Genomic DNA, 72,089 nt, shown 5'->3' on the forward strand with positions numbered 1-72,089 from the left:
AAATTCTCTAATAAATTAGATAACATGAGAGAACTTCAATCAGAATTCATGAAGCAATTAGGAAGCATGAAAGAAAAACTTCAAACACAATTGCAGGGAGTAAAAGACACTTTAAGTGAAGTACAGGATCAGGTAGAATGCTTAGGAAGTAGAATCACTCATGCAGAGGAAAGACTATTTAAGCTAGAATAATATTGCACTCTTTTAATTTAAAGATGATGAAGAAGAAAAGGCTATAATGAATCAAGCAACTCTCTGTGAAAGAGTAGACTTCACCAAAAGGTCAAATGTAAGTGATATGAATTCCTGAAGAAAAATAAAGGGTGAAGGGATCAGGGGCCATATTCAAGGAAATTATAGATGAGAATTTTCCTCACCTGGCCAATCCTCAGAAGATAAGTACTGAGGAAATAATACATGCACATATATTCAGGTTCCTGGATGCAAAATGACCAACACCAAGGCATATCACTATCAAAACTCAATTATGAAGAACAAATATTGCTGGCTGCTAGGGAAAGGAGCTACATACAAATGCAGAATTATCAGGCTTTCATTAGATTTCTCCTTACAAACACCAGAGACAGAGAGAGTAAATTGACACACTCAGAGTACTAAAAGATAAGAAATGCCAACCACAGATACTCTATCCTATAAAATTATGTGAAAAATAAAGGTTTTCTAAAATGTCCAAAAGCTAAAGGAATTTGATACCACTAATGCTATCTTGCAATAATTACTGAAAGGAGTCCCACAAGAAAGGAACAAGCAAAGGATTACATATAATAATTCAGACAAATAGCAGTAGACTAGAACTAACAGAACTAACAGAACACAACAGAACATGACAAAAACAGGAAATAACAATAAAATAGGAAAGAGGAGGTGATTAATGGCTGAGTGGTACTATCAAATGTTAGTTAACCAAGACCAACTTAAAAAAGACTCTTTAAGATATAATATTTTAGTTATTACATTCATGGTAACCACAATACTAAACATGAAATCTACAGAAAGTACAAGCAAAATCACTGAGGAAATTGTCATAGAAACTACCCACACAAAATTACAAATAGAAGTAAATGGGAAAAGAATCAATAATTTAAAACATCCTGAAAAGAAAAATCAGGATGGATATAAGTAAACTATACATATCAATAATCACCCTAAATGTGAATGGCCTAAATTCACCTGTCCAGAGACTCAGACTAGTTAAACAGATTAAAATTTTTAAAAATCCATCTATTATACATCTCCAGGAAACACATGTGCAAAGAAAAGACAAGTGGAAGCTTAATATAAGAGGCTGGAGTAAGATTTTCAAAGATAATGATGCAGAAAAAATGGCAGGAATAGCTATTCTGTTTTTAGATAAAATGCATTTTCAGGTAAACAAAGTAAGCAGAGACAGAGAGGGACACTACATTAAGGTCAAATGATCAATCCAACAAAAATATATATACTCCAAACACAGGGACACTCAAATATATAAAATCAGTACTTACTAAACTCAAGGGAGACATAGATAGCAACACAAAAATAGTATCACAATACACCATTCATATCAAAAGAGAGATCATTTGGACAAAAAACTAGCAAGGAAACAGTGGTCTTAAATGAAACCATAAATAGATGAACATAGCAAATATATGTTGGGAAATTATGCAGATTTGGTTGAGTTAGGCAGGACCCACAGACCACCATGTTTCCATGTAAGTATTATTTATATATCAATATTCTGCCTTGTTTTAAAAATGACTCCTCTGCCACCACATTATCCTCTCAGGGTATTGCTCATTCCTGCCAGCAAAAAACTATAGCAACCATAACTAACGAAGTTCCCAAAATGCCTTTTTTTTTCCTCCACCCTCATCCCTAGTCAATTCTGTCCTGACTTACCACTTCCGTTTTTACCCTATAAAACTTGCTGCTGTTCCTGGTTTCACCCCTTTTTACTCTTCTTCATCCTTACATGGAGAAGATCTGGAGAAGAGCTGGCATGCATAGCGGGACATGGCTATTTTGCTAGCTCCACGTGGCCTAAACCCACTGTGTTCACACTTGACTCGGGGGCGTCCGCATGCATAAAGATTTGCATTACTATTCTGCACTAGTTCCTGGTCTCTCTCTCTCTCTCTTGCAACAACATAACCCCAACAAATATATAAAGAACTTCCCATCCCAAAAGAAATGAATATATATTCTTCTAAAGTACACAAGGAACATTCACAAGAATTAACCATAAGGTAGCCTAAACAAATATATGAATATTAAAATCATAAGAAGCATCTTTTCAGACCATGATAGTATGAAATTAAAAATTAACCACTGAAAGAAAAGGAGAAACTCCTCAAAGTTGTGGGGACTAAACTACATGCTCCTGAATAATACATAGGTCATTAAAGAAATAAAAAAGAAATTAAGAATAACCTTGATATCAATAAAAATGAAGAAAATAGCTATCAGATCCCATGGGATAAACAAAAATAGTGCTGATATGGAAGTTAATGGTAATATAGGCCCATATTAATAAAGAAGAGAAAGCATTAGTAAACCATTAACAAACCAACTGAACCAACAAGAAATGGAGCAGCAAAAAGATCCAAGAGTTAGCAGGAGAAAAATATAATTAAAATAGAGCAGAAATCAATTAAATAGAAAAAAAAACAATAACAACAAAAACATCAGGGATATTAATGAAACCAATAGATAGTTCTTTGAAAAGATAAATAAAGTAGATAAACTACTAACTACACTCACTAAGATAAAAATAGAGAAAGCCATGGTAAAATCACTCACAAATCAAAGAGGAGATATTACAACTGATGGAGTAGAGATACAAAGGATCATGCAAAGTTATTATGGATACCTATATGCAAATAAATTTGACAAATTAGAAGAAATGGACACATTCTTAGATACACAGCAACACTGACGCAAGAAGCAGTAAATAAATTCAACAAGCCAATCACTAGAGTAGAAATTGAAACAGTAATCAAAAGACTTAATAAGAACAAAAGTTCAGGTCCAGATGGTTATACTAAAGAATTCTATAAAACATTCAAAGAGGAACTAATAGCACTGTCCTCAAACTATATAAAAAATAGAAGAGGGAATACTCCCAAACACCTTATATGAGGTTAAATCAACCTCATCACCAAAGTAAGAATTTCTCTACCAAAAAAGAAAACCATAGATCTATATAACTCTCATGAACACAAATGCAAAGATCCTCAACACAATCTTGGCTAACTGAATCCAACAACATATTAAGAGAATAACCCATCAAGACCAAGTTGGATTCATCCCTAGAAAACACTGATTTTTCAGCACCCACAAGTCAATCATAAGTCACCATATCAACAACAACAGCAAAAAGTTAAAAATCACATGATCTTATCAATCTATGCTTAAAAACCATCTGACAAGGTCCAACAGCCATTTGTGATAAGAACACTCAAGAAAGTGGGAGTTGAAGGGAAATTCCTCCATATAATAAATGATATATATGACAAACTCATAGTTAACATCATACTAAATAGGAAAAAACTGAAAGCTTTCCCTCTAATCAAGAACTAGGCAAGGGTGCCCACTCTTACCACTTCTAATCAATATAGTCTAGAAGTCCTCACTATCACAATTAGACAAGTATGAAATATCAATGGAATTCAACCTCAAAAGCATGACTTTAAATTATAATTATTTGCAGATGATATCATGTTATATCTAGAGGACTCCCAAAACTCTACTAAATAACTACTAGAAACTACCAATAAATTCAGTAAAGTAGTAAATTACATAATCAATATTCATAGATCTGTGGCATTTCTTTACAAAGATGATGGGCCAGAGAAAAGAGAACTTAAGGAAGATATCCCACTTACAGTTGAACCCCCAAGATAAAATACTTCGGAATAAATATAATAAAGGAGGTGAAGGACCTTTTCAATAAAAACTATAAGACATTGATAAAAGAAATAGAGGATGACACAAACAGTATGGAGAATCCTTAAACAAATACATAAATATAGAAATACCTTTTGATCCAGCAATCCCACTCCTAGGAATTTATATCGAAGAGATAATAACAGTAATTCAATGCAATATATGTATGCCCATGCATACATATATTGCATTATTATAATAGTTACATTATTCACAATAGCCAAAAATATGGAAGCAACTAAGATGCTCTTCAACAGAGCACTAGATAAAAAATTTATGGGATATATGCTCAATGGAGTACTACTCAGCAATAAAAGGGTGATATTGTGTCCTTTGGGATAAAATAGATGGGATTAGAGAAGATTATGTTTAGTGTAGTAAGTAAGGAGGTAAAGAACAACTATAAAATGGTTTCACTCATATGTGTAGTACAGATAATTGAACTCACAAACATGAAAAAAAGTCAACCCATATCTAAGATAGAGTGAACTATGGTGGCTATCATATAGGAGGTGGGGGTAGGGACATAGACCTTTCATGGTAGGAGTGGTATGAAACTATACTTCTATCAAATTATAATATTACAAGTTAGTACTAATTCCATATGTCAGAGGAAAATTAGATTTAATATTTTAGTTTATTTAGCAGCCCAAATTTTACTTCTGAATATATATTAATATATATACATATATATGTATGTATTAAACTAAGTATTTAATGTTTCAAATAGTAAGCTAACTGAATCCTAACACTGGGATTATATTAAGTAGTTATAAAAATAATTTTTTCTAAAATATCTAAATTACCCACAACCTTAGGCCAGATAGTTCAAAATAATTTAGTCCTGTCAGTTTCCAAAATATTATTACTTAAATTCCATAAAGCATGGTAAGGTGAAGTATACTATGGTAATTTCTAACATTTGGGCTTTCAAAGAAAAATAAGGTCCCAACTAACTTGGTTATAATAATAATTAACCATTGACATTTTAAACTCTATACTACAAGGAACCTTTACAATTCTTTTTAAATTCTGTATTCTGCCTAGTCCTAAAACTTTTGGGACTTGGCTTGTATTTCTTGGTCTCTTCTGATTCTTTACCCTGCTATACTGCCTCTGCTGGTCTCAACTAAATCAATACTACTGGTGCCCATTATGCCAAGTTATCCTGTTACTGTCTTTTTGCTGCAGATTGTCTCCTGAAACACCAAGCCTGAGATGCCAACCTCCCAAATCCGTTAGCCTATTGAGATCTTTCCTAATACATGGGACTACCTAGTTCCATTTCACATAGTGTGTTTTCTAGCAAAGTGAAAGATCCTTGATATAGGCTCAGGCCTAGGGTACTGGGTACATATGTACATATATCTATAAATTAGGGCCAGATATATACCCCTAAAATAGTTTTGGTCTAATTATCTGTAAGCTCAGACCAATAGGAACTTAAAGGTTACACAGGTTCTGGTGCTAAGTATATATAGGCCCTAGAGCAGGTGGACAGAGGTAATAGTTAATTTTTGGCACAGAATTTTTTTTTCTAGAATGGGAGCTACTCTCTGCCCTAATCCAACTTTCTAGCCTTTTTTCTCTACTCTGACACCATTCTCTCAAACAATATTCTTATGCTATTTCAAGCTAGCTACCAAACTCAAGCAAAACTACCATAGCTGAGTGCCCCAGGAACATGCCTAAAATGGTTTTGTATCTTTCTTCTACACTAAAATCCCTAATCTCATCTGCTCTAATCCTACTTTTTGGTTCATGTTAATTCACTAATTTGTCTCAATTTAGGTCATGCCACTTTCCATACACCAAGTGTTGGTATGCTTCTAAATTCTGCTTCTAAGACCTCTTCTGTTTTATTGGTTTAATCCCCCCCTGCTTAACACTGTATTCTATTTACATAACCACTGTTAACTAAGCACTGCCCTGCCTCCAGGGCATTGGGTTAATCCCCACTGTTTTGCACATTTTTTCCTTCTCCCCACCCCCTATCCTACATACAACCTCTTTGGACCTGACTCTTCCGCCTCAGGATATATACAGACAAGATTGTAATTAGAGATATCCTAGATTGCACTGCATTCCACATGAATAAAGACTGAACTGCCTACCACTCAGCCATGAGTCCCTGGTCGTCTCTCTCTCCCACCCATGAAGCTAGCACAGCAACCAAGTTACAGATGCTACCATGATTCCATCGTGAATTCTCAGGGCATACAACCTCACCAATGTGTCCTGGACCCTCACATCTCCAGAGCTTTGGCCCAATAGGGACGACCTGCCAATACCCAAATCTAGTGGAGAAGCAATTATAGAAGCCAGAACTCCTACCTTCTGCTCCCCTAAAACAACATTGATCCATACTCCCAGTGAGGGAAAATGGGAGGTGAAGATAAGAGGCCTCTGAAATCCAGCTCAATCAGGAGAGAGCGAGAGCAAGAACAAGAGCGAGAGAAAGAGAAGGAAAAGGCGAAGGACATATGGAGGTAGTTATGTTGTCATAAGTGGCTTGGAGAAGAAGAGAGGATTGAATCAGGAAAAAGGGGGGCAGTTATGTATAACTGTGGTCAGATAGTTGTAGAGATGATTGTTGACCCAGGTCTACAACCTTAGGGGAACTGTGATGGATTGCAGTGGGGAAACTGAAGATTCAGAACTATGGTGGTGGGAATGGGGTGGATTCAAACCCGTTGACACGTAATTCTGTAATATAAAAATAAATAAAGAGAGATTTTAAAAAGAATTTTGGTCTATACTCTCAGAGGGTTAAATGATAGGGAAAGATAACTACAGGACTCTTAAACATAGTTCCACCAGGATCCAAAGCATTTGCCACCAGGAATCCTGTTTTTATCCATCACTGAAAGGGAAGGCAATCTGGAAAACATTAGAGGAAGTAAGGCATATTTTCTCTTGTCCTAAGAGAGTAGAGGAAAAACAACAACAAAAGGACACTTGGAAGTAGCAGTGAGTGTAGATGTGAAAAAAAATGAAGAAAAAATAAATATGTACATAGATATAGATAGATAGTTATAGAATATGGGAGGACTAGTGCCGTTTCCAGTGGAAGGGGTGGCAATATAGAAGTCTGATGGTGGGAATGGGGTAGAATTATACCCTTAATATCTTTTTTTTAAGTAAATATTGTCACAAATAAAAATATTTTAAAAATAAATTTGATATAGTTTATCACCAGCATTCATAAAAGCTCAAAGTGCCATTTATATTTATATAAATGTTTATAAATATATGAAGTTGCATGACATGCCTTTGTAAATTTTTAAAGTAGATTTTTTAAAAATCTACATTATAGTAAGTTTTTATGTCAACTTTCACTTGCTATACTGGGAGGCTTTTATTTTTAAATATAATCAGACAAATACTATTGCCAAAAGTGGAGAAATAAATATATGTCTATATCTTCTAATATACATGTATTAATCCTAGTTAACCCATAGGTAGAAAGATTCACTTTGGCAGTTTAAAGCTATTACATAGAGAAAATGAACTATTAAGAGAACAAGAAAGCCTTTGCTTTCCTGTTTCAAGACTTAAGTTGAATTAATACTAATTAAGTAGTTATAAATTTCACTAGAATGTGTTGCATAGTATGTGAGTGGCCTTCAGGTGAGGCCACTATTGAGACAGAATATTGGTTCATGAAATCTCTGCCTAACAAATGTGTTTTCTTTTTTTTAAAAATGATTTTAAATATGTATTTATTTTCCCTTTTGTTGCCCTTGTTTTTTATTGTTGTGGTTATTATTGTTGTTGTTATTGATGTTGTCATTGTTGGCTAGGACAGAGAGAAATCAAGAGAGAAAGGGAAGACAGAGAGGGGGAGAGAAAGACACCTGCAGACCTGCTTCACCGCCTGTGAAGTGACCCCCCTACAGGAGGGGAGTTGGAGACTCGAACAGGGATACTTACGCAGGTCCTTGTGCTTCACTCCATGCACTTAACCTGCTACGCTACCATCTGACTCCCACAAATCTGTTTTCATATTGAAGCTTCACACTCCAACTTCAACCCCCATCAGCATTTTAAATGGATGATAATGGCCATCATTAATTAGGAATGAAGACCATTCTTCTTAGTAAGCAAGTACCACTCACATGCTTTTTCAGAGACAGAGGTTAATTTTTCTGTTAAAAAAAAATCTAGTGCTGCTTTTAGTGAGTCCATTTTGCCTTAATTTTATTTATTTTTTATTAACTTCATTTATTTATTATATAGAGACACCCAGAGATTAAGAGGGAAGGGGATGGTAGAGAGGAAGAGAGAGACAGAGAGACTCCTGCAACAGTTTCTCCACTCACAAAGTTTTCCCTTTGCATATGGGTCCAGGAGCTCACACCCAGGTCCCTGCGTGTTGTAACATGTGCACTCAACTACGTGTGCTACTACTCAGCCTCCTCTTCCCTTAATTTCAGAATTTCCTGTGCCCTGAAAATCAACCTGATAAATAATTACTGTTATGTGTTTATTTTATGCCAGAAATATAATAATGATGATAATAGTGATTGTTGATGATAATGAGAATGAAGGTGGCAAAAAGACCATGATAATGATATCTACTACAGAAACCCACTTATCTGGTCTACTCAGTGTCCTTCATCATGAATCTTTCAATAATTATACTGACTTTCCTTTGGAAGCTGGTGTCTCTCTCTCCAGATGGCCTTGATGAAACTATTTATGCAACTGCTAAACATTTATATAGACACATGTCTCAGAGATTGACTCAGCAGTGGCCAGATGACTTAAGCCACACAAAACTAAGTTTTAGGAACTTAGAATTTTGTGAATTTGCTTTCAAAGAGAACAAGAAAAACTTCATGATTACAGAGGGAGAAAAATGCTTTCTCTTTCCTAGTATTACTAAACTGAGGTCAGAAAGATGTAAAGTTGTTCCTGGTTATGTCCCTGTCCTCATTTAGTAACTTATCTGCAGTAGAAATCATGAAGCCAGTAGAAAGAAATAAGGAAAGCAAGATGAAATTCTCAGTTTCTAGAATATCCAAGACCAATTCTTTACCTCAACATCCCACCCAAGCATCAGGACACAAAAACCAGGAAATTTTTTTTTCTCTTAAGCTATTTTTAAAGATTAATCTATCATTTATGAAATTTCATTTAGTTCTCTATATGATATCTTGATATGAAGTATATATGTAGATATATATGTATATATGTAGTATATATGAAATATATGTAGATATGTATATATGTGTAGTATATGTGAAGTATCTATATATATATGTAGTATACATGAAGTAGATATGTAGATATATGGGACTTTATATGCATACTAGTATGATTTAGGTTGTAAATAGCAGAACATCATTTAACTGTTATTCTCAAAATCCATAACGAAATTGATAAAAATTATTAAAGGGAATGATATTTTTCCTACTGTCTATTCAGTATATGTACTTAATGTAGTATATATACACATATGGAAAAAATACAACTTCTAGACTGCTTTAGTGACTTCTCAGGGGTGATATTAATTAGGTCATTTGCCCATATCAAAACCAACTATGGTTGCTAACGGGGGTGGAGCACTTACTTGGTCATATGACCATTCTTATTATTTACACTGGATAACACAAAAATAGAAAGAAGCTATTTCCTGAAGAGATGCTGGGCACACAAAATAATAAATAAATCACAATAATAACATCATTTAATTTATTTTTCATCCTTATGAAATAACATATACTGTTACTTTATAGATTAAAATAAATGGGGCTGGGGAGATAGAATAAGACAAAACTTTGATGCCTGAGACACCAAAGGTCCCAGGTTTAATCCTTAGTACCACCAGAATCCAGAGCTAAGTGATGCTCTTAAGAAGAAGAAAAAAAAAAGTCCATGAAGTTTCAGCTTACTCAAATGTTGGTATGCTTCTGGATTCTGCTTGTGAGACCTTCTGTTTTTATCATCACATTGGGTTAGGTTGTGTTGCTTGTGATGTGTTCTGTTTGCATGTCCACTGTTGGCTGGGCACCCCCCTGCCTCTGGGACATTTGGTTTAGTCCTCGCTGGTTTGCGCTTTTTCCTTCTCCCTGCCCCCTATCATATGTATTTCCTTTGCTCCTGACTCTTCTGCTGGAGGAGAAAGATGCAGGACAGAATTGTGTTGTGATTAGAAGAGATTAGTTTTTTGAACTACATTTTCGTTCATGAATAAAGATTGAACTGCGTTCTCGGCTCAGCCATGAGTCTCTGGTCATCTCTGTCTCCCACCCGCAAAGCGTGACTGGCACTCAAGTAACTTAGGAAGTAGAGAGAAGGTGAATTTCAAACTCAAGTCTACCAGGTTTCAAAGCTCCCTCTCTTCCACCATGCTGCTGTCAGAAATGGTTATAGCAGGAGCTTCTGGGCTTAATTGGCACCTGATTTACACCAGTAGTTGCAACAGAAGAGTTGGTACATATTAGAATGGGAGTGTGGACACATTTTTGAAACATTTTTTTTTTCATCAAGTTCATGAGATTTGGAACCAAGCATCTCCTATCAGGAAAATGAACAAGATCACCGTATGAAAGGAGTTTAAAAAGATAGTTTGCACCATGGAGGACTGAGAGACAGGATAAAGAAGTCATCAAATACACCGTTAAATATAAAATTTTGAAGCACAAAAAATAAGAATAGAATGTGTTTGAGTAGTCCATAATTAGTTTGATTCAGGAGGCAAGTTCTAAGCAAAGTGCTTCCTAATGATACTGAAATATTGTTTCCTTTCCTAATGAGGCCCTAAGCTTTAATATTCTCATTGAGAATTGGGAGTGATTTGTATACTATTTAACCATGAATTTAACCATCAGAATATTAAGCTTTTATTTGCTGGAAGCATGAGAAGAGCCAGTATAAACAGTTGGGTAACCAGGTCAAAGAAAATCAAGTGACAAAGGTGGGCAAAATCTACTTACCAAGTTTTAGGGTGGTGTTTCCACATTTTTACAATTAATAAGACCATCTCATCAGTTTGCCTACTCATGGGGAGCCTTGATACCATCTCTTTCCTCATGATAGCCGAGTTACTTTTCACTAGTCTCTATTTCCCCCTTCCAGGCCTTACAGGTAGATTACAAAGAAATAAGCTAGATTCCAAACATACAGCTATGCAAATTTGGCTAAAGCAGGTTCTGAAATTTTTCTCAACATTAAGGCATTCCTCTGGTGCCTTTCAACAATCTTTTACTTAAACATTTTTTGTTCAGATTATCTCTTTCCATGTTTTACTAGGAGCTGAAGTTGAACAAAGATTCATACCAGATGTTCATTCTTATCTCTGCATGTGTATTTGAAAGACATTTCTCTTTCAAAATAATTAGTCCCTACTAGTTGAATTTGTGGAAAGAGGAAAATGAGGTCTGCAAGATTAAAATGAAGTAAAGAAGTATAGTTTCCAGGAAAGTTAGGACTTGAGAGTTAGAAGAGAGTAAGGATGTAAGTGTGTCAGAGTTGGGCCTAAAGAAAGTATGACATGCTTAATGGGTTAGAAAAATCAGTATGATATAGAATATTAGAATGAAGAAGCAGAAAACCAGGATGCAGAAAACCCTCTAGAGACAAGATCTAAAAACTCTGTGGAAGTATAAAGGTAGGTACGGTACTCATATCAAATATTTTATGAGATAACCTGCAGGAAACATATCTTACCAGTCCCAAGACACTTGAATTATTTGTATTCATATAGGTTTTCCTGAATGAAAAGTGGGTGAAGTTGAGCTGGGTTATATTACATTGGGCTGTATTAAAGAGAACTGGGATTGACAGATTGAATTCTCTCCTCCCAAAACACCAAATAAATACAAGAGACCCACCTGAAGTCATAATCTATAGCTGAAAATTCTGCAGCCTAAGCCACTCATGTGGTTGGGGCATAAAGGGACTATGGGCTGAAGAACAGCAAAGTCAAATTAGCTTCAGGTGGCACAGCATGGAGCTGCACCATCTCGACAATTTCACTTTAAGCACAGCAAGTAATGAAGGTTGTTCCAAGTGCTAGAAGAAAAGAGAAAGGAGCTTAAAACCTCTCAATTTTTTACTCATGGGGTATTTATCTTTCTGAATTTAATACAATGACATAACATAAAATGGAGCATTTGTGACCACAAGACAGCCCAAAGCAACCACCCCACCCGACCCCATCCTACTCTCTGCAGATCATACAAACAAGAAAAACCTAGAGTTCACAATAGCACTACCTGCTGGCCATCAATAACCAGCACAGAGTAGCAGCAGCTGTGTCTCTCTAAACTCCCAGATCAGACACAAGTCAATCCAGGCAAGTGTGTTTAGTGGATTGAATGGTACTGAGAAAGGGACTTCATAACACAACATAGACAATGGTTAAACCAAAAAGAAACACTGGAAAAATAAACCAGTACAAAAGTCCATATAACCCTCCCAAAGGGTTTTGAGGACAAGATACAAACACTAATTGAGGTACTAGTCACAGGACTGAGGAAAGAGTTTGAAAATAATATCATCAGACATGGGGAAACAGCAAATGAGACTCTGAAATAAAACACTATCTATCTGGAGGTAATTGGAATGCTGAAAGCTGAAATAGCTGAGCTAAGAGCACAACTAGCTGAACAAGCTAATATAGTATTAGAACAGGGTAACAAAATAACTGAGCTACAGAAAACAACAGGGAGATAAAATAGAATAAGTAAGGCAGAAAACAGAATTAGCAAGATTGAGGACAAATTAGAGAAAACTAAGAAAGAAGTGAGACCTCAAAAAGAAATTAAGAGATACTTAAAACAACAGAGACCTATGGGATGACTTCAAAAAAAGTTATACACATTATAGGTCTACTAGAGGAAGAAAGAGAGGGAGGGGTAGAAAGCATTCTAGAGGACATAATCTCTGAGAACTTCCCTACTCTAGACAACATAAATGACATAAAGATTCAAGAAGCCCAGAGAGTACCAAACAGAATTAACCCTGACTTAAAGACACCAAGATATATAATATTAAGAATGAAAAGGAATAAGAATAAAGAAAGGATCTTGAATGCTGCAAAAGAAAAACAAAGTGTCACTCACAGAGGAAAACCCATAAGATTAGCAGCAGATTTCGCCACACAAACACTAAAGGCCAGAACAGAATGACAAGGTATCTATCAAGCACTCTATGAGAAAGGCTTTCAACCAAGACTACTGTATCCTACTAAACTGTCATTCAGTTGATGGAGGCATAAAACCTCAGACAAGCAACAGTTGAAGGAATCAACTATCACCAAGCCTGCCTGTCAAGAAATCCCAAAAGGTCTCTTAAAAACAATACAAAGAAGAATAGAAAGGGAAGGTCAAAGCAGAATATAACTGAGTTTGGAGTATTTCACCAAAATAAAAATCTCTGAGTAGAGGGTGAGGGTAGATGTTCAGCTTTACTGTGAGGGGAGGGAGGAGGGACACAGACCTTTGGTGGTGGGAATGGTAATAATACACACTCCTATTAACTCATAGTCTTACAAATCACTATTCAATTTATATGAGAAGGGAAAATGGATTGAATGTCTCAAACTTCTGATGCATAGACCATAGCTCTGAGTATATATTCCTTCAATCTAAGTACTTAAGACTTCAAATTGATAATCAGATTGAATTTTAACAGTGGGCTGAAATTGTTAATACATCTCTAATAATGACTTGTTCTTTGAAATATTAAATCACCTATAAGCTTTGAACAGGGAGAACCGAAGCAACTGGTGGCATCACTTTATAAGATACAGCTATATGTAAATAACATTAAAGGATATAAATTATGGTGAGCTCTTGTATGATACATAAAATCCTAAAAATGTGATTTTTAAATCAAGTTAACCCAACTTTCAAATAATATGGTTATAGAAATAACTTTCTATTGCCTTCTTAAATCCTAAGGCAGCAGGAACCTTCTCCATTCCATAAAAAATATTTCTCTGAGTCCTGGAACCTCTGGGGTGGGGCTCACTTTCCTGCATGCTTTTCTCTCCAGTCATACCAATTGATACTGCATTTACTGATCCAAACTTATTCAATACAATCAGTACCACCTTGACAAGTTTCACTTTCGATTGTGTCCAGAGACCCCAGGCATGGAATGTCAACCCTTCAGCTTCATTACTCTAATAAGATAACCTTTCCTAGATCATAGGACTTCTTAATTTCATTTCATGTGGTGTACTTCCTAACAAAGCCCCACAACTTAGATATAAAACAGGGCCCATGATATAGGACTTATGTACACATATATCTATAAATCAGGGGGGAGAATGTGTATCTTAAAGCAATAGTGCACAATAGTTTGCAGTGAATCAATAAATGAAGCAAGTATAAAGACCTAAAAAAGATACCAAAAAGTACCTAATGAAACAGTTTCTACTTAGACCTAGACACCCTCACCTACTTCCTATTTTACTTCCCTCAGTCACTTCAAAGCTAACCTTGTCAGACAAAATAAGGACTACAAAAGCTGAATAAAGGTAAAAGACTGGAACTGAATGGAATAGATTGACTGACTTGAATGAAAAGATTCAAATGGATTGAATTCAACTGAATAGGTCTCCATGGCTGAAGAGACAAGCAGTTCCCAGCAACCACAATCAGAGAAAAAAGAAAACTCATATAACTTTCCACACTCTAAGAACAGGTTGGAAGGGTAAAAGAAACATTTGATTTCTTAATCACAAAATTTGGCCCCAAGCATCTTGTGTTTAGTGTCTAAAAAGACTTCTGGTCTGCCAATTTTCTGTTTTACACAACGGCCCAAATGGATTACAGCTGTTGGTATTGAAAGCTCCTGATTCTAAACCAACTGCAAATCTTACCCGTATGATTTGAATGATATATGAAATTTTGGGATGAATTTCATACTATCTTTTCAAAAGTTGATTCTTGTGCAGTGCATTAGCGTTTCACATGAGCCAAATCCAGTCTGTGATTCAAAAGGTAAATCACAATAGAATACTTTTAGGTTTCCATTTTCATTGCCATAGTATCTCAGAGTATTTCTAATCAAGGAAATAATATTCTTAAGAATAAGTTGCAATTTACTTGTTAGTATTCATAAGAATTAAAAAGCAATGGGAAAGGTTTTTTATTTTCCATTTATTCTCATTATTTTGCTTCTCTGTCTTTATATGCAGAGGCCTTCTGAGATCCCTTTACAAATCTTAGGAATCTGAAATAACTACACATTGATCACCTAGCATTTGAATAACACTATCTTTAAAAAAGATGAAATCACCTCTTTTGCCTCATGACATATAAGATCTTATGGACCACATACAAGACTAGGGCCTCAGGTGATGGGATGGCCTGGTAGTGACTAAAGAGTCATCACTAAAGTATGCCAGTCTTTTGCCCTTATTCAGCTTTTGTAGTCCTTACTTTGTCTGACAAGGTTAGCTTTGGAATGATTGAGGGAAGTGAAATAGGAAGTAGGTGATGAGGATATATAGGTCTAAGCAGAAACTTTTTCATTAGGTACTTTAAGGTGCCTTTTTAGGTCTTTCTACTTGTTTCATTTTCTGATTCACTGCAAACTATCGTGCACTTTTGTTTTAAGGCATATATTTTCCCCTAACTTATGGATACATGTATCTATCTCATGGGCTTTGATCTATATGTAGGTTTTGAGGTCTTGTTAAGAAGTGTGCCATCCAAAATGAAATTAAGGAGTCCTTTGAGCTAGGAAAGGTCTCACCAGAGTAATGAAGCTGGAGGGTGGACATTCCATACCTGACGTCTCTGGACACAGTCTAAAGTGTAACATGCTGAGGTGGTACTAGTTCCATTACTTAGCTTTGGATCAGCAGATGCAGTATCAATTTATATGAATTGAGTGAAGCATTTAGGAAAATGAGCCCCTCCCTAGAGATTCTAGGCCTCAGAGAAATATAGGCTTTATAGAGAAAGGGGAAGGCTCCTGCTGTCTTGGGGTTTAAGAGGGCAATACACAGTTATTGCTATAACCAAATTATTTGGCAATTGGGTTAACTTTAAAAATCCCTTAGTTAGCACCTGCTGTATCATACAAGACCTCACCATAATTTATGGCCTTTTATGCTATTTATATATAGTTGTATCTTATAAAGTAATGCCACCAGTTGTTTCTGTTCTTCCTGGTCTAAGCTTTTAGAAGATTTAATATTCCAAAGAGCATGTCATTATTTGAAATGTATTAACAATTTGAGCCCACTGTCCAAATTCAAGCTGATTATCAATTTAAAGTTTTAAGTGCTTAGATTCAAGGAATATATGCACAGAGCTATGGTCTATGCATCAAAATTTTGAGATATTCAATCCATTTTCCCCCTTTCATATTAATTAAATAGTGATTTGTGGAGTCTCTGTATTTCTAAGGAGTGCTATTACTGTTGGCCCATGGACCACAATGTTTGAAGCAAAAGCTCTAGATTATAGCAATAGTTCTCAACTGTGGCTGAGCAATAGTTTTCAACCACGGTGGTACCGAGTCTCATTCCCTGAGACTCTGAATTGGTTAGGATTGGGTCTGGTTTTCTGATCTAGAAATTCACCCATTTAAGGTCACTTTAGTTGCTTCTATAGTAAATGTGGGGACAATGCTTTTCTTGCTTTTCTTTGAGTTTTAATCCTACCTTCAAGTTCCATGCTGATAGTTCCACTGGTTATAAGTCTTCAGAATCTTAGGAACCCTGGGTATTTCTCCAACTATAAAGCATTTCAATATTAAAAGTTCTACTCAATTTTATTTTTTGGTGATTTGATTTAAAAGCAATCATTAGATAACCCAGTTTCTGCTTTGTTAGATTTTAACTTTAAGATAATAACCTGCTATGAAAAGGACCTTTAAAAACACTTTCTTAGAGTAATAAGTAGATTGGAAATTTATTTTCAGTTTATATTTTCTTTCTTTTATAAGCCACTTACTGTTTTCAGCAGTCTTCTCCCAGCCTTCTTGTGTTCATTTACTTGGGTTGCTTGGATTGCGTCCTAATGATGTGTTTGTTCTCTCATTACCCTTAAAGGATCTAGCCAATTCTAATAGCACATTCTTAGGGAGTTGATGTATTTTTCTCATTCTGCATATTTCTTCTCTTACAGAGAGGGCAAACAAGGACAGATATCAGTTACAAGATGTGTGGAACACATAGATAATCTAGCACTCTATTGGGAAGCTCATTTGTGTGAAGAAGATCCAGTAACTTTCCACTTACATCACCCAGTCTCTTAAATCTTATTTTTCCTCAACCTCCCTGATTCCTCTTTCCTCATTTTTTCACTCCTCTGAACATCACAGAACAGAAGGTTTACATCAATTAAAAGGTTGGCTTGGATTCTCTAACAGGGTGAGTTTTTATTTTCTTTGTTTATTTTCTTTGTTTATTTCTTTGTTTATTGTTGTTCTATAGCATTCCAGATACTCTGCCAGGCTAGGCACTGTGCCTACAATTAGAGTGAGCTCCCATCAATGGAATCTTGGTTTTGTTTTTGCGAAGTTGAGAAAGAACAGAAAGGGAAACTCAAAGCAGAATTTGACTGAGTTTGGAGTATTTAACCAAAGTAAAAAATCTCTGAGTAAGGGTGAGGGTAGATGTTTATCTTCACTGTGGGGGGAGGGAGGAGTGATACAGACCTTTGGTGGTGGGAATGGTAATAATACACACTCCTATTAACTTATAGTCTTACAAATCACTATTTAATCAATATGAGAAGGGAAAAATGGATTGAGTGTCTCAAACTTTTTGATGCATAGACCAAAGTTCTGGGTATATATTTCTTTAATCTAAGTGTTTAAGACTTTAAATTGGTAACCTGGTCAAATTTTAAGATTGGGTTCAAATTGTTAATACATCTTTAATAGTGACTTGTTCTTTGAAATATTAAATCACCTATAATCTTAACCAGGGAGAACAGAAGCAAGTGGTTGCTTCAGTATATAAGATACACCTTGTGAAACAGCATTAAAGGACATAAATTATGGTGAGGTCTTGTATGGTACAGCAAATCATAAAAATGTGATTTTCAAGTCAACTAAATTTCCAAATATCTTGGTTATAGTAATAACTAGCTATTGTGTTCTTAAAACCTAAGACAGCAGGGACCTTCACCATTCTCTATAAAACCCATATTTTTCCCAGTCCTGGAACCTGTGGGGTGGGGCTCACTTTCCTGAATACTTCTCTCAGTTCATACCAATTGATACTGCCTCTGCTGATCTCAATCTAATCAATGCAACCAGTATCACATCGACATGTTTCACATTGGATTGTGTCCAGAGACTCCAGGCATAGGATGTCAACCCTCCGACTTCATTACTCTGGTGAGACCTTTCCTAGATCATAGGACTCCTTAATTCTATTTTGGGTGGTGCACTTCTTAACAAAACCTCAGAACCTAGATACAGACCAGGGCCCATGAGATAGGACATATGCACACATGTATACATCAGATAGGGTAAAATATATATATTAAGCAAAAGTACACAGTAGTTTTCAGTGACTCAGTAAGTGTAGCAAGCAAGTAGAAAGATATTTTCTATGTATACCTAGGTACCCTCCTCACCTACTTCCTATTTCACTTCCCTCAATCATTCTAAAGCTAATCTTGTCAATTAAAGTAAGGACTACAAATGCTGGATAAAGGCAAGAGACTGGCATATTTTAATGAAGGCTCTTTTGGTTACCACCAGGTCATGCCATCACCTGGGGCCCTAGTCAGGTAATCCTTGGATTCCCACACAGACATGATGGGCCTAGACCTCTAACAGAGGTCACTGGTCATCCCCATTAGGAACAACATAAGGCATTTCTTTGGGGGCCCCTATAGTACTTTGGCCCTTATAAGGATAAACAATGGTAGGGACAGCCCCATTCTCTGAAGGAGGGTTGGGCGAACACACTCTACCACTCAAGGAAGATTGTTCCAGCAATGAGTACATCCTAGAATGTTCCTAGCCATAACCACAGAATGCAAGCTCAGACCTACAGAGATGCAGAGTTTACACAGGCTCCTGTGATAAATATGGGCCCCAGATCAAATCAATGGGGTTTATAGTTAACAATATTTATACATTTTCCCCATATTTGGGAGATTTTCTCTTCACTGATCAAGATTTCTAGTCCTATTGACAAGTCTAACACCATATCCCCAGATAATACCTTGGGTCCACCTGCATGTTAGCTGTTGGATTCAAAAATTAGTAAAGTCATGGATTTCTTGGAATATACTAGCTTTTTCCAAATTTGAGACCCCAAATCTCATCTGCTCTATTCCTGCCTTAGGTTCCTGATTATTTAACCATTGTTCTGCTTTATGTCTTAATGTTTTCTCAGCTACCAGGTTCCAGACGCTACCATGATGCCAGCCTGACTTCCCTGGGTAGACCACCTCACCAATATGTCCTGGAACCCTACCTCTCCAGAGCCCTGCCCCACTAGGGAAAGAGAGAGACAGGCTGGGAGTATGAATTGACCTGCCAATGCCCAGGTACAGTGAAGAATGGATTACAGAAGCCAGACCTTCCACCTTCTGTACCCCATAATGATCCTGGGTCCATACTTCTAGAGGGATAATGAATAGGAAATAGTTCAAGGGAGTGACTGGGATACAGAGCTCTGGTGGTTGGAACTGTGTGGAATTATACCCCTTTCATTCTATGCTCTTGTCAATATTTCCATTTTATAAATAGATTTATAAAATGAAGTAAAGACAATAACTTCTAATTTTATGCCCATGAGATTGTCATACATTAGAAAGAACAAAAAAAAGTTTTGACAAGGATATATCTGTTTGTATGTGTGTGGGGGGCCATCCTATACTGCTAGTGAGAATTCAGATTGGTCAACCCCTGTGGAAAACAGTCTGGAAATTTATGAGAACATTAGAAATGGATTTATCCTAAGACCCAGCAATTTCTCTTCTGGGAATTAATTCAAAAGAAAGAAAAACACTGATCAGGAGAGATCTGTGAGCACCTGTCCCACAGATAGCATCACAGTTAGCAGTAACTCAAGCTTGGAAGCAACTCTGATGCCCAATGACAGAGGAGTGGCTAAGAAAATCGTAGTATATATACACAGTGGACTATTACTTGGCTGTTAAAAATGACGGTCATCTCTTTTTTTCTCATTTTGTATGGAACTTGAAAGAACGTGTGAAATAAGATAAGCCAAAAAGAAAATGACAAATAGCAGATGATCTCACTTATAGGTAGAAATTAAGAAACAAGCACCAAGGGTAAAACATAAATTGAAACTTGAAGTGGTTTGGTATATTGCATCAAAGAACAGGATTCTGGGGAAGGAAGGGAAAGGAGGGCTGGAGAGGGTATGAGGGTCCTGGTGCATGATGCAGTACATACTTTGACAGTGAGAAAATTCTGTGAACACTTGTCACAGGAATATGATAAATTGTACCAATATATTATGTCATTAATCCTCCAATGAAATGAATTAAAATGCCCTTTTTGCTAGTAAGGCAATTTATTTTCTTTATTGGAAGAGAAGGGAAAGAGATAGAGAGGATTAGAGCACTGCCTCACAGCTTTATATAGGTATTAAGATCAAAGTTAGGGTTCTAAATAATGTATTTGCTTTACTACTGAGTCAGTTTTTGAGCCCAGACTATTATTATTTTTAATAGATGAGAAGAATAGGGGAAAAGGAGATAAAATATCAGCAAATATCCCATATTGCAGACTATTGTCTTTATAAAAAAGAACACCATTTCAAGTTATATTTGATGTTAATTGTATTTTTATTGAGTTTTATTTTTAGAAAGTGAAAGTTAATTTGTTAATCATCTGACAGTCCATCATAACTCAGAATCTTCCCCAAACAATTACAACTTGGTGATAATTAATCATGATTTTTTAAGACATTCAGTTAAAGTGCCATTCTATTATGGTACATTAAGTCTACATGGAGAGATAGTTACAAAGATTCAGTGACCTCCCTTACAGATTAATATCTCAAGTTTCTGGTTTTAATAAGAAAGAAACAGTGGATCTACCTTTCATTTTTAATATTTTATTCATTTTTTCATTCATTGGGTATAGAAAGATTAATGGGGTGAAGGATGAGAGAGAGAGAGAGAGAGACTTGTAGCACCAGGAACTTGAACCCAAGTCTTTGCACATTGCGGTGTGCATGGTCAACCAAGTATGCCACCACTCTCACACCCCTGTTTGTTTCTAAAGGTTTACAATTTAGTTTCATGAAGCAGAAACCAGAACACTGCTCAACTGTGGTACACTGTAGTATGAGAATTGCACCTGAGACCTCCGGGTGGTGTAAGAATTGCACCTGAGACCTCTGATCACCATTCTTAATTTAATTTGGGAAGATCTCAAAAGAAGTAACATTCGTATAATTGGCCAGCCAAAGAAAGAAAGAGAGGAAAGGGAAGTAAACATTTTAGAGGAAATTATAGAAGAAAACTTCCCAGACCTGAACAACATAAAGGACATTAAGATTCAAGAGACCCATAGAGTGCCAAAAAAATCAACCCAGACCTGAAGACACAAAGACACATCATAGTTACAATGAAAAGAAGTAAGGATAAAGAAAGTATCCTAAAGTCTGCAAAAGAAAAACAAAAAGTCACATATAGGGGAAAACCCATAAGGTTATCAGGAGACTTCTCCACTCAAACTCTAAAAGCCAGAAGAGAATGGCAAGAAATCTATCGATCCCTGAATGAAAAAGGATTTCAACCAAGGATAATAGATCCTGATAGACTTTAATTCAAACTAGATGGAGGGATCAAAACCTTCTCAGACAACAGTTAAAGAAGGCAACCATCACCAAGCCTACCCTGAAAGAGGTTCAAAAAGATTTCTTATAAACAAGAACATAACTATAATATTTTCAATATATCTGAGCAAATAAAAAATTGGTGAATAATGGCACTACAATACATTAAATCCATAATATCAGTAAATTTCAATGGCTTAAACTCACCCATTAAAAGGCACAGAGTGGGAGGATGGATCAAAAAACACCACCCAACCATATGCTGCTTGCAAAAATCTCACCTGACCCAACAAGACAAACACAGGCATAAAGGGAAAGGATTGAAAAAAATCCTACAGGCTAATGGAACAGCCATTCTCATCTTTGACACAGTAGAATTTAAATGAAATAAAGTAATAAAAGATAGGCAAGGACATTATATAATGAATAGAGGATCAATCAACTAAGAAGATTTAACAATTATCAAAATCTATGCACCCAGTGGGGAACCATCTAAATACGTCAAACACCTACTGAAAGAACTACAAAAAATACATCAGTAGTAATATAATAATTTTGGAAGACTTCAACACCCCACTCTCCTGGACATTTTCAGAGTTCTTCACCCCAAAAAACTGGAACACACATTCTTTTCAAATACACACAGCACATCCTCAAGGATAGACCACATGTTAGGCCACAAAGATAGTATCAACAATTTCAAGAGCATTGAAATAATCCCAAGTATCTTCCCATAAAACAAAGCTGACATTCAACAACAAACAGAAAATTACTAAAAGTCATGGAATTTGGAAACTCAACAACTTGCTGCTTAAAACAGTTGGGTCAGTGAGGCACTCAAGCAAGAAATTCAAATGTTCCTGGAAACAAATGAAAATGAAGACATAAGCTATCAAAAATTTTGTGACACAGCTAAAACAGTACTGAGAGGGAAACTCATAGCCATTCAATCACATATTAGAGAACAAGAAAAAGCTCAAATAAACTACCTTACTGCATGCCTTAAGGACTTAGAAGAAGAGAAAAAAAGGAACCCTAAATCAACCAGAAGGACAGAAATCATTAAAATTAGAACAGAAATAAACAACATTGAAACTAAGAGAACCATACAAAAAATCAATGAAGCCAATTTTTGGTTCATTTTTGAAAAATTAAACAAGATTGACAAACCCCTATCCAGACTTAGTATAAAAAAAATGGGCGAGGGAACTCAAATAAGTAGAGGAATGATAGAGGAGATATCACAACTGACACCACAGAAATCCAGAAAATCATGCAAAAATTCTATGAAGATCTATATGCCACAAAGCTAGAGAATCTGGAAGAAATGGAAGAATCCTTAGAAACATATGCCCTTCCAAAACTGAACCAAGAATAACTACAAAACCTAAATGCAACAATCACAGACAAAGAAATCAAAATATTTATTAAGAATTTTTCCAACAACAAAAGTCCTGGACCAGATGACTTCACAAACGAATTCTACAAAACCTTCAGGAAACAGTTAATACCTATAGTTCTAAAGCTTTTCCATAAGACTGAAGAAACAGGAATACTCCCTTACACCTTCTATGAAGCTAACATCACCCTGATACCAAAAGCAGATAGGGACAGAACAAAAAGGGAAAATTGCAGACCAATATCTCTGATGAACATAGATGCCAAAATATTGAACAACATCCTATCCAACTGGATACAGCAGTATATCAAAAAGATGGTTCATAACAACCAAGTGGATTTATCCCAGGAATGCAAGGCTGGTTCAACATATGTAAGTCAATCAAAGTCATTCACCACATCAATAAAAGCAAAACCAAACACCACATAATTATCTCAATAGATGCAGAGAAAACCTTTGATAAAATCCAACACACATTCATGCTCAAAACAATACAAAAAATGGGAATAGATGGGAAATTCCTCAAGATAGTGGAATCTATGTATAGCCAACCTACAACCAACTTCGTACTCAATGGACAGAAGCTGAAAGCATTCCCCCTCATCAGGGCCTAGACAGGGCTGTCCATTATAACCACTACTCTTCAACATAGTATTGGAAGTTCTTGCCATAGCAATCAGGCAAGAGAAAGAAATCAAAGGAATACAGATTGGAAGGGAAAAAGTCAAGCTCTCACTATTTGCAGATGATATGATAGTAGACATAGAAAAACCTAAAGAATCCAGCAGAAAATTACTGGAAGTTATTAGGCAATATAGCAAGGTGTCAGGCTACAATATCAATGTACAAAAATCAGTGGCATTTCATTATGCAAACACTTAGTCTGAAGAAGAAGACATCCAAAAGTCACTCCCATTCACTGTTGCAGCAAAATCAATAAAATACCTAGGAATAAAGTTGACCAAAGGAGTGAAAGATGTGTATACTGAAAACTATGAGTCACTCTTCAAGGAAATAGAAACTGACACCAAAAAATGGAAAGACATCCCATGCTCATGGATTGGAAAAATAAATATCATCAAAATGAATATTCTCCCCAGAGCTATATACAAATTTAACATGATACCCATCAATGTCCTACCAAGCTACTTTAAGAGAATAGAACAAAAACTACAGTCATTTATCTGGAACCAGAAAACTCCTAGAATTGCCAAAAACATCTTGAGGAAAAGAAACAGAAATGAAGGCATCACACTCCCAGATCTCAAACTATATTATAAGGCCATCATCATCAAAAGAGCCTGGTACAGGTTCAGAAATAGGCACACAGACCAGTGGAACTGAATTGAAAGGCCAGAACTAACCCCCCATACCTATGGACATCTAATCCTTGATAAGGGGGTCCAAAGTATTAAATGGAGGAAGGAGGCTCTCTTCAATAAACGGTGCTGGTAAAACTGGGTTGAAACATGCAAAAGAATGAAACTGAACCACCTTATGTCACTAGAAACAAAAATCAACTCCAAATGGATCAAGGACCTGGATGTTAGACCAGAAAGTATCAAATACTTGGAGGAAAACATTAGGGGAACACTTTTCCACCTAAACCTCAAAGACATCGTTGATGAAACAAACCCAACTGCAAGGAAGACTAAAACAGAAACAAATCAATGGGACTACATCAAATTGAAAAGCTTCTGCACAGCCAAAGAAACAGACTATCACTCAAAGAAAGAGAACACTCACAGAATGTAAGATCTTCACATGCCATACATAAGACAAGAGTCTAATCACCAAAATATACAAAGAGCTCAGATAACTTAACGACAAAAAAGAAATGAGCCCATCCAAAAATGGGCAGAGGATATGCACAGAACATTCACTGTAGAAGAGATACAAAAGGCTAACAAATACATGACAAATTGCTCTAGGTCACTAATTGTCAGAGAAATTCAAATAAAGTCAACATTGAGATACTACCTCACCCCTGTGGGAATGGCATACAACAAAAAGGACAGCAGCAACAAATGCTGGGGAGGTTGTGGGGACAGAGGAACCCTCTGCACTGCTGGTGGGAATGTAAACTGGTCCAGCCTCTGTGGAAAGCCATCTAGAGCACTCTCACAAGGCTAGACATGGACCTTCTATATGACCCAGTAATTCCTCTCCTAGGATATACCCAAGGACTCCATAATACCCAACCAAAAAGAAATGTGACACTTAAGTTCATAGCAGCACAATTCGTAATAGCTAAAACTTGGAAGCAATCCAGGTACTAAACAACAGATGAGTGGCTGAGAAAGCTGTGATATGTATACACAATGGAATACTATGCAGCTATTGAGAACAATGAACCCACCTTCTCTGACCCATCTTGGATGGAGCTAGAAGGAATTATACTCATAACACCCAACCAAAAAGAGGTGTGAACTCCTATGTTCATAGCAGCACAATTCATAATAGCTAAAACCTGGAAGCAACCCAGGTGCCCAACAACAGATGAGTGGCTGAGAAAGCTGTGGTATATATACACAATGGAATACTATGCAGCTATCAAGAACAATGAACCCACCTTCTCTGACACATCTTGGACAGAGCTAGAAGGAATTATGTTAAGTGAACTAAGTCAGAAAGATAAAGATGAGTATGGGATGATCCCACTCATCAACAGAAGCTGACTTAGAAGATCTGAAAGGGAAACTAAAAGCAGGACCTGATCAAATTGTAAGTAGGGCACCAAAGTAAAAACCCAGTGATGAGGGGTAGACATGTAGCTTCCTGGGCCAGTGGGGGGTGGGAGTGGGTGGGAGGGATGGGTCACAGTCCTTTGGTGGTGGGAATGGTGTTTATGTACACTCCTAGCAAAATGTACACATATAAATCAGTAGTTAATTAATATGAGAGGAGGAAATCAATTGTATGTCTCAAAGTTTCTCAAAAGACAAACTGAATCTTTTTAATATATAGGCTAAGTATTTGATATGCGGACTCTCTCAAAAGCCTAGACCAAGTAGATTAGAAGCATCCAATAGCACAGCTATATACAAGATACTGGGTACTGTACAGCAAACCATAACAAAGGGACTTTTCAAAGTTAACCCAATTAACAAATAATGTGATGATAATATTAACTATCGATTGTCTTTTTGAACCCTAAGACAGCAGGAACCTCACATCTTCACTAACCCTAAGACAGCAGGAACCTAACATCTTCACTTCCCCCAGTCCTGGAACCCTTGGATAGGGCCCACTTTCCCGTATGCATCTCCCAATCCAAACCAAATAATATTGCATCCGCCGATCACAACCTAACCAAAGCAACGATTGCCACCTCAACATGCTTCACCTCAGACTGTATCCAGAGGCTTCACGTGTGGAAGGACAACCCTTCAGCTTCATTACTCGGGTGAGACCTTTGCTTTTATAGTACACTCTAATTTCATCTCAGGTAGTTCACTTTCTAACAAAGTCCCATAACCTAGATATACACCAGTTTCTGTGAGAGAGAGCTTATGTTCACACATATCCATAAACTACTGCAAAATATATACCTGAAAGCAGAAGTACACTAGAGTTTGCAGTGAGTACCTCCCTAACACTTCCTCTCCACTATTCCAAGCTTGGGATCCATGATTGCTCAACAAATTGTTTGGCTTCATATGTTAACTCTCTTTTCAATCACCAGGTTCCAGATGCCACCAGGATGCTGGCTAGGCTTCCCTGGATTGAAGATCCCACCAATGTGTCCTGGAGCTCAGCTTCCCCAGAGATACACCTTACTAGGGAAAGAGAGAGGCAGACTGGGGGTATGGACCAACCAGTCAACGCCCATGTTCAGCGGGGAAGCAATTACAGAAGCCAGACCTTCTACCTTCTGCAACCCTCAACAACCCTGGGTCCATGCTCCCAGAGGGCTAGAGAATGGGAAAGCTACCATGGGAGGGGGTGGGTTATGGGGATTGGGTGGTGGGAATTGTGTGGAGTTGTACCCCTCCTACCTTATGTTTTTGTTCACTAATCCTTTCTTAAATAAAAATTTTTTTTAAAAAAGAAGGAATTATGCTAGGTGAGCTAAGTCAGAAAGATAACGATAAGTATGGGTTTATCCTATTCATAAACAGAAGTTGAGAAAGAATAACAGAAAGGGAAACTCAAAGCAGGAGTTTACTGAATTTGGAGTAGGGCACCAAAGTAAAAACCCTGGGTTGAGGGGGAGAGTGGATGTTCAGCTTCACGGGGGACTGGGGGGGTGGGGAGGAGGAAGGATGGGATGGAACACAGTCTTTTGGTGGTGGGAATGGTGTTTATGTACACTTCTATAAATTTGTATTCATATAAATCACTAATTAATATGAGAGGAGAAAATTGATTGAATGTCTGAAATGTTTTAAATCACAGAGTCTTTTTAATATATAGGCTGAGTGTTTGATATGTTGACTCTCTTAAACACTTATACCAGGTAAAAAAGAAGCAACCAGTGGCACAGCTACATATAAATAATGTCAAAGGACATAAATTATGGTGATGTTGTATATGATATAACAAATCCTAACAAAGGGATTTTTCAAAGCTAACCCAATTGCCCAATCATGTGATTATAGCAATAACTATCTATTGTCTATTAAACCCTAAGACAGCAGGAACCTCACATTTCATTTATAGAGCCTATATTTCCTCCAGTCCTGGAACCTCTAGGTTAGGGCTCACTTTCCTGCATGCTTCTCTCAATTCATACCAAATGATATTGAATCTGCTGATCCCAACCTAATTAACGCAACAAGTACCACCTTAACATGCTTCACTTCAGACTGTGTCCAGAGATGTCAGGCATCCAATGTCAACCCTTCACCCTCATTACTCAGGAGAGACCTTTCCTTTCATAGTATTCTTTAATTCCATTCCTGGTGGTTCACTTCCTAACAAAGTCCCAAAACCTAGATATAGACCAGGTCACCTAAGATAGAGCATATGTTCACATGTATCCATAAATTAGGGCAAAATATATACCTGAAAGAAAAAATACAGAATACTCTGTAGTGAGTCAGTATAAAGTTCATAATGAAATAGTATCTACTTAGACTTAGATGCCCTCCTCACCTACTTCCTATTATAGTTCTCTCACTCACTCCAAAGCTAATCTCATCAAAGCAAGGGCTGAAAAAGCTGAATAAGGGCAAGAAACTGGCATACTATAATGATATATAGTATAATATAGTCACTATCAGGCGAACTCATTAGCTGGGGCCCTATTCTGGGAGTCCTGAGATTCCCAAACAGACATGATGGGCCTAGACCTCAAATAAATCCCTCTCTATGGTTACTAGTAATTTCTATCAGGAACAACACAATTGGCCCCTTTGTGGGTCCCCAAAGGCCCTTGTCCTCAACTTGGATCAACAATGGTAGAGAATGTTCCATCCTCTGAAGGGAGGATGGACAATATACTCTATGCTATACCTGAGGAAGATGGGTCCTAATACTGGGGCAGCTTGGAACATTCCTACTTATGACCACAGAATGTGAGCTCAGATCCAGAGGGATGCAGAGGTCACATAGGCTCCTAACCTGAATATGGGCCCCAGATCACATCAAGTCGATCGGGTTCATAGTCAACAGTAGTTACACACCTTTCCCATATTTGGGAGCTACTTTCTTCTCTGATCCAGCTTTCTGGTCCTTTATGCAACCATGGCTTCATCTCCCCAGACAAAAATTAGTATCCAAGTGCATATCAGATTTCAGGCTCAGGCAAAAAACAAACAAAAAAACACTAGTATAGCCTCAGGCCCTTTGGAATATAACTAAAATATGCCTATTAGCTATCTAGAAAATGGAGGACCCCCCAATTCTTCATTTGCACTATTCCAGCCTTTAGGTCCATGATTTGTGAACAATTTGTTTGGCTTTGTGCGTCAACTCTCTTTTTAGCCACCAGGTTACAGATGCTAGCATGATGCCAACCAGACTTCCCTGGACAGAAAACCAACCCCACCAATGTGTCCTGGAGTTCTGCTTCCCCAGAGCCCTTCCCCACTAGGAAAAGAGAGGGGCAGGCTGGGAGTACGGATTGACATGTCAATGCCCATGTTCATTGGGGAAACAATTACAGAAGCCAATTACCTTCAACCTTCTGCATCCCACAATGACCTCGGATCCATACTCCCAGAGGGTTAAAGAACAGGAAAGCTATCAGGGGAGGGGATGGGATAAAGAGTTCTGGTGGTGGGAATTGTGTGAAGTACCCCTCTTATCCTATGGTTTAGTCATTGTTTCCTTTTTATAAATAAAAAGTTCTTCTTCTTCTAGCGTTTGCCCTTCTTCCGTAGCCAGTCAACAGCGTCAGGTTGAGCCTGATGTAAAGTTTCGAGACCTCCTTTGAATCTGGAGAGGTGGCAGTCGTTGACTATGTGGGTCATAGTCTGTCTGTAGCCGCAGGGGCAGTTTGGGTTGTCTCTGGCTCCCCAGCGATGGAACATAGCGGCGCACCGGCCATGGCCTGCCTGTTTGATAGCGATTGAGGAGGGCCCAATCATAACGTGCTAGGTCAAAGCCGGGTTGACGCTTGCAGGGGTCTGTGATGAGGTGTTTGTTCTTTACCTCAGCTGACTGCCAACTCTGTTTCCAAGAGTCTGGAACAGAGAAGTTCAGTGTAGGCGTAGGGGACCAGATTGGGCGATGAGAAGTTAAGCATTGTACAGGGTGGGCGAAGATATCCGCGTATATTGGCAGGTCCGGTCGAGCGTAGACATGGGAAATGAATTTAGATGATGCCGCACCCCGACGAATATCTGGCGGGGCGATGTTGCTAAGAACTGGCAGCCATGGAACCGGGGTGGAACGGATGGTTCCAGAAATTATCCTCATGGAGGAATATAATTTGGAATCGACCAAGTGGACATGGGGGCTACAGAACCATACTGGGGTACAGTATTCTGCAGTGGAATAGCATAATGCCAGAGATGATGATCGTAGTGTGGAAGCTCTCGCGCCCCATGAGGAGCTGGCCAGTCTTGCAATGATGTTATTCCTCGCGCCCACCTTTGCTGCAGTTTTTATGAGATGTTCGTGAAATGACAGGGTGCGATCGAGAGTAACGCCAAGATAGACTGGCTGGGCTTCATGCCGGATTCTCGTATCGCCAAGCTGCACATTAAGCTCACGCGAGGCCGAGGCATGGTGTAGATGGAAAACAGATGATACCGTTTTTTAGTGCTAGGGATTAGTCACCATTTTTTACAGTAATCAGATATCAGAGACATGTCTTTCGTGAGTGTTTCCTTGAGGATGTCAAACTTGGATGCCTGAGTTGCACAGCAGATGTCATCGGCATAGATGAACTTCCTTGAAGAAGTTTCTGGGAGGTCATTGATGTAAATATTAAATAGCGTAGGAGCCAGAACGGAGCCCTGGGGGAGGCCAATTGAGACAAGTCTCCATCTGCTAGACTTGTCACCCAGATGCACCCGGAATCTTCTGTTTTGGAGAAGAAATGATATAGTGTTGGCCACCCATGGAGGCAGGCATCCTGAGATCTTGACTAGGAGACCACGGTGCCAGACCGTGTCATAGGCTGCTGTGAGATCAACAAAGACAGCACCCGTCCTTAAATTCTTCTGGAATCCATTTTCAATGTAAGTTGAGAGGGCCAGGGCTTGTTCGCAGGTAGGAATTTCTCTGTAAGAGGAGAAATACGTGACAGAAGCAGCCTCTCAAGGAGTTTGTAACACACGGAGAGGAGAGAAATTGGTCTATAGCTGGCGGCCAGTGTTGGGTCTTTCTTTGGTTTCAAAACTGCTATTATCTTCGCACGACGCCAAATTTTGGGCATAGATTCAGATTCCAAGATGTGGGACAGGAATGAAGTGAGCCACTTCTTTGCCGCGGGGCCCAAGTTAAGAATGAGTTCTGGGGTGATGTTATCATAGCCAGCAGCTGTTCCCGGTTTAACCCTCTTCAAAGCGTCTTCCAGTTCAGACAGTGTAAAGGGAGAGAGTTTTGGAGATGGACAAGATAAACGTAAGTGGGATGACCACTCATGGGAAATTTCTCTTTTCCAGACTGGGTCGATCTTAGCATGTCCAACTTGAGTTAGGTGACTGGCCACTGAGTTTGGAGATATGGGAGGATGGGAGATGGGAGGGGGTTGGCTACCGGCACCCAGACTATGAAGAAGCTTCCAGGCCTTCCTACTTGAGTGGGTGAAGTTCAGACTTTCCGTGAGTTGTTGCCAGCGGGCTTGGCATGCTGCATCCAGGGAGGCAATGAGATGGTCAGCCACATCTGGGTTGCCCGACTCATCATACTGCTTTAGTAGTTGCTCGCATTCAGCATCAAGACAAGGTGTATAGTTAGCACGTCTCCCACGAGGAATGGCTTGGGAAGCTGCTTTGAAGATGGCTTGGCGGAAGCGCCTGTAGGAATCTTCAGAGGGGATAGAGTTAATTGGAATTGCAGGAATAGATTTGTTGGTAAGATCACTGAACAGATGCCAGTTTGCTTTCTGAAAGTTCCATCTTAGTTTCTCCGAGCACAGAATCAGTGGGAGCTGGAGACCAATGTGGATGATAGCTGGGCAGTGATGACTGTGTGGGATGACTATACGGGAAGATCTTGAGAACTTGTCTCGTAGCGGGAAAGGCTTGGCCATTGACTGTGCTAATCCAGCACAGGTCGGGTGACGAGTCTTTATTCCATCTAGCACTGTGAAAAGAACCTGGCTGTTTGGGATCGTATAATATGGAGAGGTCATTCGCTAAAGCCCAGTTGATAGAGCCGTCAGCACGAGTTGAGGAATATCCCCAGTCTTGGTGATGACTATTAAAGTCTCCAACGTAAATGGCTGGGTGATAAAAAGTTAAAAAAGGGTGACAAATGGGAATAAATAAATATTTTATAAAATTTTTAAAAAGAAATGTGTTTGCTACTCAATATTCTTTACTGAGTCCACGTATATTACCTCCTCTTACAGATTATTTAAAACAATGGTGAAGAAATGCACTAGAGGAGAAACAACCAGATAAAGCAATGAAAAATCAACCAGAACATTGCAACATTGAAACAGGAAGATTTGAACAAAAAAAAAAAAAAAAAAAAAAAAGGAGTGACAGGTGAGTGTACTTCATGGGGGATTGGAGGAAACTCTACAAAGGCAGACTGAGCTACCAGCTGACACAGAGTAGCTGCCACCATTCTGAGTCACTGGGAAGAACTCACATGCTCAGTCCAAGAAGGCAGAGAAGAACAGGGCACAGGTCTAAATCAAAAGCTGTCTCCCACTCAAATGGTGGTAGTGTGCTGCCAAAGTCTAGAATAAAGTCTGAAGGGAGGCAATAAAACCTCATTGCCTAAACCCACAGGTGAAGATGAAAGACGCACTCACCCCCCCACCACAAGGACATATTAAACACACACACACACACACACACACACACACATGCACACACAACCACCACCACCACCACCACAACCTGATGGCTGAATAGCAGATACCACACTTAAGCAAAATATAAAAAGGACAAAAGGATTAGGGAAAAAAAAGTCTGAGTTTGACTTCAGAAAACTTATTATGAAGGCAGTTAAGATTCAACCATAACTTACAAACACAAATTCATGATCTCAGAGAAAACTTTAACAAAGAGCTATATGGAGATACAAGAAGCTAAGGAGGATTTGGAAGAAGTTGGGACTTATCTTAGAGGCCTTGTAAATAGAATAATTCAGTTAAAGGATAGAGTAGCCATTGCTAAAAGATAAAATCACCACACATTCTGATTGCAAGGCTCTTGGAGAGGAAAGGGTCATGAAAAATGAAGCAATTCTTGGTGAAATAAAAAAAGAACTATTGAAATATCTAAAGATGAAAGGAAGGAGAAAGTGCAGAGACCATATTAATATAAGTTATAATTTTTCCCACCTGGGAAATGCTTAAAATATAGAAAAATATGCTGAAAACAGAGGAGGCTGAAAGAACACCCAGAGCTTATACTCAAATGGTCCCCACATTGAAAATCACTATAAAACTATTCAAAATCAAAGACAAAGAAAATCCAATGCAGGATATGAGAGGAAAAAAGAATTTTTCATACAGAGGCAGGACCATCTGGCTATCTTGAGATTCCTCAGCACAAACACTAGAAGAAAGAAAAGAATGAATGACATATTCACTGTACTAAAGAATAGAAAGTACCAGTCAGAATATTCTACCCTGCCAAATAAGCTTTTAAGTATGGAGGAGAAATTAAAAGAGTCCCAAACATACTGAAACTTAAGGAATTCACCACCACCACCAGTCCTGCCTTGCAAGAATTATTGAAAGGAGACATACATGAAAAGAAGCAAACAAATTTCAACTCTATATGAGTTCATCAATGGTAGAATAGAATTCAAAACACAAACAATAACAACAAAAGAAGCAAAGGCATTGGAAAAGTCAGAACAAAATGCACAGAGTGATATGAACAAAATTGATGAATCAAAACCAAATATCAAAGGCCAAATACTAGACCAGAAATTCTAAAATCACAATCTTAGCTTCACCTTGGTTGGGACCTGAAAGAAAAGTGTTAAGTGGGATGACTCAAGAGAGAGGAAGGAATGCTGTTTGACCATACATGTAGGTGATACTTGGGAGACAATCAGAAAGACAAACTTGAACTTGGAGTGGAGTACTTCTCCAAAACAAGGAACTCTGAGGAAGGAATGAAAGAATAGGACTTGGTGGGTGGGTGATGGGGAGGCTAGGGTCCTAGATTGAGGGTGAGAGAATTTTACAGATACCCATGATGCAGAGCTGATAAATGGAGCCCATGTGTAGATAATTGTGTTATAAGCCATTAACCTCCTAACAAAATGGTAGAGAGAGAGAGAGAGAGAGAGAGAGAGAGAGGAAAGAAAATAAAAAAGAAAGAAAGAAAAGAGGAATGCACAAAAGTAGTTTTCCTAATAACTAAAGAGTTGGATATAAGGGAATGCCAATAGCTAAGATTAATTTTTTTTCTAAAGAAAAGAAAAACAGAAATAGATAAAGCTACAATTTCAAATGATACTTTAGTTAAAGAGGGAATAAGATAAGTGAGGGTGGTGCAAAGCTTAAGGAGCATCATAAGGATCCTGGTTCCCCACCTGCAGGGGAGTCTCTTCACAAGAGATGAAATAAGTCTGCAGGTGTCTTTCTTTCCCCCCTCTGTCTTACCCTCCTCTCTCCATTTCTCTCTGTCCTATCCAACAACAACGACATCAAGAACAACAACAAGAATAACTACAACAATAAAACAATAAGAGTAACAAAAGGGAAATTAAAAAGAAATCAGGCAATATCCCAAAGAGGCTAGCAATGCAAAAGTGAAACAAGGCCAGTAAGATAGTTCACCAGGGATGGTATACATTTTGCCATGGATGTAACCCAGGTTCCAGGTCCAACCCCCCACTGCACTGGAGGATGCTTTAGTGCTGTGATCTCTTTCCTCTTTATTTTTTTTAAAGTTTTTTAAAATTATATTTATTTTCCCTTTTCTTGCCCTTGTTTTTATTGTTGCTGTTGTTATTGATGTTGTCATTGTTGGATAGGACAGAGAGAAATGGAGAGGAGGGGAAGAAAGAGAGGGGGAGAGAAAGATAGACACCTGCAGACCTGCTTCACCACCTGTGAAGCGACTCTCCTGCAGGTGGGGAGATGGGTGCTCAAACCAGGATCCTTACTCTGGTCCTTGCGCTTTGTGCCACGTGCGTTTAACTGCTGCGCTACTGCCTGACTCCCTTTTCTTTTTCTTTCTTTCTTTCTTTCTTGTTTTTTTAACCTACGTGTACCTGAAAAATTTGGCCTATAGCTGGGAAGCCTGAACAATGACAATAAAAAAATAAATTGAAATATGTGGGTCAGGAGATTTCTCAGCAATTGAGTATTGCACAAACATATATGAGGCCTCAGATGTTCCAGCTTCAATACCCAGTAACAACAAATGTCAGAGCTGCATAGCGCTCTGGTCTCTTCCTCTCTTTCAATAAACAAATTAAGGAAAAAAAAACTAAAGTGAAATATGTATCAAAAAAGAGAGATTGCACCAAAATAGCTCAGTTGGGAAAGCATTAGACTGTAAAAAGAGAGATTGCACTAAAAATCTATACTTTCCTACTATCATTCTCTGGATAAAACTAAATGAAAAGATATTTCATTAGCAAAATAATTCACTAATGTTTTATCGTCTTAATTTTTTTTCTATACTGATCTTGGGGCTAATTCTTCCCATTATAGTTAATTTTTCTGGCGATTTACTCTTTAAATAGAGTTCACCTATTTATATTTTATGTTGCAAACTATATACAAATGTCTGGTAAAAATTAATTGTCTGTTCTCATTTAAGAATAAGACAAAAGGAAGGGTCATTAGCATCTCTGGATATTTGAATTGAGTTGCTTTTTTCCTTAGATGAAATGGATGCAGAGTCAGTGATTACACATTACTAAATTTTGAGATAAGTAATGGCTTTGTTTTAAAATCTAATGTAAGTTGGAGAGACTTCTATGAATATAGAGTAGAGAGAAAAACACATGAGAGTAAAGAAAAATGATGGAGTGGGGGTTGGGTGGTGGCACAACCTGGTAGAGTGCACATGTTACCATGCACAAGGACACAGGTTCAAGCCCCTATTCCCACCTGTGTGATGGAAGCTGCACAAGTGAATCGATACTGCAGGTGTCTATCCTCTCTGCCTCCCTATCTAGTATCCCTTTCCCTCTCAGTTTATCTCTGTCTCTGTCAAAAAGCAAGAAGAAAGAAAAATAAAAGAAAAATGATGAGTCAGCAAGACAGCTTACTTCTATAGTGTACTTGTTCTGTCAAGTTCACAGCCCAGGTTCAAGCCCAGCCTTCAATGTACTGAAGGAAGCTTTGGTTCTGTGGTGTGTCTCCCATTGTTTCTGTCCTGTCTTTCTATCTGAAAAGGTCTGCCTGAGGAAAAAAGGTCCACTGAGGGAAAAAACGGGGGGAGGATAATTAAGAAAAATGGCTGATGAAGATGTTTCTTTTAAAAATTCTTTTATATTATCTTAATTTATTTGCTAGAGACAGAGAGATGTTGAGGTGGAAGGGGAAGATAGCACTCTTAGAGGCCTTCCAAGGACCTTGCCCTCAGTAGAAAGCAGTGATGGTAGGGACTACCTCAGTCTCTAAGGGAGGCTGGGGTATCCTGCACAACTACTTGAGGAAGAACGGTTCTGAATTAAGTGCAGACTGCAGTGTTCCCAGCTGTGACCATGAGCTGCAAGCTCCAACCAATAGGGACTCAGAGGTTACACAGGCTCTGGTGATGTATATATATCCCGGGTGGGGTGGATGGGGGGCAAATAGTTAATTTTATTCATAGATTTTATTTTTCAAAAATGGGAGTTACTCTCTTCCCTAATCCAACGTCCTAGCTCTTTTTTTTTTTTTTTTTTTTGCCTCCAGGGTTATCGCAGGGGCTTGGTGCCTGCACCATTTTTTCCCCCATTTTGTTGGCCTTGTTGTTGTTATTGTTGCCATTCATGTTGTTGTTGGATAGGATAAAGAAATGGAGAGAAGAGGGGAAGACAGAGAGGGAGAGAGAAAGACAGACACCTGCAGACCTGCTTCACCACTTTTAGGGTGATCCCCTGCAGGTGGAGAGCCGGAGGGGGGGTGTTGAACCAGGTTCATTATGCTGGTCCTTGTGTTTTGTACCATGTGTGCTTAACCCGCTGTGCTACAGCCCGACCCCATAACTTTCTAGCTCTTTTCTCTACTCTGACATCATGTTCTCAGACAACATTTTTATCTAACTTCATATTAGCTATCAAAATCAAGCAAAAACTATGATATTAGTGGTCCCCTAGAAACCTGCCTAAAGTGGACTTCAGAGCTTCCTACCACCCTAAGATTCCTAATCTCTTTTGCTCTGTTCCTATTTTATTTTATTTTTTTTTGGTTTCTGTTCATTAAACATTTTGCCCTGCTTTATATCTTTCTGCCTTTCAGGGAACAAGTTGCAGAAACTACCATGATTCCATTCTGATTTCTCTAGGTAGACAACCTCACCAACGTGTCCTGGAACCTCGCCTCTCCAGAGCTCTACCCAACTAGATAAAGGTAGAAACATATTGGGGGTATGGATTGACCTGCCAATGCCTATGTCGAGTGCAGAAGCAATTACATAAGCCGGAACTATTACCTTATGCACCCCAACAATAATTTTGATCTATACACCCAGTAGGGGAGAAGTGATAGGAGGAAAAGGATAAGAGGGTTATCAGGACCCAGAGAGAGAAGAGGAAAAAGGAAGGGACATTTGGATGCAGTAATAGGTTATGTATGGTTTGGAAAGGAAGAGAAGATGGAACCATTAAAAAAAGGGGAGGCAATTATAATTTCTTCCTTAATTTCTTCTTTGACCCAGTAGTTGGCAGTACTCTTTTCCACCTAAACTTTACAGGCATATTTAATGATACAAATCCAATTACAGAGAAGACTGAAACAAAAATAAACCAGTAGGACTACATCAAATTAAAAAGCTTCTACACAGCAAAAGAAACCACCACCCAAACAATGAGACCCTTTACAGAATGGAAGAAGACCTTTACATGCCACACATCAGACAGGAGACTAATAACCAAAATATATAAAGAGCTTACCAAACTCAGTAACAAGAAAATGACTCTATCCAAAAATGAGGAGAGAATATGAACAGAATATTCACCAAAGAAGAGATCCAAAAGGCCAAAAAAACAAAAAGAAAAAATGTTCCAAGTTAATGATTGTCAGAAAAATGCAAATAAACACAGTAAGATACCACTTCACTACTGTGAGAATGTCATATGTCAGAAAAGGTAGCAGTAACAAATGTTGGAGAGGCTTTCGGGACAAAGGAACCCTCCTGGACTTCTGGTAGGAATGTAAATTCATCCAGTTCCTGTGGAGAGCAGCCTAGAGAACTCTCAGAAGGCTATAAGTGGACCTACCCTATGGCCCTGCAATTCGTCTCTTGGAGATACATCCCAAGAAACCAAACACACCCATGCAAAAAGATTTGTGTATACCTATGTTCATAGCAGTAAAAATTTGTAATAGCCAAAAACCTGGAAACACCCCAGGAGCCCAACAACAAATGAATTGCTATGCAGAGCTAGCGTGAGGGTATTTCTTCCCAGGCACATGTTCTCTGGGTTGGAGAGAACTCGACCAGAGCCAACCTGGTCAGTGATGTGGGAGTGAGACCAGGAACTCATGGCTGAGCGGGAATGCAATGCGTCTTTATTGATCAGAGACCATGCTTTTATATATTTAGAACCGGAAGTGGCAAGTTGGAAAAGGAAATGGCTAGGAAAGGAGGTGGAGAAAAGGGAAGAGCAAGAAGGTAGAAAGCTTCCATAGCAACAGTTGCTAAGGTTTTAACTGGCAGGATTAATGTACCCTGCAGGCAGGGTGGGTCTCGAGGTAGAAAGAAGATAGATCAAAGGTGGGGATCTTTCAGGCAAAACAATGATTATGTAAATAGACCATAGTGTCAGCAGTGGAGGATGAAGCAGGGGGGCTGCCCAACAAGGCTGAGTAAGTTGTGTTATATATACACAATGGAATACTATTCAACTATTAAAAACAATGATTTCAGGGGCCAGGTTGTGGCGTACTTGGTTAAGCATGAACATTACAATGTGCAAGGATCCAGGTTCAAGCCCGTGGTGGTCCCCACCAGCAGGGGGAAGCTTCACAAGTGGTGAAGCAGGGCTGCAGGTGTCTCTCTGTCTCTCTCCCTCTCTATCTTACCCTCTCAATTTCTCTCTGTCTCTATACAATAATAAATAAAATATTAAATAATTTAAAAAATAAGTCTTAAAAAATGATGATTTCACCTTCTTCACCCCATCTTGGAGGGAGCTTGAAGGAATCATTTTAGTGAGATAAGCCAGAAAGAGAAGGGTGAATATGGGTGATCTCACTCATAGACAGAAGCTGAAAAATAAGAATAGAAGGGAAAACACAACAAAACAAAAATAGAATTTGGGTTGGCTTTGGTGTATTACACCAAATTAAAAGACTCTGGGGTGGAGGGAGGGTTCAGGTCCTGGAACATGATGGCAGAGGAGGACCTAGTGGGTGTTGAACTGTTATGTGGAAAACTGAGAAATGTTACACATGTAAAAACTACAGTATTTTACTGTCAACTATAAACTGTTAATACTCAGTAAAGAAAAAAATAGAATCTCATGAAAAAGGCAATTATATATAACTATAGACAGATAGTTGTAGAAACAATAGTTAACCCATTCCTGCAACCTTAGGAAAACTGCTATAGTTTATAATAGACGGATTGGGGATTCAGAACTCTGATGGTGGGAATGGTATACAATTATACCCCTGCTGACATGTAATTTTGTAAATAAATATTAAATCATTAATAAAAATTTAGAAAGAAGAAATTCAAAATGTATTTATTTGCTTCTTCAAGCTTTGGAGCTACTATCTGCCCTAATCCAGCTTTTTTTTTTTTTTGTAAATATTTATTTAATTTATTTATTCCCTTTTGTTGCCCTTGTTGTTTTATTGTTGTAGTTATTATTGTTGTCATTGTTGGATAGGACAGAGAGAAATGGAGAGAGGAGGGGAAGACAGAGAGGAGGAGAGAAAGATAGACACCTGCAGACCTGCTTCACCGCCTGTGAAGCGACTCCCCTGCAGGTGGGGAGCCGGGGTTCAAACCGGGATCCTTATGCCGGTCCTTGTGCTTTGCGCCACCTGCGCTTAACCCGCTGCGCTACAGCCCGACTCCCCTAATCCAGCTTTCTAGCCCTATTCTCAACTCTGACTATTTCTTCCCAGACAGTATTTCTAGTTCACCTACACGTAAACTACCAAGCTCAAACAAAACTTAACCAAAAGTCATAGGCCCCTAGTAACATACCTTAAATAGACATCCCAGATTCTCTTCACCCTATGATCACCATTCTTATACTCTCTAGTCCTACTTTTTGGTTCCAGATTATTAATTTTGTTGTTTTGTCTTGCTTTATATCTCACCACCTTTTAGTCCCTAAATTGTAAATTCTACTATGATTCCATCTTGACTTCCCTTGGCAGATGATCTCACTGATGTGTTCTGGAACCTCACTTCTCCAGAGCCCTACCACACAAGGGAAAGATAGAAGCAGGTTGGGAGTATGGATCAACCTGCCAAGGTCCGTGCCCAGAAGAGAAGCAATTACAGAAGTCAGAACTCTTGCCTTCTGTACCCTACAGGGAATTTTGGTCTATAACCCCAGAGGGTGAGTAATGTTAGAAGAATAGGACCAGAGGGTTCTGAACTTTAATTCCATCAAGACCCAGAGGAAGAAGAGGGAAAAAGGAGGACATTTGGAATTATCAATGGGTGGAGGCGTGACTTAGAAAAAAGAAGACAGGGCCATAGGTAAAAATGGGCAAAAAAAAAAAAAAAAAAAAAATATATATATATATATATATATAATCATAGAAATAATAGTCAACCCATATGTATGACTTTGGGATAACTACTAAAATTTCCAGTGGTAGAATGGGGACACAGTACTCTGGTGGTAGGGGCAATGTGGAATTATACCCCTCTTATCTTATAATTTTGTAAATAAATATTAAATCAATAGTAAAAGAAAAGAAAAAAACAGTGTCAATAATTTGTTTAGAAGTCCCAATATTGATCTGATGTAAGTTCAACAAAGACAGGGAGACAAAGCGGAGGGAAGAAACTCAAACAGAAGAATTATTTTTAAAAAATAATAATTTCTTTTCTTTTTTTAACCAGTGCACTGCTCATTTATTTTTTAATATTTTTACTATTAATTTATTTATTAGACACAAACAGAGAGAAACTAAGATGGGAAGGAAGAGATTGAGAGGAAAAGAGACAGAGAGACACCTGCAGCCTTGCTTCACCACTTGAGAAGCTTTCTCCCTGCAGGTGGAGACCAGGAGCTTGAACCCAGGTCCTTGTGCATTGTAATATGTGTGCTAAACCAGGTGTGCCACCTCCTGCCCCCCCCACCCATTTCTTGTTTGTGGTGGTGCCAGGATTGATCTTGTGACATAGGAATCTCAGGCATTAAAGTCTTTTAAATAGCTTTTTTGGCAAAGAGGAATATGGGTAATTCCACTGAATGGACCTCTTTAATGTCCAAGTGAATTAATGGACATGAACCCTCTCTGATACACCATTATAAATTGTGAAGAGAGAAAGGACAACAGATGTTTCTTGGGTTAACAGATGTTTCTTGTACATATCCTGAAACAGAGAGTTACAGGTTGTGTAAAAAATAATAAAACAGTAGCCTACAAGCTTTTCATAAAAAAAATTTAGTACTAGAAATTATGTGATACTGTCGAAATTCTGAGAGGTCTGTAGCCAGTCAAGCTATCAATTCTGTGAAAAGGCAGAATAGATATTTAGTGATGGAAGACTGAGGATTCCTACCTCCCATAATGCTTTCTAGGAAATAATTTGAAGCTACACTTAGGAAAATGAGACTATAAACCCAGAGAGAGAAAGCATGTCATCCAGAAAAAGTATAAATCCAATCTTTCTGAAGAGCAGATAAAGGCAGTCATGAGATGCTGACTCTGCAGCTAGAATTGAGCAGTCCTGAGAGTCTGAGAGATTTCTATGGGGGACATGGAGAATATTGATATTTATGACCCTTTATCAAATTATGTCACATAAAAATGCTAACATGTGCCAGGGTATTGGGATATGAAGTAGACTGTGCCACTGGAATGGATGAAGAGGAATACTAGGAGACAAGATGATTTTTCTTTGTCTATGTTATTTACCATGTTTGACCAGAGAGCTGAGGGATCAAAAACTTGACCAAGCAGAAGTTCGTTCATGAAATTCAATTGGTAGCTTACTTAAAAAGAAAGGCTTTCCAGTACAATTTGGACAGGAATAATTTCTTTGAAGTGACATTGACTCATCGAGAAAAAAAAAAGTGTGATATAGACATACTATTTCATTTTGCAGCAGGAAACATTTACATAGTCAAGACATATGATTATTTATTGGTTTTCACCTTGTAGAATCAACCAAGCAACAAGACATACAATATAAGTATTTTAATATTAATAATATTAAAACAAAGGCAGAACTGATGGGTCTGGAGATGTAACTACAAGAACATAAGGGCATATGGAAAGACTAGTGACTTTAACCTATTGAATTTGAGAGTCAAGAGATACCACATATAAATCAAGTGCTTTACATCAGACTTGTGCCATCTGCCCATAGCTTATGTTCTGTTAAAGAGAAAAGAATATTACAAGCAGATCTACTACTCAGATAAGTACTTCAATGAGCACTATGAGTATGGATTGGCATGTTATGTTACTCTAAGAACTTTCCAAACAAGTACACAAAACCTATATGATATCTGAAGAGGAGTGGAGGAGACAGTGTCCAGCAGAGTCTAGGATGGGTTTATTACATGATTCATAAACCAGAACCACATATCCTTTTGGAAGATGACTTCTTCCAAAAGATCAGCAAAAATGAAGTCTAGGAGACCATCAGTTAAATCTTTTTCAAACTTAATGTATATGTGTATATAAGGTAGTATTCAGTGAATACTTGGAAAAATGTACAAATTGGTCATCCATATCTGCACTTGAGCTATATTCTTCACAGTAACAGAGCTCAGTTACTTCAAAATGTTTAAGACAAACTCTCTTCTAGTCTTTTTTCTCTTAATATTTAGTGCCTGTTTGACTTTACCTGTTAGGTTTGTTAAATAAAGTTTGTATGTAAAAAAAAAAAGGAAAAAATAATATCAAGCCTATCATTCTTTGGTCATTCTTAAATGAGGAAGAAGCAATGTGTAAAGGAAAGCACAGCTAAGGTACCAAAGGCTTGAAAAGCAAAATCAATAGAAAGCAGAGTTGGAAAACTCCCTGACATAGGAAAAAATAAAAGAAAGATTTTGTATTTATGTTAACAAAATTGCTAGTCAGCACTTAAATGCTAATTGTTGTATTGTGTCCAAGTGTATGAATGTGTGTGTGTGTGTGTGTGTGTGTGTGTGTGTGTGTGTGTGTGTGTGTGTGTGTGTGTGTGTGAGTGTGTGTGCGTGTGTTCAGAGAGAGTAGAGGGAGAGTCAGAGAGGCCAAAAACTACCTGTGATAAACTAAGAAAAAATAACAACAACAACAAAAAATCACCTGAAAAATCAACAAAATACAACCAAGATTTCTCCAGGAACTCACAAAGCCACAGGTACAGACATGGGTGGTCACTGGTTAAAGGAGTGAGGAAGAAATTCTCCTACTTCATAAGCCATACTTGGTGATGCCGGGTCCAAATTGGAAGTGAAGGAGCCAAACACATGACCTGGGGTGGGAGAATACCAAGGAAATCACTCTGATTCCTCACCAAAACTCATCTCTCTGATACCACTGTTTGGCAGAATCTAGATTTAGCTAGTAGAAATAGTTGAGAGAGTTTGGGGTCCACCCCCAATTTATCACTTGGTCACTGTTCTGTGACCAAAACATTTTCCTTATCACATTTTTATCTCATTACATTTTTCTTCTCTTTATCTTATCTCTTCCTTCTCTCTTAATCATGAATAAATGATAAGTGAAAAATCTACATATAGTTTAAAAGTCCTCAAGGATTGTAGAAAAGATAAATCACAACCAAAATTACCTGAAGCATAACAAGGGAGTACTGGCTTCCAGCTTCCAATTCTTAACAAATTGAGGTAAAGCCAAACAAACAAACAAACAAAAAGCTGTTACAATTTACAACTGGATACTATTAAGTAACTCACTTAGACAAAAGTCAATCCAGACAAATGTGAACAGTGGATTGAAAACAGAGACCCATCAAGACTCAAGAAAGTTTAGTCAACATACTAGAGCACAAGCTTGATCTTCCAGTTGTCTAGTTTTCCCCTTGATTTGAAGACATTCCATCTATCTTCTGAGAGCAGTGGTGCCATCATTAGAATAACTCTATGTACTCTTGAGACACCACAGGTGACTGACTTCAGTGGTTCCAGAACCAAAGACCAGAGGCTTCTTCACACAATATCTGGACAGCAGCCTCCAGGACACAAATTTCAAAAGTCACCAAATACAATGGTCAAACCAAAAATAAACATACAAGAAACGAACCAGGACAGAAAGAAGCCAAGAAAAAAAATCCAACAAGTCAGGAGCAAATAAGAATGAGGAAAACATCCAAACACTATGTGATGCATTAATCACAGTAGCGAGGAAAGTTTTTGAGAGAAATGAGGAAACAACAAACGAGACTCTGAAATAAAACACAGCCTATTTTGAGGTGATTAGAAAACTGAAAACTAGGGTGGAGTCAAGATGGCAGTTTGAAGGCAGCAATTAGATTCTCCACGAAAAAAACATTGATTCAAATATCTGGCAATTACAAGTGGGATTAGGATTTCCAGGCCAGTAGGAGATAATCTATAGAAGAGGAGACACAGGACAATGGTGAAATATTATAACTCATCTATAAACCAGCAAAGGGGAGCTGAAAGGACAAAGGAAAGAAAACTTGAGTCTTCCACCCCCCCCCCCAAATCCATCCCTCAGGCCAGAGGTGGCCTGTTTGGAGAAATAGGGCAGCTAGAGACAAAGATGCCCTATTTGGAGTTACACTCATCAAGCAATATTCCAAAGCTGAACTTTTCATCAAAACTCAATGGGGAGCCATTTAAAGATACCTCACTGGATTTAAGCTATGGACAGTACCAAGCCACAATTTGGGTGGGGTGGAGTCTTTGTTCCCTTAGCTTGATTTGACTTACAGCCTGTCTGTTAGTTTCTTTGTTGTTGGCTATGGTTTCTTTGTGATGTTGGCTGAGGAAAGAGATTGTTTTGGTTTGTCTTTGCTTCTTTTCCTTTTCTTTTCCTCTCATCCTTCTCTCTGGTTTGATCAAGCTTTGATTTTGCTTTTGTTGTTGTTTGTTTTGTGGTTGTTGTATTGGATGGTGATTTGGTTCCCTTTTGGGGAGGCATTTGGTTTGGTTTTGCTGTTTTGTTTTTTATTTCTTTTTTATATCTATTTTATTTATTTATTCCCTTTTGTTGCCCTTGTTGTTTTATTGTTTTGGTTATTATTGTTGTTGTCATTGTTGGATAGGACAGAAAGAAATGGAGAGAGGGAGGGGAAGACAGAGAGGAGAGAGAAAGATAGACACCTGCAGACTTGCTTCACCGCCTGTGAAGCGACTCCCCTGCAGGTGGGGAGCCAGGGTTCGAACCGGGATCCTTATGCCGGTCCTTGTGCTTTGTGCCACCTGCATTTAGCCCGCTGCACTACAGCCCGACTCCCTTTTTTTTTTTATTTCTATCTTGTTTGATCAATCTTTGCTACTGTAGTTGTTGTATTTGCTGAGGTTGGTAATTTCAGTTGTGACAGGAATTTAATTTCATGTGACTCTGCCTTCTATTTTTTCTTTTTCTTCTTCTTCATCATCACCTCCTTCTTCTTTTCCTTCTCTCTGGCTTGATCAAACTTTTGCTTTTGATTTTGTTGTAGTTGCTGTATTGGCTGGTGGTGCCAATATATATAAAAAAGGCTTATAATCAAATTATGTAAAGAGTTCACTAAACTTATCAACAAATATGAATAGACATATGCCCTAGGTCATCACAATGGGGTTTATAGTTGATGGTATTTATATACCTTTCTCCTTCTTCTTCTAGCGTTTGCCCTTCTTCCATAGCCAGTCAACAGCATCAGGTTGAGCCTGATGTAAAGTTTCGAGACCTCCTTTGAATCTGGAGAGGTGGCAGTCGTTGACTATGTGGGTCATAGTCTGTCTGGAGCCGCAGGGGCAGTTCGGGTCGTCTCTGGCTCCCCAGCGATGGAACATAGTGGCGCACCGGCCATGGCCTGTTCCATAGCGATTGAGGAGGGCCCAATCATAACGTGCTAGGTCAAAGCCGGGTTGACGCTTGCAGGGGTCTGTGATGAGGTGTTTGTTCTTTACCTCAGCTGACTGCCAACTCTGTTTCCAAGAGACTGGAACAGAGAAGTTCAGTGTAGGCGTAGGGGACCAGATTGGGTGACGAGACATCAAGCGTTGGACAGGGTGGGCGAAGATATCCGCGTATATTGGCAGGTCCGGTCGAGCGTAGACGTGGGAAATGAACTTAGATGATGCCGCACCCCGACGAATATCTGGCGGGGCGATGTTGCTAAGAACTGGCAGCCATGGAACCGGGGTGGAACGGATGGTTCCAGAAATTATCCTCATGGAGGAATATAATTTGGAATCGACCAAGTGGACATGGGGGCTACGGAACCATACTGGGGCACAGTATTCTGCAGTGGAATAGCATAATGCCAGAGATGATGATCGCAGTGTGGAAGCGCTTGCGCCCCATGAGGAGCTGGCCAGTCTTGCAATGATGTTATTCCTCGCGCCCACCTTTGCTGCAGTTTTTATGAGATGTTTGTGAAATGACAGAGTGCGATCGAGAGTAACGCCAAGATAGACTGGCTGGGCTTCATGCCGGATTCTCGTATCGCCAAGCTGCACATTAAGCTCACGCGAGGCCGAGGCATGGTGTAGATGGAAAACAGATGATACCGTTTTTTGCAGTGCTAGGGATTAGTCGCCATTTTTTACAGTAATCAGATATCAGAGACATGTCTTTCGTGAGTGTTTCCTTGAGGATGTCGAACTTGGATGCCTGAGTTGCACAGCAGATGTCATCGGCGTAGATGAACTTCCTTGAAGAAGTTTCTGGGAGGTCATTGATGTAAATATTAAATAGCGTAGGAGCCAGAACGGAGCCCTGGGGGAGGCCACTTGAGACAAGTCTCCATCTGCTAGACTTGTCACCCAGATGTACCCGGAATCTTCTGTTTTGGAGAAGAAACGATATAGTGTTGGCCACCCATGGAGGCAGGCATCTTGAGATCTTGACTAGGAGACCACGGTGCCAGACTGTGTCATAGGCTGCTGTGAGATCAACAAAGACAGCACCCGTCTTTAAATTCTTCTGGAATCCATTTTCAATGTAAGTTGAGAGGGCCAGGGCTTGTTCGCAGGTAGATCTTCCTGGGCAGAAACCAGCCTGGGCGGGTGATAGGAATTTCTCTGTAAGATGAGAAATACGTGATAGAAGCAGCCTCTCAAGGAGTTTGTAACACATGGAGAGGAGAGAAATTGGTCTATAGCTGGCGGCCAGTGTTGGGTCTTTCTTTGGTTTCAAAACTGCTATTATCTTCGAACGACGCCAAATTTTGGGCATAGATTCGGATTCCAAGATGTGGGACAGGAATGAAGCGAGCCACTTCTTTGCCGTGGGGCCCAGGTTAAGAATGAGTTCTGGGGTGATGTTATCATAGCCAGCAGCTGTTCCCGGTTTAACCCTCTTCAAAGCGTCTTCCAGTTCAGACAGTGTAAAGGGAGAGAGTTTTGCAGATGGACAAGATAACTGGAAGTGGGATGACCACTGATGAGAAATTTCTCTTTTCCAGACTGGGTCGATCTTAACATGTCCAACTTGAGTTAGGTGACTGGCCACTGAGTTTGGAGATACGGGAGGATGGGAGATGGGAGGGGGTTGGCTACCGGCACCCAGTCTGTGAAGAAGCTTCCAGGCCTTCCTACTTGAGTGGGTGAAGTTCAGACTTTCCGTGAGTTGTTGCCAGCGGGCTTGGCATGCTGCATCCAGGGAGTTAATGAGATGGTCAGCCACATCTGGGTCGCCCAATTCATCATACTGCTTTAGTAGTTGCTCGCATTCAGCATCAAGACAAGGCATATAGTTAGCACGTCTCCCACGAGGAATGGCTTGGGAAGCTGCTTTGAAGATGGCTTGGCGGAAGCGCCTGTAGGAATCTTCAGAGGCGATAGAGTTAATTGGAATTGCAGGAATAGATTTGTTGGTAAGATCACTGAACAGACGCCAGTTTGCTTTCCGAAAGTTCCATCTTAGTTTCTTCAAGCACAGAATCAGTGGGAGCTGGAGACCAATGTGGATGATAGCTGAGCGGTGATGACTGTGCGGGAAGATCTTGAGAACTTGTCTCGTAGCGGGAAAGGCTTGGCCATTGACTGTGCTAATCCAGCACAGGTCGGGTGACGAGTCTTTATTCCATCTAGCACTGTGAAAAGAGCCTGGTTGTTTGGGATCGTATAATAGGGAGAGGTCATTCACTGAAGCCCAGTCGGCTAAGATAGAGCCATCAGCACGAGTGGAGGAATATCCCCAGTCTTGGTGATGACTATTAAAGTCTCCAACGTAAACGGCTGGGTGATTCGGGCTAGGCAGGACCTCGTTATCCCATGAGGCACTGGGAGGTTTATATACGTTGACGAGCTGAATAGTTCCAACAGTAATGGAGTCGTAGAAGGTCGAAGAGGCCATATGGTAAACGTCCGCAAGACACGATTTGGCGTAGATGGCTCGGCCATGTTTATGCTGGAGATTACAGCATATTAAATCGAATCCACTGATGGTGAATCGAGCAGCTTCATCGACTGCTATATGTGTTTCTTGTAGGCAGATAACATCTGCCTGATGCTGTATCGCCAATTGACCAATAAGAACGCGTTTGGCAAAGGACAGCCCCTCAACATTAAGTTGGAGGACTCGAAGAGCAGGACCAACAACTTGAAAGCTGGCAGGAGCTGCTTGTTGCTGGCTTTGAAAGTGACTGGGATCCATGTGGATTCAGTCAACTAGGAAGGATCATCAGTTTCCCCAATGAATGGGTACTCACGAGATGCACCACGGGAAGGTCGATCCAATGCATCCCATCCTTTCTCATATTTTGGAGCTACTCTCTTCCCTGATCCAGCTTTCTATTCCTATTCCCAACTCTGACATCATTTTCCCAGACAATATTTTCTGTCTACCTGCATGCTAGCTATTGGGAAATGGCAAAAATTAGTAAAGTCATGGGTCCCTTGGAATATACCTAAAATATACTTCCTAACTTCTTCCAACATTAAGACCCCAAACCTTGTCTTCTATATTATTACCTTTAGGTTCCTGATTATTAAACAATTTTTTCTGCTTTATTTCTTAATGTTTTTCAGCCACCAAGTTGCAGATGCTACCATCATACCAACCTGACTTCCCTAGGCTAGATGACCTCACCAATGTGTCCTGGAACGCCACCTCTCCAGAGTCCTGCCCCACTAGGGAAAGATAGGAGATGGCTGGGAGTATGGACTGACCTGTCAGTGCCTATGTCCAGTGGAGAAGCAATTACAGAAACTAAGCCTCCTGTACTCCATAAAGAATTTTGGTCCATACTACCAGAGGGATAAAGAATAAGGAGGCTTCCAATGGAGAAGGTGGGATACAGAGCTCTGTGGTGGGGATTGTATGGAATTGTACCCTTCTTATCCCACAATCTTGTTATAATTACTAAATCACTCATAAAAATAAATAAATAAGCAAAAATAAAACCCATAAACAAACAAACAAAAATAAAGCTAAGATTTAGCTGAACAAATTAACACAGTAACTACACAGGTTAAAATAAAATAGTTGGGCAGAGTTAAGATGGTGACTTGGAGATAATAACTGGTGTGAACTCCCAAAAGAAGCAGCTTTCAACCTGGGGTTGTCAGGAGAGGGTAGGATTTCTGGCCCATTGGTGGAAAGGGAAACCAAGGAGTGGTCAGGGTGACACCAAAAAAGAAACCACTCATGGGCTGGCAAACAGAGGCCATAAGGACAAAGATTAGGAAAAACTTTGACTTGACTATTTCTGAACTCACCCTTCCCCTTTACCTCAAAGCCAGCCCCCATGGGCTGGCCAGCTTCTCCTAGCATGCTTCCTGTGGAGCTATTTTCTTTTTTCTTTTCCCTTTTGTTACCTTGTTGTTTTTTTATCGTTGTAGTAGTTATTATTGTTGTTAATTATGTCATTGTTGTTGGATAGGACAGAGAAAAATTGAGAGAGGAGGGGAAGAAGGCGAGGGGGAGAGAAAGATAGACACCTGCAGACCTGCTTCATCTCCTGTGAAGTGATTACCCTGCAGGTGGGGAGCTGGGTGCTCCCACTGTGATCCTTACACCACTCCTTGCATTCGGTGCCATGTGTGCTTAACCAACTGCACTACCGCCCAACCCCATGAGCTATTTTCTTTACCAAGATTCCAGGCTCAGCAGGGGTATAATTCCAAGACATTTTTTTTTTTGATGGGGGCAGGAGCTCTATTTGAGTGAAAAAATACCTAATCAATCAGGTATTTTTCAACCTTCAACCCTACTTGGAAAGACTAGCTGGAGGTTTTTTTTTTTTTTTTTTTGATACTCCTTGTAATTGGTTGTCTTTGTCTATTAAAAGAAATAGAAAATGATACCAAGAAATGGGAAGACATTCTATGCTCATGGATTAAAAGAATTAATATCATCAAAATGAATATTCTCCCAAGAGCCATATACAAATTGAATCTGATACTCATCAAAGTTCCATCAAGCTTCTTTAAGAGAATAGAATATAAACTGCAATTATTTATCTGGAACCAGAAAACACCTTGAATCACCAAAACTATTTTGAGGAAAAGAAACAGAAATAGAGGCATCAAACTCTCAGATATGAAACTATATTATACGGCCATCATCATGAAAACAGTTGGGTACTATAACAAAAATAGGTACACAGACCAGTGAAACAAATTTGAAAGCCCAGAACTAAACCCCCATACCTGTGGACATCTAATCTTTGATAAGGGTGCCCAAAGTATTAAATGGAAGAAGGAGGCTCTCTTCAATAAATGGTTCTGGGGAAACTGGGTTGAAACATCCAGAAGAATGAAACTGAACCACTTCATCTCAACAGAAACAAAAGTCAACTCCAATGGATCAAGGACATTGAGGTTAGACCAGAAACTATCAAATACTTAGAGGAAAACACTCCTGGAACACTTTCTCACCTAAACCTCAAGGACATCTTAGATGATACAATCCCAATTGCAAGGAAGACTAAAACAGAAACAAATCAATGGGACTACATCAAATTGAAAAGCTTCTCACAGCCAAAGAAATTATCACACAAACAAAAAGAACCCTCACAGCATGGGAGAAAATTTTCACATGCCATACCTAAGACAAGAGTCTAATAACCAAAATATACAAAGAGCTCAGCAAACTTAACAACAAAAAAGCAAATGACCCCATCCAAAAATGGGCAGAGGATATGAACAGAACATTAACTACAGAAGAGATCCAAAGGCTAACAAACACATGAAAAATTGCTCCAGGTCACTGATTGTCAGAGAAATGCAAATAAAGACAACATTGAGATACTATCTCACCCCTGTGAGAATGGCATACATCAAAAAGGACAGCAGCAACAAATGCTAGAAAGGTTGTGGGGACAGAGGAACCCTTCTGCACTGCTGGTGGGAATGTAAATTGGTCCAACCTCTGTGGAGAGCAGTCTGGAGAACTCTCAAAAGCTAGACATGGACCTTCCATATGACCCAGTAATTCCTCTCCTAGGGATATGCTCCAAGGACTCCACAACATCCAACCAAATAGATATGTGTACACCTATGTTCATAGCAGCACAATTCATAATATCTAAAACCTGGAAATAATCCAGGTGCCCAACAGAAGATAAACATCTGAGAAAGCTGTGCTATATATATACACAATGGACTACTACACAGCTATTAAGAACAATGGACCCACCTTCTCTGACCCATCTTGGATGGAGTTAGAAGTAATTATGTTAAATAAGCTAAGTCAGAAAGATAAAGACAAGTGTGGGATGATCCCACTTATAAACAGAAGTTACGAAAGAAGAATAGAAAGGGAAACTCAAAGCAGGATCTGACCGAGTTTGGAGTAGGGCACCAAAGTAAAAATCCCTAGGAGGAGGGTGAGGGTGGATGTTCATCATCACTCGGGGTGGGGGGGGAGGCTTTTCGGGATGGGTGGGAGGATGGGATGGGACACAATCTTAGTGGTGGGAATGTTGTTTATGTACACTTCTATTAACTTGTAGTCATATAAATCACTATTTAATTAATATGAGAGGGGAAAATTGATTGAATGTCTCAAACTTTTTAATACACAGACCATAGGCTGCGTCTCTGAAATGCTGACTCTCAAAATCTTAGACCAGGAAGAAGAGAAGCAACCAGTGGCATTACTCTATAAGACACAGCTATATATAAATGATGCCAATGGAATAAATTTTGGTGGTATTGTGTATCTACAGCAAATCCTAACAATGGGATTTTCAAAGTTAACCCAATTGCCAAATAATTTGATTATAGCAATAACTATCTATTGCCTTCTTAAACCCTAAGAGAGCAGGAACCTCCCACTTCCTCTATAGAGCCTATATTTATTTCCCCCAGTCCCGGAATACTTTAACAATAACTCTTTAGTCACTACCGGGCCACCCCATCAGCTGGGGCCCTACTCGGGGAGTCCTGAGACTCACAAACAGACTTGATGGGCCTAGACCTTGAATAAATCCCTCTCTCCATTGTTACCAGTCAGCTCTATCAGGAATAAGACAACAGACCCCCCTTTTTATAAAAAAAATTCTTTATTGGGGAATTAATGTTTTATATTTGACATTAAATACAATAGTTTGTACATGCATAATATTTCCCAGTTTTGCATATAACAATAAAACCCCCACTAGGTCCTCTGTTATCCTTCTTGGATCTATATTCTCCCCATCCACCCACCCCAGTGTCTTTTACTTTGGTGCAATACACCAATTCCACTTCAGGTTCTACTTGTGTTTTCTCTTCTGATCTTGTGTTTCAACTTCTGCCCGAGAGTGAGATCATTCCATATTCATCCTTCTGTTTCTGATTTATTTCACTTAACATGAATTTTTCAAGGTCCATCCAAGATCGGCTGAAAACAGTGAAGTCACCATTTTTTATAGCTGAGTAGTACTCCATTGTGTACATATAACACAACAGATCCTTTTGTGGGCCCCACATAGGTCCTTGCCCTCAACATGGATCAACAATGGCCGAGAATTTTGCATGTTCTGAAGGGATTCAAGACAACATAATCTATATTCTACCTGAGGAAGATGGGTCACAAAATTGGGGCAGCTTGGAATGTTCCTATACACAACCACAGAATGTGAGCTCAGATCTACAAGGATGCAGAGGTCACATAGTCTCCTAAACTGAACATAGTCCCCAGATCAGATCAAATCCATGAGGTTTATAGTCAACAATATTTATACACCTTTCCCATATTTGGGAGCTCCTCTCTTTCCTGAACCAGTTTCTAGTATTTTTCCAGCCATGACATTATCTCCCCAGACAATAATATACATCCACTTGCATATCAGAAAACAAAACAAAACAACAACAACAACAACAGCAAAACTAGTATAGTCATGGGCCTCTTGGAATATAACTAAAATAGGCCTACTATCTATAAAACTGTGACCCCCAAATCTTCATCTGCACTATTCCAGCCTTTAGTTTCATGATTAGTCAACAATTTGTTTGGCTTTATATCTTAATTCTTTTTTCAGCAACCAGGTTCCAGATGCTAACATGATGCCAACCAGACTTCCCTGGACAGATATCCCCACTAATATGTCCTGGAGCCCTGCTTCCCTAGTGTCCTGCCCCACTAGGGAAGAGAGAGGCATGCTGGGAGTATGCATTGACCTGTCAATTCCCATATTCATCAGGGAAGCAATTACAGAAGCCAGACCTTCCACCACTGCACCCGATAATGTCCCTCGGTCCATACTCCCAGAGGGATAAATAATAGAAAAACTATCAGAGGAGGGGATGGGATATGGAGTTCTCCTGGTGGGAATTGTGTGGTGGTGTTCTCATTCTATTCTATGGGTTTTGTTAGTGTTTCCTTTTTATATATAAAAATTAAAAAAATATTTGGATTAGAGATAACAGGTGAGGGGAGCTAGAGCAGAGCAGAATAACTGATGCAAAAAACAGAACTTACAACATCAAGCATGAATTAAGGAAAACTAAGAAAGAAGCGAAGTACAATACTGATTAAGAGACAGTAAAAATGACAATGGAGACACATGGGTTGACTTCAAAAGAAATAATATCTGCATTATTGGCTTGCCAGAGGAAGAAAGACAGGAAGAGGAAAAAGCACAATATAGTAGATAATAGAAGAATTCCCCACTTTCAACAACAGGAAGGATATAAAGATCCAAGAAACCCAGATCTCTAGCAAAATAAACCCAGACATACAGTCACCAACACACATCCTAGTTAGAGTGGACAAGAGTAAGGATATAAGGGGGAAAAAAACTACTGAGGTCTTCAAGAGAAAAACAGTCACACACTGAGGAAAATCCAAAGATTATCAACAGATCTCTCCACACATTTTCTAAAAACTTGAAGAGAATGGTGAAATCTGTATAGAATGCTCAATGAGAAAGGCTTTCAGCTGAGAATACTATATCCTGATAGACTGTCATTCAGATTAGACAGAGGGATAAAAACTTTCTCAGATATCAACTGCTGAAGGAATAAACTATCACCAAACTTGCTCTATAATAGGTTCTAAAAGGTTGATAAACAATAATGATATCACTAAAAACATGCCATATGTCAAAACAGTCAAAAAAGTTTAGAATATTGGTGCTGGAATATCTTAAATAGATAATGTCAATAAATATCAATGGCCTAATTTATCTATTAAAAGGCACAGAGTAGAAAGATAGATCAGAAAATACAAACCAACAATATGTTGTCTGCAGGAATTAAACCTAATTCAACAAACCAATCATGGACTCAGAGTCAAAGAATGAAAAACAGAAGATCAACAAAGCTAAATGTTGATTCTTTGAAAGAATATAGAACTGAAAAACCCTTGGACAGACTTTTTTTATTTATTCATTTTTTTATTTAAGAAAGAATTAATTAACAAAACCATAGGGTAGGAGGGGTACAACTCCACACAATTCCCAACACCCAATCTCCATATCTCACCCCCTCCCCTGATAGCTTTCCCATTCTCTATCCTTCTGGGAACATGGACCCAGGGTCATTGTGGGTTGCAGAAGGCAGAAGATATGGCTTCTATAATTGCTTCCCCGCTAAACATGAGCATTGACTGGTTGGTCCATACTCCCAGTCTGCTTCTCTCTTTCCCTAGTACGGTGTGTCTCTGGGGAAGCTGAGCTCCAGGACACATTGGTGGGGTCTTCAATCCAGGGAAGCCTGGCCGGCATCCTGATGGCATCTGGAACCTGATGACTGAAAAGAGAGTTAACATACAAAGCCAAACAAATTGTTGAGCAATCATGGACCCAAAGCTTGGAATAGTGGAGAGGAAGTGTTAGGGAGGTACACACTGCAAATTCTAATGTACTTCTGCTTTCAGGTATATATTCTGCAGTAGTTTATGGATACGTGTGAACATATGCTCTCTCTAACAGAAACTGGTCTATATCTAGGTTTTGGGATTTTGTTAGAAAGTGAACCACCTGAGATGAAATTAGAGTATACTATGAAAGGAAAGGTCTCACCCGAGCAATGAAGCTGAAGGGTTGTCACTCCACACATGAAGTCTCTGGACACAGTCTGAAGTGAAGCATGTTGAGGTGGCAATCGTTGCATTGGTTAGGTTGTGATCGGTGGATGCAATATTATTTGATATGGATTGGGAGAGGCATACGGGAAAGTGGGCCCTATCCAAGGGTTCCAGGACTGGGGGAAGTAGGGGCTCTATAGTGGAGATGTGAGGTTCCTGCTGTCTTAGGGTTCAAAAAGACAATCGATAGTTAATGTTATCATCACATTATTTGGTAATTGGGTTAACTTTGAAAAGTCCTTTTGTTAGGGTTTGTTGTACAGTACCTAGTATCTTGTATATAGCTGTGCTATTGGATGCTATTGATCTACTTGGTCTAGGCTTTTGAGAGAGTCCGCATATCAAATACGTAGCCTATATATTAAAAATATTCAGTTTGTCTTTTGAGAAACTTTGAGACATACAATTGATTTTCCCCCTCTCATATTAATTAACTAGTGATTTATATTTCTACATTTTGCTAGGAGTGTACATAAACACCATTCCCACCACCAAAGGACTGTGACCCAACCCTCCCACCCACTCCCACCCCCCACTGTCCCAGGAAGCTGCATGTCTACCCCTCACCACAGGGTTTTTACTTTGGTGCCCTACTTACAATTTGGTCAGGTCCTGCTTTTAGTTTCCCTTTCAGATCTTCTTTCTCAACTTCTGTTGCTGAGTGGGACCATCCCATACTCACCTTTATCTTTCTGACTTAGCTCACTTAACATAATTCCTTCTAGCTCTGTCCAAGATGGGTCAGAGAAGGTGGGTTCATTGTTCTTGATGGCTGCATAGTATTCCATTGTGCATATATATACCACAGCTTTCTCAGCCACTCACCTGTTGTTGGGCACCTGGGTTGCTTCCAGGTTTTAGCTATTATGAATTGAGCTGCTATGAACAAGGAGTACACACCTCTTTTTGGTTGGGTGTTATGGAGTCCTTGGGGCATAAGCCCAGGAGAGGAATGACTGGATCATATGGAAGGTCCATGTCTAGCCTTCTGAGAGTTTCCAGACTGCTCTCCACAGAGGCTGTACCAATTTACATAACCACCAGCAATGTAAAAGGGTTCCACTGTCCCCACAACCTCTCCAACATTTGTTGCTGCTGTCCTTTTTGATGTATGCCATTCTTACAGGAGTGAGGTGGTATCTTAGTGTTGTCTTAATTTGCATTTCTCTGACAATCAGTGACCTAGAGCAGTTTTTCATATGTTTGTTAGCCTTTTGGATCTCCTCTGTAGTGAATGTTTTGTTCATATCCTCTGCCTATTTTTGGTTGGGGTCATTTCTTTTTTGGTGCTAAGTTTGCTGAGCTCTTTATATATTTTGGTGATTAGTTTCTTGTCTGATGTATGGCATGTGAAGATCTTCTCCCATCCTGTGAGGGATTTCTTTGTTTGTTTAATAGTTTCTTCGGATGTGCAGAAGCTTTTCAATTTGATGTAGTCCCATTGGTTTGTTTCTGCTTTAGTCTTCCTTGCAATTGGGTTTGATTTATCAAAGATGTCCTTGAGGTGTATGTGGGAAAGTGTTTTACCAATGTTTTCCTCTAAGTATTTGATTGTTTCTGGTCTGACATCTAGATCTTTGATCCATTTGGAGTTGATTTTTGTTTCTGGTGAGATAAAGTGGTTCAATTTCATTCTTCTGCATGTTTCAACCCAGTTTTCCCAGCACCATTTATTGAAGAGAGCCTCCTTTTTCCATTTAATCCTTTTGGCCCCTTTATCAAAGATTAGATGTCCATAGGTGTGGGGATTTATTTCTGGGCTTTCAATTCTGTTCCACTAGTCTGTGTGCCTACTTTTGTTCCAGTACCATGCTGTTTTGATGATGATGGCTTTATAATATAGTTTAAGGTCTGGGAGTGTGATGCCTCCATGTCTGTTTCTTTTCATCAAGATGGTTTTGGCAATTCTAGGTGTTTTCAGGTTCCAGATAAATGATTGTAGTGTTTGTTCTATCCTCTTAAAGAAGCTTGGTGGAACTTTGATGGGTATTACATTAAATTTGAATATGGCTCTGGGGAGAATATTCATTTTGATGATATTTATTCTTCCAATCCATGAGCATGTGGATCTCTTTCCATTTCTTGGTATCAGTTTCTATTTCCTTGAGTAGCGAGTCATAGTTTTCAGTATACAATTCTTTCACTTCTTTGGTCAACTTTATTCCTAGGTATTTGATTGATTTTGCTGAAACAGTAAATGGGAGTGATTTCTGGATGTCTTCTTCTTCAGATTTAGTGTTTGCATAAAGAAATGCCACTGATTTTTGTACATTGATTTTGTAGCCTGATACCTTGCCATATTGCCTAATAACTTGCAGTAATTTTCTGCTGGATTCTTTAGGTTTTTCTATGTATACTATCATATCATCTGCAAATAGTGAGAGCTTGACTTCTTCCCTTCCAATATGTATCCCTTTGATTTCTTTCTCTTACCTGATTGCTATGGCAAGAACTTCCAATACTATGTTGAAGAGTGACAGTGGACAGCCCTGTCTAGTCCCCAATCTGAGGGGGAATGCTTTCAGCTTCTGTCCATTGAGTATGATGTTGGCTGTAGGTTTTCTATATATAGACTCCACTATCTTGAGGAATTTCCCATCTATTCCTATTTTTGTAGAGTTTTGAGCATGAATGGGTGTTGGATTTTGTCAAAGGCTTTCTCTGCATCTATTAAGATAATCATGTGGTTTTTGTCTTAGCTTTTGTTGATGTGGTGGGACAGACTCTTTAAAGAGAGAGAGAGAGAGAGCTCACAATAAATAGGATTGTAAGTGAAAGAGGAGATATCACAGCTGACACCACAGAAATCCAAAGTATCATGCAAGACTTCCACAGAAAATCATATGCCACAAAACTAGAGAACATGGAAGAAATGGAAAGTCTCCTAGAAACAAATGACCTTTCAAAACTGAACCATGAGGAACTAGAAAACATGAAGAGGCCAAACACAGCTAAATAATTTGAAATAGTTATCATGAATCTCCTAACAAGTGGTCTGGAGGTGGCACAGTGGATAAAGCATTACACTCTCAAGCATAAGGTCCTAAGTTCAATCACCACCAGCACATGTACCAGAGTGATATCTAGTTCTTTCTCTCTTTTTCCTTTTACCTTTCACATTAACAAATAAATAAATCTAAAAAAAAAAAAAAAAAACAGCAGGGGCAGACCCAAGATGATTACTTGGAGGCAGCTTCTGGCATGAGTTCCCACAACAATTGGTGGATAAGGTAGGATATTGGGCTGTCAGCAGGACAGTGAATAAGGGGTCCTAAGTGTGACACCAAGGAGGTGATTATAGCTCAACTTGGGTTAGAAAACAGAGACAAAAAAAGGAAATCTTTTGATTACTTCCGAAGCACACCCCGCCCCCTCATACCCCATAAACAGACCCCAGAGGCTAGAAATGAAGACAACTATGAAGGAAAAGGCTATCAGAATTAGGAAAACAATAGATGAGACCATCAAGGAAAATACTAACTACATCGAGGTAATCAGAAAACTAAAATCTGAAATAGCTGAACTAAAAGGTCAATTAGCAGAACAAGTTAATACTATAACTGAACTGAAGAAAGAAATTGAGGGAAGGTAAAGCAGACTAACAGAAGCAAAAAAATAGAATTAGCCAGACAGTGGATGAGCTAGAGAAGACTAATAAATATGTAAATGAGCTCAAAAAGAGATTGAGAGACACTGAAAACAACAGAGACATTTGGGATGATCTCAAAAGAAGTAACATTTGTATCATTGGCCTGCCAGAGGATGAAAGAGAGGAAGGGGAAGAAACATTCTAGAGGAAATAATAGAAGAAAACTTCCCAGACCTGAACAACAGAAAGGACATTAAGATTCAAGAGGCCCAGAGCGTCCCAAACAGAATCAACCCAGACCTGAAGACATGAAGACAAATCATAGTTACAATGAAAAGAAGTAAGGATAAAGAAAGGATGCTAAAGGCTGCAAAAGAAAAACAAAAAGTCACATATAGGGGAAAACCCATAAGATTATCAGCAGACTTCTCCACTCAAACTCTAAAAGCCAGAAGAAAATGTCAAGATATCTATCAAACCCTGAATGAAAAAAGGATTTCAACCAAAGATAATAGATCCTGCTAGACTTTCATTCAAACTAGATGGAGGGATCAAAACCTTCTCAGACAGACAACAATAAAGGAGGCAACCATCTTTCAGCCTGTCCTGAAAGAGGTTCTAAAAGACCTCTTATAAACAAGAACATCATTATAATACTTGCCATATATCAGAGCAAATAAAAAAATTGTTGAATAATGGCACTACAATACCCTAAATCTATAATATCAATAAATGCCAATCAACTCACCGATCAAAACTCACCCATCAAACTCACCCATCAAAAGGCACAGAGTGGGAGCATGAATCAGAAGACATAACCCAACCATATGCTACTAGCAAGAATCCCATCTGACCCAACAAAACCAAAACAGACTTAAAGAGAAATGATGGAAAAACTATCATACAGGCTAATGGACCACAAAAAAAAGGCAGGAGCAGCCATTCTCATCTTTAACACAATAGACTTTAAATTAAGTAAAGTACTAAAAGATAGGCAAGGACATTACATAATGACTAGAGGATCAATCAACCAAAAAGACTTAACAATTATTAACATCTATGCACCCAATGAAGGACCATGTAAATACATCAAACCTACTAAAAGAACTACAAAAATACATCAATAGTAATACAATAATAGTGGCAGACTTTAAAACTCCACTCTCACACTTAGATCAATCAAGCAGAAAATCAACAATGAAACAGGAGAATTAATCAAAGAGATGGACAGACTAGACCTCCTGGACATTTTCAGAGTTCTTCACCCCCCCCCCCAAAATAACTGGAATACACATTCTTTTCAAATCCATGTAACACATACTCAACAATAGACCACATGTTAGGCCACAAAGACAGCATGAATAAATTCAAGAGCACTGAAATCATCCCAAGTACCTTCTCAGAACACAGTGGAGTAAAGCTAACATTTAATAACAAACAGAAATTTACTAAAAGACACAGAATTTGGAAACTAAACAACATACTGCTTAAGAACCACTGGGTTAGAGAGACACTGAAGCAAAAAAATGCAAATGTTCCTGGGAACACATGAAAATGAAGACACAAGCTATCAAAATATCTGGGACACAGCAAAGGCAATACTGAGAGGGAAAGTCATAGCCATAGAGTCACACATTTAACAAGAAAAAGCTCAAATAAACGACCTTACTGCACACCTTAAGTACTTAGAGGAAGAGGAAAAAAGGAACCCTAAAGCAACCAGAAGGACAGAAATCACTAAAATTAGAGCAGAAATAAACAACGTTGAAAATAAGAGAACCATACAAAAAATCATTGAAGCCAAATGTTGGTACTTTGAAAAGTTAAACAAAATTGACAAACCCGTAGCCAGACTCACTAAACAAAAAAGAAAGAAGACTCAAATTAATAGAATTGTAAATGATAGAGGAGATATCACAACTGATATCATAGAAATCCAGAAAATCATGTGAGACTTCTATGAAGAACTATACTCCACAAAGCTAGAGAATCTGGAAGAAATGGAAGAATTCCTGGAAACATATACCCTTCCAAAACTGAACCAAGAAGAACTACAAAACCTAAGTGGACCAATCATAGACAGTGAAATCAAAACAGTTATTCAGAGTCTCCCCAACAACAAAAGTCCTGGCCCAGATGGCTTCACAAACGAATTGTACAAAACCTTCAAGAAGTAGTTAATACCTATACTTCTAAAGATTTTCCACAAGATTGAAGAAATAGGAACACTCCCTTCCACCTTCTATGAAGCCAACTTTATCCTGACACCAAAAGCAGACAGGAATTGTACAAAAAAGGAAAACTACAGACAAATATCTCTGAGGAACATAGATGCCAAAATATTAAACAAGATCCTGGCCAACTGGATACAACAGTATATCAAAAAGATTGTTCATCATGACCAAGTGGGATTTTTCACAGGAAGGCAAGGCTGGGTTAACATGGGTGTAGGGTAGTGGATGGGACACAATCTTTTGGTGATGGGAATAGTGTTTATGTATACTCCTATTAATTTGTAGTCATATAAATCATTATTTAAGTAATATGAGAGGGGAAAAACTGATTGAATGTCTCGAACTATTTGAAGCACAGGCTGAGTTTTTTTAAATACATAGGATGAGTCTTTTATATACTGACTCTTTTAAAAGATTAGTCCAGGGAGAACAAAAGCAACCGGTGGCATAGCTATATCAAAATAATGTGAAAGAACATAAAATATGGTGATGGTGTGTATGATACAGCAAATCCTAACAAGGGATTTTTCAAAGTTATCCCAACTTCCAAACAATATAATTATTGAAATAATTATCTATTGTCTTCTTAAACCCTAAGACAACAGGAATATGCCGCTTCCTGTAGAGAGCCTATGTTTCACCCAATCCTTGAACCTCTGGGATGGGGCTCACTTCTATGCATGCTTCTCTCAAGTCATACCAAATGATATTGCATACACTGATTACAACCTAATCAATGCAACCATCTCAGTATGAGTACCATCTCAGCATGCTTCCCCTCAGACTGTGTAAAGAGACAGTTAATAAAGAGAAAGTTAGTCATGGAATGCTAACCCTTCACCCTCATCACTCAGGTGAGACCTTTCCTTTCACAGTATTCTTTAATTCCAATCCAGGAGGTTCACTTGCTGATAATGTCCCAAAACCTAGATATAGGCCTGGTCCCATTAGATAGAGCATAAGTTCACATATATCCATAAATCAGGGCAAAATATATACCTGAAACAAAAATACACAATAGTTTGTAGTGAGTCAGTATCAAGTTCACAATGAAATTGTGTCCACTTAGACTTAGATACCCTCTTCACCTACCTCCTATTACAGTTATCTCACTCAATCCAAAGCTAACCTTATCAAAGCAAAGACTGCAAAAACTGAATAATGGCAAGAGACTTACATGCTTTAACAATGACTCTTTAGTCACTATCAGGCCATTCCACCAGTTGGGGAATCCTGAAATTCCCAAACAGATTTGATCGGCCTAGAACTTGAAAAAAAATTCTCTCTCCATTGATACTGGTCATTTCTATAGGAACAACAAAACAGACCCTTTATGGGCCCACATAGGACCTTGCCCTGAACTTGGATCAACAACGGTAGAGAATGTTCCATCCTCTGAAGGGAAGGACAACATATTCTATGCTACACCTGAAGATGGGAATTGATGTTGGGGCAGCTTGGAATGTTCCTACTGATGATCACAGAATGTGAGCTCAGATCTAGAGGGATGCAGAGGTCACACAGGCTCCTAAGCCAATTATGGGCCCGAGATCACATCAATTTGATGGGGTTTACAGTCAACCATATTTATACCCCTTTCCCATATTAGGGAGCTACTCTCTTCTCTGATCCAGTTTTCTGGTCCTTTTCCCAGCCATAACATCATCTCCCAGACAATAACTTGGATCCACCTGCATATCATATTTCAGGATCAGGCCAAAAAAAATAATAATAAATAACAAAACAAAAGCAAAACACTAGTATAGCTACAGGCCCTTTGAAATATAACTAAAATATGCCTACTAGCTATCGACAAAATGGAAGACTTCCCAACACTTCATTTGCACTATGCCAGCCTTTAGGTACATGATTGGTCAACAATTTCTTTGGCTTTGTATGTTAACTCTCTTTTCAGCCACCAGGTTCCAGTTGCCAGCAGGATTCAATCAGACTTCCCCGGACAGACAACCCCACCAATGTGCCTTGGAGCTCTTTTTCACCAGAGCCCTTCCCCACTAAGGAAAGAGAGAGACAGGTTGGGAGTATGGATCGACCTGTCAACACCCATGTTCAGAGGTGAAGCAATTACAGAAGCCAGACCTTCCACCTTCTGTATCCCACAATGATCTTGGGTCCATACTCCCAGAGGGTTAAAGAATAGGAAAGCTATCAGGGGAGGGGATGGGATTCTGAGGTCTGGTGGTAGGAACTGTGTGAATTTGTACCCCTCTTTTCCTATGGTTTTGTCAATTTTTTTTTTATAAATAAAAAATTTTTAAAAATAGCAAAAAAAAATCCAGGGCCAGATCGTTTTATAAATGAATTATACAAAATATTCAAGGAAGAATTAGTACCTATACTTTTTAAGCTCTTTGAAAATACTGAAGACATAGGAATACTCTCTTACACCTTTGTTTTTTCTTTTTTTGCCTCCACGTTTATTGCTGGGGCTCCAGAATCCACTGCTCCCAGAGGCCATTTTTCCCATTTTGTTGCTCTTGTTCTTGTCATTATTATTTTGTTTTTGTTGTTGGATAGGACAGAGAGAAACGTAGAGAGAAGGGGAAGGCAGTGAAGGAGAGAGAAAGATAGACACCTGAAGACCTGCTTCACTGCTTGTGAAGCCACTCCCCTGCAGGTAGGGAGCTCAGGGTTCAAATCAGGATCCTTAGGCTGGTCCTTGCACTTTGCACCACCTGCACTTAACCCACTCTGCTACCGCCTGATTCCCTCTCTTCTACCCTTTATGAAGCCAACATCACTCTTATACCAAAGCACATGGGATACACACAAACACACACGAGGGAAAACTACAGACCAATTTCTCTGATAAACATAGATGCTAAAATATTGAACAAAATTTAACCAACCAGATATAACAGTATATTAAATACTGTACATCATTACCAAGTGGGATTTATCCAATGGATGCAAGACTGGTTCAGTTGACATAAACTGATATATGTGATTCACCACAACAATACAAGTAAAACCAAAGGCCACATGATTATCTGAATAGATGCAGAGAAGGCCTTTCACAAAATCCAACATCCTTTCATGATAAAAACACTACAAAAATTGGGAATAAATGGAAAATTCTTTAAGATAGTGGATTCCATATACAACTAACCTACAGCCAACACCATATTCAATTGTGAGAAACTGGAAGCCTTTCTTAGATCAGGTACTAGATAGGGCTACACACTACCACCATTACCATTCAACATAGTGTTAGAAGTTCTTGCCATACCAAGGAATAGACAATAGGCAGGAATTGAAGGGATACAAATTGGAAGAGAAGTCAAATTCTCACTCTTTGCAGATGATATGATAGTATACATAGAAAACCCTAAAGAATCCAGTAAGAGACTACTGGAAATTATCAGACAGTATAGTAAGGTGTCAGGCTACAAAATTAATTATACTAAAGTCAGTAGCATTTCTTTATGAAAATGAAGTCAGAAGAAGGAGAAATCCAGAAATCAGGCTCATTTACTGTTGCAGCAAACACATTAATAAAATATCTAGGAATAAACCTAACACAAGAAGTGAAATCCTTGTACACTGAAAACTATTAGTCATTATCCAAGGAAATAGAAAAAGACACAAAGAAGTAGAAAGGTATTCCACGTTCATAGACTGGAAGAATTAATCTCCAGAGCCATATATAATTTTAATGCAATCCCCATAAAGTTTCCATCCAGTTTTTTAAAGAAAATAGATTAACGTCTACAAAAGTTTTCTGCAATCAGAAAACACCTAGAATCGCCAGAAAAATCTTGAGAAAAATAGAACAGAACTGGCCATTGTAATCCTAACTACCTGGAACTAGAGCAAAAATAGACACGCTGATCACTGGAATAGAACTGAAAGCCCAGAAATAAGCCCCCATACCTATCATCATCTAATATTTGACAAGGGGGCCCCAAACTATTAAATGGAGAAAGAAAAGTCTCTTCAAGAAAAAGTGTTGGAAAAATTGCATTGGAACATGCAGAAGAATGAAACTGAACCACTGAATTTCACCACACAAAAAGTAAAATCCAAATGTATAAAAGAATTGGATGTTAGGCCAGAAACTATCAAATACTTTGAGGAAAATACTGCCAGCACTTTTTTCCATCTATTTTTTTAAATTTATTTATTTTCTATTTTGTTTACCTTGTTATTGTTATTGATGTCATCATTGTTAGATAGGACAGAGAAATGGAGAGAGGAGGGGAAGACAGAAAGAAAGATAGATACCTGCAAACTTGCTTCACTCCTGTGAAGTGACTCCCCTGCAGGTGGGGAGCCATGTGCTGGAACCAGGATCCTTACTCTGGTCCTTGTACTTTGTGCCATGTGTGCTTAACCCACTGTGCTACTGCTCATCTCCCTTTCCATCTAAATTTTATAGCCATCTTCAATGATACAAATGCAATTGCAAGAAAAAACAAAATCAAATATAAACCAATGGGACTACATCAAATTGAATAGCTCCTGTACAGCGAGAGAGAGAGAGACAGAGACAGGGACAGAGAGAAATTCCTTACAGAATTAGATCTTTATGTGATATACATCAGACAAAAACCAAATGGCCAAAATATACAGAGTTCAACTCAGCAACAATAAATGATCCCATCCAAAAATGGAGAGAGGATATTAACAGAATATTCACTAAAGAAGACAGAAAAAGGGAGGCAGGTAGTAGTGCAGTGGGTAGGGACCAGCAGAAAGATTCCGGTTTGAGCCCCAGCTCCCCACCTACACGGGAGTTGCTTCGCTGGCAGTGACGCAGGTCTGCAGGTGTCTATCTTTCTCTCTGTCCTCTGTCTTCCCCTCCTCTCTCATTTTCTCTCTGTCCTATCCAACAACGACAGCAATAACAACAGCAACGACGATAAACAAGGGCAACAAAAGAGAAAAATGAATAAATTTTTAAAAATGTCAACAGACATATGAAAAAATATTCATTGATTTGCAGAGAAATGCAAATAAAGACAACAATGCAAATTCCACTTCACTCTGGTGAGAATGTCATACATCAGAAAGGATAACATAATATAATCCTATAGCAAACTATTAATAACAAATAAAAAAGGGGGCCAGGTAGTGGTGCACCTAGTTAAGCACACACATCACAGTGCACAAGGACCTGGATTCAAGCCCTTGGTCCCCACCTACAGGGGGAAGGTTTCACTAATGGTGAAGGGAGGCTGGGTAATCCTATTCTGCCACTCAAGGAAAATTGGTCCTGAAATAAGTGTAGCCTAGAGTGTTCCCAGCTGTGACCACAGACTTCAAACACAGACTGAAAGGAAGACTCGGAGGTTATACAGGCTCCAGTGCTAAATATGAGTAGATATGGGTCCCCGGTCAGATCAACATGGTAAATATTTATATATTTACATATTTTCTTAAAGTTTAGGATCTACTCTCTGCCCTCGTCCAGCTTTCTACTCCTATTCTCAACTCTGACACTGTTCCCAGACATTATTTCTAGTCTACCTAAAGGTTAGCTAACAAGCTCACACAATAATAGCACAGTCATGGGCCCCTAGAAACAGACCTAAAACAGATTTCCTAGTTTCTATTCATCTAAAATCCCTATTATTCCCATCTACTCTATTCCTACTTTATTGTTCCTGTTCATTAAACATTTTGCATTTCAGCCACCAAGTTGGGGGTGCTACTATGATTTCATCCTGAACTCCCTGGGAAGACAACCTCACCAATGTGTCCTAGAACGCCACCTCCCTAGTGCCCTATACCACTAAGGAAAGATAGAAACAGGATGGGGGTATGGATCAACCTGCGAATGCCCATGTCTAGCAGAGAAACAATTATAAAAGCTAGGCCTTCTACCTTCTGCGCCCCAAAAAGAATTTTGGTCCATACTTCCAGAGGGGTAAATGTTAGTGGAAGATGACCAGTGGTCTCTGAACTTCAATTCCATCAGGAATTCGACTTGGAGAGAGAAGAGGGAAAACAAATGACAACAACAACAACAACAAAAGGAAAGACACTCAGAAGTAGTAGGTGTGACTTAGAAGTGAAGAGAATGAGAAGGCAGGACCATAGAAATAATGGGAAAATATATATATATAAATACTGATGGATAGTTATAGAAATAATAATCAGCCCGTATCTATGATCTTGGAAGAACTAATGCAGTTTACAATGGAGTTCCAGAATGGGAACACAGAAGTCTGGTGGTGGGAAAGCTATGGAATTAATCCCTGTTATCTTATAATTTTGTAATTCAATATTAAATCAATAATAATAATAAAAAAGAAAGATGTAGTCACTTTCTTCATGTTATATGAGGTGGATCTTGAAGGAATCATATTAAATGAGATAAAACAAAGAGGATGAGTGTGTGATGATGTCACTCATAGGTGGAACTTTAGAAACAAGAACATGAAGGGGAAACACAAAGTGAAACTTGGACTGGGTTTGCTGTATTACACCAAAGCAAAGGACCAGTCTGGGGAGTAGAGCAGGGAAAGGCATGGGGTAGGGGGCTTTGGGGTCTGGTGCATGATAGTGCAAAAGGAAGTAAGTTAGAAGTGAGAGTATTTTGTAGACATCTATCATGGTGAGATGAGAATTTTTACCTATATGTCAATAACTGTACTATTTATCACTACCTCCCCCCCATAACAAAATGATGAAAAAAGAAAGAGTGCTTTGGGTTGTGGTGGTGAGTGAGCACTGGTACACCGTGTTAAGCACATATAGTACAAAGAGCAAGAACCCTCCCAAGGATCCCGGTTCCAGCCCCTGGCTCCCTATCTGCGGGGGGGGGGGGGGTTGGTATGCATGAGACCCCTTCTGTTTCATTTGGTTTAAATCCCCCCTGCTTAACATATTCTATTTACATAACCACTGTTAACAAGTTCCACCTCCCTCCAGGGCATTTGTGGTTCAGTGATAGGATTCTCGCCTGCTCCACCCCCTCCTTGTCACACCCTGATCCCTTCTTTGTCACACCCTGATTTTCACCAGTCACTTTTCTCTCCACCCTCTCTATGTCACATCCTGTTTCCACCCTACTTGGGAAGTATATATAAAGACAGCATTGTGAGTTTTAGAGTACTGTACTTTAGTTTAGCTTGGCTTAGATTGTGCTGCGTCCTGCATGAATAAAGAGATACTGCCTACAGCTCAACCATGAATCCCTGGTCGTCTGTTACCCACCCGTGAAGCCAGCCCGGCGAAAACAACATAACCCGTCGAAAACAACATAACCTGTTGAAAACAACATATGGCGCCTGAACAGGGACTGAAATAAGCCCTGAAACATGGACCGGCATCAACGTGGGACCCTACCCACCCATCGTCCAGATAAGTAAACTTGGCTACCCATCCACCATGGGTTGCCTTTCTACTTATGAAGAGGTTTGCCAAAGCCTCTACTGTTTCATCATGAGACAGTTAGTCTGTCTCTGGAACATTTTACTCTGGGCCACATTTCAGTTCCCTGACCGGGAACTTTGGTTTCTTATGACGGGGATCATAGAGCTTGGGAGATGCATGGATATTTCTCCTTGGACTTTCTGGATTCCCTCTCCCATGTTTCCTGAGGAAAAGGACTACATTTTGCTCCAGGCCACAGTTTGGTTCTTTATGACTGTGATCGTAGACCTTGGGATATGCATGGGGATTTCCCCTGGAACTTTCTGGACTTCTTCTCGAATGTTTCCCATGGAGAAGGACTACTCTAATTTGAAGAACATTCTCAAGTACCCTGGCAGTTCCCAAATATGGAGACACGTGGTTAGTTCTACTCTCCTGATTGGATTCTTTCTTCGATGGGAAGACACTTTTAAAAATGGGTGCCTGAAGCAATCCATCAGGAACAGTCCGAAGCACCCTAAATGGAATTTCGAGGAGCTTTTTGAACTAGGATGCCCTCCGGGGACTCTTAATCCTACATGGTGAGATCTTGATAATCTGGTTCAAGTTGCATTTCATAAGAGAATAATTTGAATGACTGAATTTTTGTTTGACATTGACTTAAAAAAAAAATGCTGGATGCAGCCATGATTTCTAGAGACATCCAGAAACAATCCAAAAAATTGTTTTTTCCCTCCTTTGATTTCTCTTTTACGTCTTGACATAAATCTGAAATGTTTAATCCTCAAAACGGTATGAGTTATGGGTGGGGCAGATAGTGCAATGATTATGTTAATTATTCTCATGCCTGAGGCTTTTAACCGTGGTTCTTCTGTTTACCTTTCCACATTTTATTGAGTTTAAACTGTTTAAACAACCTTAAAATCATACTAGAAAGGACTTCCAATTAAATGGAGTTATCAATTATAGTAAACTTCTAATCTGCTACAAGTTTTGTTTGACAAGTAAGTGAATTTCAGTTGTCAAAGTCTTCACATGAAAAAGCATCTACTCAAATGGAATTCCTGGAAATCCATTTGGATCCTGTTCTCTGACATCGCCCCCTGAAACCAATGATGAGACCTGGCACGTTCTGAAGAAACAGATTCACAGACTCCAAAAATCACTCTCTACAGAAAAGCAGAATTCTGATGGCCAACATTCCCCATCGAGACAGACGTGCAGCGTTTCATCCTCTGGCATTTTCTTCTGTGGTCAGCTACTTTGGACTGACACCTCCATCGGACTTACTGGTGCACACTGCTGTGTTTCTCAAAGACTAACTTCAGCCAATTGCCTTGAGACTTTATAGACCATGTCCCCTCGCCTGCAGGCTCTGTCCCAGAGGCAGAAAACTCCCCCTCCTTATTAGGTTATGCCCACAGAGGCATGAAGCGCCCCAAGAGGCAAGAGATGCCCACAGAGGCAGGAAACGCCCTTTGAGGCAAGAGATGCCCCAAGAGGCATAAAGCACTCCCAGAGGCAAGAAATGCCCTTTTGCCTGCTAGGCCTTGCCCTTTGAGGCAAGAAACGTTCCCCTTGGCATCACATTGGTTATTGCTGCTCGCCTATTTTGTTTTCCATGTCTTATGCCAGTTCTTTTGAAAACGCCTGTACGATATACGTTTCTGTTCACCCCACAATGGCCATTAGTTAAAAAGAAAGGGGGAATTGTTGGTATGCATGAGACCCCTTCTGTTTCATTTGGTTTAAATCCCCCCTGCTTAACACTATTCTATTTACTTAACCACTGTTAACAAGTTCTACCTCCCTCCAGGGCATTTGTGGTTCAGTGATAGGATTCTCGCCTGCCCCACCCCCTCCTTGTCACACCCTGATCCCTTCTTTGTCACACCCTGATTTTCACCAGTCACTTTTCTCTCCACCCTCTCTATGTCACATCCTGTTTCCACCCTACTTGGGAAGTATATATAAAGACAGCATTGTGAGTTTTAGAGTACTGTACTTTAGTTTAGCTTGGCTTAGATTGTGCTGTGTCCTGCATGAATAAAGAGATACTGCCTACAGCTCAACCATGAATCCCTGGTCGTCTGTTACCCACCCGTGAAGCCAGCCCGGCGAAAACAACATAACCCGTCGAAAACAACAGGGGGGGGGAGGTCGCTTCACAGGTGGTGAAGCAGGTTTTCAGGTGTCTTTTTCTCCCCCTCTCTATCTTCCCTTCACCTCTCAATTTCTCTTAGTCCTGTTCAATAAAAAATTGGACAAATGTCTGCCAGGAATAGTGGATTTGTAGTGCAGGCTCTGAGCCCCAGTAGTAACCCTGGAGGCAAAAAAAAAAAAAAAAGAAGAGAAGAGGAGAGGAGAGGAGAGGAGAGGAGAGGAGAAGAGAACAGAAGAGAAGAGAAGAGGAAAGAGAAGAGGAAAGAGAAGAGAAGAGAAGAGAAGAGAAGAGAAGAGAAGAGAAAAAAAAGGAAAGAAAAGAGAAAGAAAGAGTACTTCTATTCTAATTGAAGATCTACATCCCAGGAAATGGAATAGTGGTTAGAAAACTGGACTAAAAAGCATGTGGGTCTAAGTTCAGTTTCCAAAATTGCACGTGCCAGAATGATGCTCTGGTTCTCTCTCTCCTCTCTCATGTAAATAAATGAATTGTTAAATAATTCTATTTGAGGATTCATGGAGGAACTATATCAACAAGAGAGAGGTATAGAAGAAGGATAATAATATGAGAAAGTTAAATCCTTGTGATTCATGGCAGAAAATCAAAAGACATATTTTGTCTAAATTCATATCAGGAAGCTGGTTAATATGAATATAATTCAGACATGAGGAGTAATTATCAAAAAGAATAAAAATTGAAGAGAGTTATGGTTAGGTAGTGACTGGCTAATTACTTATGCCCACCAGATACCTGCTGAAAGATTATATTTGTAATTAATACACAGGATTGGAAGAAAAGATGACAGCATTTGATGCCTGCTCACATCCATTAGGTACCTGAAACAGCTCTTTCTGTCCCTCTCTCCTCGCAAACAGACTCCATATTTCTACTCTTCAGAAAATGTGATTCCATCTCCAGTTACTGATGGCAAATCCTAACAAGTCTAATACATCATGCCAGTCCTGAAGCTCTAAGCAGTGATTGGATTAGAGGATGGAATATGTTCAAGTTCTGCTCAATGAGCTATGAAAGGAGGTATCCTGAGGGACTGTATTCCGCTACTTTCTAAAAAAAAAAAAATTCTGAATTTGATGCTTGGACTGATAGTTATTACCGAGAGGAAGCTAAGTCT

General features: G+C 39.0%; 1 long non-coding RNA gene and 1 pseudogene across 4 annotated transcripts; both read left to right on the forward strand.

Annotated features, from left to right (window-relative positions):
• The first annotated feature begins 17,006 nt into the window (after nt 1-17,006).
• Nucleotides 17,007-49,516, forward strand: LOC132540874 (uncharacterized). Of its 4 annotated transcripts, none has more exons than XR_009552010.1 (5): nt 17,012-17,287; nt 19,274-19,427; nt 32,062-32,200; nt 37,092-37,194; nt 49,143-49,516. It is a non-coding gene; the product is annotated as an uncharacterized LOC132540874 (long non-coding RNA). The 4 variants fall into 4 exon arrangements; XR_009552009.1 differs by lacking the exon at nt 49,143-49,516 and adding an exon at nt 40,180-40,658; XR_009552008.1 differs by lacking the exon at nt 49,143-49,516 and having other exon boundaries at nt 17,018-17,287; nt 37,092-38,292.
• LOC132540800 (cyclin-dependent kinases regulatory subunit 2-like) lies at nt 41,212-42,616 on the forward strand (annotated as a pseudogene).
• Nucleotides 49,517-72,089: the final 22,573 nt, after the last annotated feature.

This window comes from Erinaceus europaeus, chromosome 10, assembly GCF_950295315.1.
Source record: "Erinaceus europaeus chromosome 10, mEriEur2.1, whole genome shotgun sequence".
Lineage (NCBI taxonomy): Eukaryota > Metazoa > Chordata > Mammalia > Eulipotyphla > Erinaceidae > Erinaceus > Erinaceus europaeus.